Source organism: Nymphalis io, chromosome 4, assembly GCF_905147045.1.
Source record: "Nymphalis io chromosome 4, ilAglIoxx1.1, whole genome shotgun sequence".
Taxonomy (NCBI): Eukaryota; Metazoa; Arthropoda; class Insecta; order Lepidoptera; family Nymphalidae; genus Nymphalis; species Nymphalis io.
The window spans coordinates 7,509,581-7,580,120 of NC_065891.1; the positions used below are offsets into that span (position 1 = coordinate 7,509,581).

General features: G+C 32.0%; 7 protein-coding genes across 11 annotated transcripts; 3 read left to right on the forward strand and 4 right to left on the reverse strand.

Annotated features, from left to right (window-relative positions):
- Positions 1 to 548: 548 nt before the first annotated feature.
- LOC126781895 (uncharacterized) lies at positions 549 to 9,961 on the reverse strand. 2 transcript variants are annotated; one of them, XM_050507016.1, is made up of 5 exons: positions 9,789 to 9,961; positions 4,238 to 8,215; positions 3,818 to 3,938; positions 3,479 to 3,607; positions 549 to 2,708 (listed from the first exon to the last, which is right to left on the reverse strand). In XM_050507016.1, the coding sequence occupies exons 2-5, from the start codon at positions 8,200 to 8,202 to the stop codon at positions 2,517 to 2,519; spliced, it is 4,407 nt and encodes a 1,468-aa protein (XP_050362973.1). In that variant the 5' UTR covers positions 8,203 to 8,215; positions 9,789 to 9,961; the 3' UTR covers positions 549 to 2,516. The 2 variants fall into 2 exon arrangements, with proteins under 2 accessions (XP_050362973.1, XP_050362974.1); XM_050507017.1 differs by lacking the exon at positions 9,789 to 9,961 and adding an exon at positions 9,146 to 9,246.
- Positions 9,962 to 14,458: 4,497 nt separating this feature from the next.
- Positions 14,459 to 27,814, reverse strand: LOC126781800 (THO complex subunit 2). 2 transcript variants are annotated; one of them, XM_050506839.1, is made up of 29 exons: positions 27,658 to 27,814; positions 27,150 to 27,315; positions 26,830 to 27,071; positions 26,609 to 26,742; positions 26,143 to 26,399; positions 25,583 to 25,732; positions 25,103 to 25,272; positions 24,804 to 24,969; positions 24,552 to 24,721; positions 24,002 to 24,200; positions 23,633 to 23,880; positions 23,392 to 23,509; positions 23,188 to 23,320; positions 22,919 to 23,082; positions 21,156 to 21,412; positions 20,900 to 21,059; positions 20,219 to 20,688; positions 19,758 to 19,926; positions 19,556 to 19,666; positions 19,167 to 19,302; positions 18,798 to 18,882; positions 18,646 to 18,715; positions 18,491 to 18,560; positions 17,901 to 17,941; positions 16,313 to 16,411; positions 15,768 to 15,825; positions 15,610 to 15,680; positions 15,022 to 15,071; positions 14,459 to 14,611 (listed from the first exon to the last, which is right to left on the reverse strand). In XM_050506839.1, exons 1-29 carry the CDS (start codon positions 27,723 to 27,725, stop codon positions 14,581 to 14,583), a joined length of 4,263 nt encoding a protein of 1,420 aa, XP_050362796.1. In that variant the 5' UTR covers positions 27,726 to 27,814; the 3' UTR covers positions 14,459 to 14,580. The 2 variants fall into 2 exon arrangements, with proteins under 2 accessions (XP_050362796.1, XP_050362795.1); XM_050506838.1 differs by having other exon boundaries at positions 14,459 to 14,614.
- Positions 27,815 to 29,147: 1,333 nt separating this feature from the next.
- Positions 29,148 to 29,871, forward strand: LOC126781797 (probable 28S ribosomal protein S6, mitochondrial). Its single transcript, XM_050506836.1, has one exon. The coding sequence runs from the start codon at positions 29,359 to 29,361 to the stop codon at positions 29,812 to 29,814; it is 456 nt and encodes a 151-aa protein (XP_050362793.1). The 5' UTR covers positions 29,148 to 29,358; the 3' UTR covers positions 29,815 to 29,871.
- Positions 29,872 to 30,359: 488 nt separating this feature from the next.
- On the reverse strand, positions 30,360 to 36,316 carry LOC126781801 (Bardet-Biedl syndrome 7 protein homolog). 3 transcript variants are annotated; one of them, XM_050506843.1, is made up of 15 exons: positions 36,198 to 36,316; positions 36,004 to 36,127; positions 35,553 to 35,667; positions 35,351 to 35,480; positions 35,066 to 35,259; positions 33,673 to 33,853; positions 33,402 to 33,574; positions 33,152 to 33,269; positions 32,916 to 33,056; positions 32,576 to 32,814; positions 32,035 to 32,193; positions 31,481 to 31,590; positions 31,295 to 31,397; positions 31,038 to 31,159; positions 30,360 to 30,564 (listed from the first exon to the last, which is right to left on the reverse strand). In XM_050506843.1, exons 1-15 carry the CDS (start codon positions 36,297 to 36,299, stop codon positions 30,389 to 30,391), a joined length of 2,187 nt encoding a protein of 728 aa, XP_050362800.1. In that variant the 5' UTR covers positions 36,300 to 36,316; the 3' UTR covers positions 30,360 to 30,388. The 3 variants fall into 3 exon arrangements, with proteins under 3 accessions (XP_050362800.1, XP_050362799.1, XP_050362798.1); XM_050506842.1 differs by having other exon boundaries at positions 32,576 to 32,808; positions 35,351 to 35,495; XM_050506841.1 differs by having other exon boundaries at positions 35,351 to 35,495.
- A 782-nt stretch (positions 36,317 to 37,098) lies between these two features.
- On the forward strand, positions 37,099 to 40,686 carry LOC126781918 (translation initiation factor eIF-2B subunit epsilon). The gene is made up of 10 exons (XM_050507039.1): positions 37,099 to 37,283; positions 37,362 to 37,486; positions 37,584 to 37,775; positions 38,014 to 38,197; positions 38,439 to 38,683; positions 38,776 to 38,895; positions 38,965 to 39,269; positions 39,347 to 39,529; positions 39,664 to 39,944; positions 40,026 to 40,686. Exons 1-10 carry the CDS (start codon positions 37,191 to 37,193, stop codon positions 40,233 to 40,235), a joined length of 1,938 nt encoding a protein of 645 aa, XP_050362996.1. The 5' UTR covers positions 37,099 to 37,190; the 3' UTR covers positions 40,236 to 40,686.
- LOC126781919 (anaphase-promoting complex subunit 10) lies at positions 40,659 to 42,505 on the reverse strand. The gene is made up of 3 exons (XM_050507041.1): positions 42,313 to 42,505; positions 41,049 to 41,285; positions 40,659 to 40,958 (listed from the first exon to the last, which is right to left on the reverse strand). Exons 1-3 carry the CDS (start codon positions 42,407 to 42,409, stop codon positions 40,747 to 40,749), a joined length of 546 nt encoding a protein of 181 aa, XP_050362998.1. The 5' UTR covers positions 42,410 to 42,505; the 3' UTR covers positions 40,659 to 40,746.
- A 5,975-nt stretch (positions 42,506 to 48,480) lies between these two features.
- LOC126781793 (G1/S-specific cyclin-D2-like) lies at positions 48,481 to 59,804 on the forward strand. Its single transcript, XM_050506830.1, has 4 exons — positions 48,481 to 48,902; positions 50,335 to 50,550; positions 52,613 to 52,769; positions 57,903 to 59,804. The coding sequence occupies exons 1-4, from the start codon at positions 48,666 to 48,668 to the stop codon at positions 58,184 to 58,186; spliced, it is 894 nt and encodes a 297-aa protein (XP_050362787.1). The 5' UTR covers positions 48,481 to 48,665; the 3' UTR covers positions 58,187 to 59,804.
- Positions 59,805 to 70,540: the final 10,736 nt, after the last annotated feature.

The following is a 70,540-nucleotide window of genomic DNA, read 5'->3' on the forward strand; positions in this document are numbered from 1 at the left end:
ACGCTGCTCCAATGCGGGTTGGTAGAATTCACATGTGGCAGAATTTCAGTGAAATTAGACACATGCAGGTTTCCTCACGATGTTTTCCTTCACCGTAAAGCACGAGATGAATTATAATCACAAATTAAGCACATGAAAATTCAGTGGTGCTTGCCCGGGCTTGAACCCACGATCATCGGTTAAGATTCACGCGTTCTTACCACAGGGCCATCTCGGCTTTTTTTTATGATAATGTATGTAAAACGATAATTTCCCAAGTAATAAAAAAGTATAAGTAAAAAGGGACATTCTGTGTCACCTAATCTGTAACTGTTACCACTTTTCCTGGAAAAAAAATCAATCGTCCTTAATAAATATCTATTTTTTGCCTATGTGTGTTTTACCGATTTAAAAAAAAAATGCAGCACTCATTATAAAGGATATATCGTTATACATACATATATGAATGATTTTGCATAAATAAAACACACGACGCCAACTCTTATTATATATTCATACCTAAAAGATAGAAAAAAATTTGTACAATGAATGACACAGTTGTACAGATACGGAAAGTACAGGTGAGATACCATACAGTACCATTTCAAAATATTTGTCATCCTTAGGGTCCGTTCACACAGACCGGCTCGGAGAGGAGAGCAGATTTTTATCACGTTGGAAACAGTGTTTTGAGTGATTGTAGTAAAGTTTATTTTTGCATTTGCACCTTTTTTGTCATTAAAAATGCCTGAACGCGCTTCGTGTGAAGTAATAAAAGGAGCCGACCGGCTCCGCTTGCGTGCTCTTTCTCGCTCGCACCCGCTTTCAGATCTCTTCCAGCCGGTCGATGTGAAATAGTTGGCGGCTCCGCTCCGGCCAATTCCAAGCGTATACGACCCGGTCTGTGTGAAAAGAAAAAAGCAGGCCGATGCTCTCCGAGCCGGTCTGTGTGAACGGACCCTTAATCTTTAAAATGTTCCGACAATGAAATACTTCGTTCGGCTCTCATAAGATATTCCTTTGAAAGTATAAAATGAAGAACTTACCGCATATCACAGATTATTTTCCTGCTGGAAAGTTTACAATAACTATTGAAAAAAATTAACGATATTTGATCTTAACATTATTTTTTAGCAACTAAAACCATGTCTTTATTAATTATTATATAGTTATCGTTAAAAACGTTTTACAATTACACATATTGCCCCGTAAATTTACAATCAAGATTTAAAAAATAACCACTAACTAGCATAATACTATGTAAGTTCAAATAGCTTGCTACAAATATATAGAAATAACCTAAGTAATGTTAAATAAAAGAAACTCTGACACTAGCTAAGTTACAAGTCTTCTGATGTTTTTGACATAACGAGATTATTATTTCTTATTCTGATTTTATATTAGAATAAAGCCCACTTTCAGGTAAAAGGTATTGGAAAAAAGATAAACCGAAAAGTACCTTTATGCAAACAAATAAACGATCCAAATTTAAATTCTTAATTGCCAAACTTGGAACTTCATCCATTCGGTTCGATCTATAAATCTTCGCTTGAAATAAACATGTATGAGATCAGTATGCCACCAACTTCTTCAGCGAATTATTTACAATATAAATACAGGTGCACTCTCTATTCTCTAGCTCTCATAATCCGATGGGACGGCAATCCGATACGACTGGAAAGAGTTCAGGCGCTGGAACAACGGCTTTGCGTGCTTTCCGAAACACCGGAATTTACACAATCCCAACTTCCAGACTCCGGGCTGTTACTGATAATTTTCGACAGAAAAACCCAATAATTAGACAATTTTTATTGGTCCGACCTGGGATAGGAACCAAGACTCTGCTCAAACCTCGGGGTCTGCAGCCTTTCATCTGGCCACTTGACCAACGAGGCAGTCAAATTAAATATAATATGAATATATTTATAATGATACGTCATTATAACCCGTTTCGATAAAAAGAAAAGAAAAAATAATAATCACAACTATCGAGTACTTAAATTTGTCGGATAAAATATTCTATTTCAGATTCACAGATAATAAAAATCTGTTTATATTCTTCTGAGGTCACTGTTATGAAACTAAATCATTAACCGACTTTATAAGTAAATGGTACACTTTTCCCCCTGTGTGTTTGTATGTGCGCGATTATTTCAAAAACTGCACAACCTATTTTCACTATTCTTACCGCGTAGTCAATACTAAAGGAAGGAGGAGGTAATATGTCGAATATTATGATACAATTTTTATATATACATATTAATTATGTGTATTAAAAGATGAATTCGGCTCATTAAAAAAAACTGTTTGATTTAACTGTGCTGATGGAGTAAAGGTTGTTCGGCAACCAATCGCCAGGCCAAACCGTCGGAACGACAAGGAATGTTCATACTTAAAAGTCCCACAATGTAACAAAGAGTTCCGCTAGTACGGAGTGGGCAGCCTGGCACTTAGCCGGCAGATCTTTCAATCCTTTGATTACATTTTGTGTACATTATTTAATGAACCGGGACCGTCCCCACTTACTATATAACAGTTCATTCAGAGTCTTCAGCGTTACTTTTTATATTATTTAGCTGTTCAATCAATTCCTTGCGAAGATCTTCCGACGCTTTAGAAAATGATTTCCATATTTCATTTTTCTGTGAAAGAGTTTTATTTAAAAGCAATAAACTTTCTTCTTCTAAATGATTACTAGTTTCTTCTAGTTCAGTTATTATATTAGTTTTCTGAAAGTCAAAAGTACATTATTTTTTAGTTATTAATCATTCAAATTATATTACTGAAGTAATACAAACAGAGACAGAAACAAGATTAATTATCATAAAACCAACTCATGATAAAGCAGGACAACTTCATTAAAAATATCAGTTTTCATTAAAAATAAACACATTTTTTTTAATAGAATAAATTAAAATTTCGTCATATCACTCGAAATAGGTTTGATTTTTTTTTTTCCTTTTAAATAAATACTAGACAGTCAACCTTAACTAACTTAATTCTTCATGCGGTTTTGGTTTTTACAAATGTCATTATATATTTTTTTTTTGTTTTGCTAGCTACTTTACTTAAGTACTAAAAGAACTAATATAAAATTAAAACTTGTACAGAGTATTGCAAAATCATTTAAAAACAAACACAACTTGCTGGAAAAAAATAAACACTTTAATTAAGAAATAAAACAGCTGTTAACATCCGAAAGTAAGAAATTATTAAAATATATTAGAATAAAAAAATATTATTTTTTATGTGAAACTTTTTAGACGGCGATTCGTTGGGTAATCGAAAGGACGTGGTACTTTTTATTACACTTAAGCTGTTTTACTTCTACTACGATGCTGCACATGCATTTTTTCTTTAGCACCATTAGTTAAATAACGGAAAGTAGACTTGAGGCGCATAAGTTGTAGTAAATACTTACTTAGAAGTTGCGGGACAACATATTAATATGACGGCTACTATTATTGCTATGTTACTCATATTATATAAAAATATTTACCTTTTCCGTAAAATCTTTCATAATAATTTCATCGAGGGCTGCGGAATTCTTTGGTGAATGCACATTTTTTATTGATTGAATATTCTTCAACAACTCACGTTTGTGTTGTAAACCTTTTTGAGTCATCACCTATAAAATTAAATAATATGTTATAAAAATATAATTTGGTTTACTAAAAGCAATTCAAATAAAATACGTAATTACAAAATTTGAGATTTGCAATGTCATTCTCTCTTGAGTTAATCTATACAAATAAATAAATTTTCAGGATAGTATTCCATATATTATAAGCAATCACAGTACGAGAATAATAATATATTTAAATAAACTAGAACTCACGTAATCTGTGGTTAGGTCTTTCGCCTCCAATTTCTTTTTAATGTTGCTATCAGGTAAGGACTCAAGCGCATGCCACTCTAAATTAATATGCCTCGGTATATAAACTTTTCTAGACATCACCCTGAAAAGAGCAATGAGTCAATAATTTAATTTTTCAATAATTTGGTAAAAAGTGAGGATAAGATCGAGAGGACTGCATGTGAAATGAAAATCTGCACATATATATTTATCAACCCGCATGGGACCACAAAGCTGAAAGTTTGGATCTCATCCAAAGTTTCTCATAAAAAGGAGAGGAGATACTAGCCCGCCAGTGGAACATTTACAGGCTTTTACATACCTTTTTCCTTTTTTACATTTAAGAATTATTCTCAAATTCCAATTTGAATTTAAAGAGTGCCGTTAATTTTTTATACTTACTGAGTTATTTTACTAAAAGCTTCGTCTTCGTTATAGAATTCGGTGCATTTAAAACCGGGAAATTCAAAGCTTAATTCATTTTCAGAATTACGCCTTCCAGGTATCCAACCTAGACTGTCTATATTTTTACAAACAATCCAAACATCTTTGCACATATCATCTTTTGTGCATTGGTTGCTCATGGTGTCATCCTCGTCATCCGAAATAATGTAACACTGAGTTTTTGCATTTACTACAGATTTTTCAAGAAATTTTTCTATGTCCATATCGGTGCTATCAGTAGATTCTTGTATGTTAGTTTTTAGTTGGTTACATAATAATTGATTCTCAAAAGATCTTTTGTTTATTTCTTCGGGTTTTAATATAAACATTCCCCCTTCTAATTTTTTTTTCTGTATTTCCTTCGGAATACTAACATTAATCTCTTTTGCGTGGTGTTCAACTTCTGTTACAGGTTTTTGACATTGCGATATGATTTTCTGTTCCGTTTGCTCTTGATTTTGACCAAAATCTTGACGCAATGCTAAAGTTGAATTTAGCAAAGATGGGTTTGAACAAGTGGTATCTTTGTTTATTAATAAATTCTTTTTTACAAGAAAAGCGCCTTTGTATTTTAAGTTATCTTTATCGTGTATAGGTACTTGTTTTAACAAACCATTTGGTGCAAGTTGGAAAAAACCATTTGTCTTTCTTATTCTTATAGGTTTAACAACTTTACCTACGACCTCTTTATTAGTCTTTAGCTTAGAAGCACTTGAGTTTGTATTTTTATCGGAAAGTTGTGGATTTTCGTTTGTACCCTCTTTTAGGCAAAAATCAGAGTCTAAGCTAAGCATATTATTGCCGTCTGCAATACTCGATGGCATATACATTAAAGGGTTATCGATAACATTTATGTTATCAATTTTATTCGTAGTTATCCATCTACCTCTTGTGCAATTTGTTTCTCTTACATCATGTATGTTTCTTATAGTTTCTATACCTAATGCCTCGTCTTTTTCATACGGCCCGATAAAAACATAATTTTCTGTATCACTTGGTATGGCATAAATACCAAAACTTGGATTTGTTTGAGGATAACTGCAATTTTGTGATGAAAGTTTAACTGTTTTTCCTGACACCTTTGCAACATTTATTGCTTTTATAATACTCTCATACTTGACAAAAAATCCCCTTTTGTAAAATCGGATTTCCGTAAAATCATTTTCTACCGTCATTACAAACCATTTAGATTGTTCAGGAGTATTCTCAAATGTTTGTTTAACAACATTGTCCAATGAACTATTCAATTCATCTGACGAGCTATCTGTAATAACCGGCATAAATTCGGAATCGGAACTGCATTCACTTTGAGATTTTTGCCGTGATATAATCGTATCTATCTCATTTTCTTGTGTAACGTTATTGTTGTTACTGTTTACTTTTGTAACAGAACCTACCAACTCCCAACAATGTGATAGTCCACACAAAATACAAAAATTATCTTTTAGATCGGTTGCATTCGTAAGTAAGTTTTTTACTGTTATGGGATATTTATCAAGGTCAGATAAAGCAATGTCGTTTATATTAATACAATTATCAAACAAAGAATTTTTGAAATTTACTGCCATGAAAATACGATAAGGTTGTTGTTTTGATATGAGAAAGTAATTTTTTCTTTCTCGATATCTAGACAATATGAAATCCCAAGGATATAAGGCCATCGTTCCCAGTCGTGGTGGATGTAAAGAATGTTTAATTGGACCTTGATCAGTTCGTTCTTTATATTGCTTATAATTAGATTCGAGCCACGTGACAAGCTTTTTACTCGATAATTTTTTAACGTCTTTATACTCTAGTGGGATTTCTTTGATAACATTGTTCAATAAATCATTTGAGGTTGAATCGACGACTTCGGAAGCATTTACATTTGTCGAAGCAACATTTTTCTCTGAATCTTCTTTATTAATTAAAGATGCCAATTTCTTGCGTAAGGTTTTGTCATTTCGTTCCATTTCCAATATTTTTTTATTTGTACTGAGATAGTATTCATCACAGTGTTTTCTACCCTTATATGGTAATATTCTAACACATTTTTCATGGTAATCGAATGCATCTAAAGGCGACTCATTACTATAATGAACGGAAACGGAACGTTTTTTGAATTTATTATCTAAAGATAATTCTTGCCGAGTTAAATTGACATTTATAACCAATTTTTTAACTTTTTCAGGCATTGTGTTATTTGTAGTCATAGATTCGTCAACTCCCGGAGAAAAAGATTTTGTAAATTTACCCTTACAAAAACATTTATACAGGCTGTGGACCATACACCAAGGCTCAACATTTTTAAGTATAAGATTTGTGCATAGTACTTTCAATGTTTTCTTTGTATTATCTTTAGTTTTTAAATGCATGTTACTATAAAAATCAGCGTACTTTTTTGAAGCCTTCCAATTTCTTTTTTGAGATTTCAACAATATACTTTTGTCATCTGTTACTATAACAGTTTGATGAAATTTTTGTTCTTCTTTCGCTAATTTTGGACCCAATTGTTGGTCTAGATTCACTAATCCCGGTAATATATCGGTACAATCATTATCGAATGAATCCGAAAGTTTGTATTTCGAAAAGTCACATTTACATTCGAACATACATTCAAAGCGTCCACAATGTCTTTTTAAATCGTAAGAATAATTTAACGAATCACAAATACATCCTAAGGTACAATGAGCATTGGAACATACACTTTTAGCGTTTAATTCTGATGTATCTGAAATTCTAATAACTGTTACATCCAGCCTATCTAGCTCACCATATTTTCGTTTTCCTTTGTCTTTTAGGTAATTTGTATTAGAACTGCTGTTTGTTATTGGTACTTCTCTTGCTTCGTCTTCTCCAAAAAACAATTCATTTTGATTTAAGCTAATTTCGACCGCATCAATAATGTTATCTACGACGCCAATGACTTGAGAAAATATAACTGAATCGTCTTCAGACGTTTGTATTGGCAGTTTTTGTACTTTTTCCTGATGTATAATATCACTATCATTACGCATAAGTATTCTACGTTGAAAACATTTATAATCTAAGTCAAACGTAACATTACAAGTATCTTTTAATTGAACTGGAATCCCTTTTTTATTTGTTCCCAATACTGAAACTGCAAAATCTGCCCATTTCTGACTAATTACACCATTAGAATTTAGCAAAAATGTATTTTGAAGGAATGTATTGATAACAGGCGCCAAGGGCGTACCATAAGACGGTTGTATATCGAGACCAGGCTTCGGTAAAGTGACTAATTCCATGTCACCAAATTGATATTTTTGGTAGGAAGTATCTAGATTTTTTTTCTTTGTCAATGGCCCAGGTTTAAATTTCACATTTAAAGAATTTTGTAGTAATGCTTTTTTTCTCTTTAAATTGCTTCGTCTGAATGTGGAATTATTAAGAGAAGATTCCTTGATTTTACCAATATCATGCTTACATATAAATTTACTATTTCCACCTTTACTGCCATTAACTTGAATATATTTCCCATTCCAACGAACATACTGACGAGAAAATTTTTCTTCCTCTGGATTAATATTTATTAGCATTTGCCATGCCGATCTTGAAATAGGAGAAGATGATTTTAAAATATTTTTAGCTGTTTCTTTAGTTTTTTCGTCTCTTGAAGAACCGAGCCTAATTTTGCGCAATAATACATTTTTCTGTTTTTCTAACTCATCAGGCAAATAACTGTTAATGTCCGATTCAAAAATCTTTCGAATATCTTGAACAGTTTTAACTTTCATTCCATTTTTTTTCTTTGGCACATAATATTTATCAGTTTTGTGTATAAAATTACATTCGTTATTTTTTTCTACCTGATCTACAATAGGCGTGGCGGGAACAATATTCAATATTTCTTCCAAATTATTCTTAATATTATTCTGTGTTCTTATTATTGTAGATGAGAAAACTTTTCTTTCGGCCTCCATTGCAAAAAAATTACTGAAAATATAGTTTATTTTTATTTTTGCAGAGGGAATAAAGTAACACAAAATACACATTTTAATAAAGCTTTAAACAGCAATTAACTGAAAATGCATGTTTACTTAATATTTAATCCGTTCCAACCTATTTGTGATTTAGTTTAAGTGCATTGTAAAGCTTTAGTATCGGGTAGAAAGATGCATTTAGCAGATTTGGCCTTAGCAAGGCCACTCACATCAAAAAGCAATCCACTTTTTTGCGAGAAAATTAAGAATAAATATTATAGCCTAGAAATGATAATTAGTCATTATTAATAATTTGTAATCGCATCTGCCTTCAAAACTACAGAAAGTGCTCATCTAGCCTTGCGTAACAATTTCGTAAACACTAGTTGTAGGATCGACAAGAAACCATGTAGAATCAGGTCGATAATAAAACCGTCAAAAAATTTACTTATCGTTAAATCGTATCGTATCGGTAAACTGTTTCGTATAATAATCGTACACCTTTATAGTTTTAACTTTTCATCCCACTAATATTTTGACTAAGGTAGATAAGTATTTTACGAAATTAAAAAGTTAAAAATATATGATAAAAAAATAAAAATTACGATAAATAAAATATACCGCATGGTGGAATTAGCTCTAAAAGTTCTTAATTTAGTAAGTGATTTTATTTACGGGATGTAATTTATTATACTTATTAAATATGCTTTTTAATATGATGATTAAATAATACATACTTTTTCACGTAGCTACCACGTGAAAAAGTATATATTATTTAATCAGTATATATTTATCAACTTAATTAATTTCCTATACAAAATCGATTAAAAAAAACACATGTCAAATATTAAGATGGCGACGCCAAAACTTTTCAGGTTATTTTACATTCATTTTCATTAAAAACAATACATAACAAATACGCAAGTATGCAAAAAATACTTACGGTAATACCGGTAAATGTATAAAACTTTTACATTTAAAAACTTATAGTAGCACGGTTATGTTATCAGACCGAAATCATCATCGATTTCAATATTTCGCAAAATGGCCGATTGTTTATCGTTTAGAAAGAGATTGTATGTGTTGTCTATTTTTTAATTAAATTTATTTAAAAAATCGTTGTGTATTTAAGAAAACCAGTATTATTCCATAAACCTGTAATTATTATGGTTCCCTTAAATAGTTCTTAAAATGTAACCTAAAACTTATGCGTTATTACACGCTTAATCAGCAGTGCTGCCAGCTTAAAAAAATGGTAGAAAATTAGGAATCATATTTATTTATTTATTGTATTATTAATACAATTTACGTAGCAATACAAAATGACTATCATTAAAAACGACAATTAATAAACAACAACTTGTATTTTAATAAACACAAATACGGTTAATAACCATTTTAGTAGTACACTTCTTCGTTTATAGTAGTAAAACTAGCATATACTTAACTAATGTCACAACTTTAATGTACATAATACACTATATTAAAAAGGGATTATTTACGTTTAAATGTGATTTATTTATTCGGTTTTTACAAAATATTAGTATTAAATATGTTAAACAACACAAAAAAGTAGTTACACGTACCTCACAGCTTTTTTTGAATATTATGTTCAGCTTTCTGTTATGAGAAACATCACGTGATCAATTGTTAAGATGGCCGCTTACATATTTAAGCCCACAGCCACGTAAAACCAATCGTTTTAAATCTGTTCTTTCGAATAGATAAAAAACTCATTTTTTTCAATTATATTGGAATCAAGATTTAAATTTGTGTAATACTTATTATATTTTAAACGTAATTTAATTTTTGTATTACAAATTATTACTCGATTAATTCTATATCACAGATAACATTTATTTTGATGGTCATAGATTTTATAGTTCATTTTGCACCGACAGATTAAAAATAAACATAATACTAATATTTTAAGTACTCTTATACAAAAGTATTGGTATATTGTACAAGAGTACATCATCACAAAATCGATTCCTTCAAAGGTTCTATAAATGCTCACATTGTTGCGTGCCTTGCAATTTTCAGGTCTTGCCATGTAATCATTTTGTCTGTTTCTTAGTACGTAACTTAATAAAAAACACTAGGTTACATTAAGCAAATATAATATTTAGTCATTATGTAAAATGCTTATGTAACATTTAATTATGAATAAACAATAATTCGATTATTGTTATATCAGATAAATAAAAACTCGTAAATGAAATTAAAAAAATACAAATAAAGTACCGATTCTCTGGGCAAAAAATTAATCAACCCTCCTGTCACCGGTAGAGGCAATAAGACGGGTCATAATATTTTTGATGAAAGATTTGGCACTATTACTCTAAGGTTGGATCGTTTCAACTGTAAACGGAACAAAAATATAATTTAGAATAAGAAACGAATATTTGTAACGTTTGGTTGCTTCAGCTTCTGCAGCAGCTTCAGCTTTTAATATTCATTCCCTGATATGAGATGGGGCCAATGTGACAACACTGTTGTGTCCTACACCCGTCCTCGTTCCCAGGGAACCAATGTCAGTCCATCAGGTATTTTGCCATCATCACGACTAATGGAACGTCAATGGTAACAAGAGCCCTTTTTATTGTATCATTAAGAAAACGAAAAGATTCATTATGTAAAAGCTCAAGGTTTTTGTATGTAGCATGTAACCAGTGACCTAACTCTTTAGTTGATAAAGCTAGAAGCCCTGCCAGGTTTTTTGCACTTATTAAATTTTGATCTAAACTTCGTAGTGTAACGTGAACTAGTGGCGAATCCCAAAGTTTTTGTATAATAACTTCCTTAGGGATATCGTCATTGAGACACTAACTTCTAAAACTAAAACCAGTTTTCTATTGAATCTGTAAAATTTGTGATTTTCTCTGTATTTGAGTTTATTTATCTTAATCTACTTACTAAATTAATATATAAAGCTGAACAGTTTGTTTGATCCCGTAAGTCTCAGGAACTACTGATTCGAATAGAAAAACTATTTTTTTATAGAATAGCTCATTTATCGAAGAAGGCTATAGGCTTATATATCATCACCCAATAACCAATATAAGCAGACTATCAATGAAAAATGTTGCAAAAACAGGAAAATTTAATCATTTTGAGCTCGGAACGGATGCCCCGTTGCGTGCGCTGCGTAAACGGTTAAAGTTACGCAACCATCATGTATGACGAAATTATTCCTCTTAAAAAGGTCTAAAAAAAGTCCCCAATAGTTAAGTTTCTAATTGTTTTTTTAATAATTTATATATATTAGATCCTTACATATGAAATTAGCGTTTTGTCGTACTGACCACTCTGATCTGAAATATCTCCTCTTTGATCAAGAATTCCACATTCAAATTTGTAAATTCATTTAGTTGGTACATTTGAGTTTTGAAAACAGTCATTCATTTGTTTGTACTCATTATTTTTCTTTGGCGTCGCTTATTACCGCACAATGGAAAACATGAACTTGCAAACACGCGTCGACTGCTGTGTTACTTTGCTCAACCGACACAATAATGAAAGGTTTTTAAATCGAATGAACTTGTGATCAAAAGTGGGTACTGTATGATAATCGGAAGCGCTCGTCGTAATGACTGACCCCTGGAGACCCAGCCAAATCCTGCCCTAAACGAAAATTGACACAGAAAATATTACTTGTGAGTGTTTGATGGACGAGCGCCGGTGTCGTTCACTATAGCTTTCTAAAATCTGGCCAAAATGTTACGGCAGATATCTATTGTCAGCAACTGCAAACCATGAAGAAAGAACTAGCTGCTAAACAACCGAGATTGGTCAATCGCTCTAGACCACTGCAGCTTCACGACAACGCAAGACCACAGACTGCACAACAAACAACCACTAAGTTAGATAAGCTACAATTGGAATGTCTGCGACATCCACCGTACTCTTTGGACCTTGTTCAAACAGATTAACATTTTTTCCGGAATTTGGACAGCTTCTTACAAGCAAAAAAATTCAACTCCGATGCGGCAGTCCAAACCGCCTTCAGAGTTTATTGATTCTCGCCTCCATGGTTTTTTTAGTAAAGGGGTCAATGAACTACCTATGATATGGCAAAAGTGCATAGATAACAACGGTGCATACTTTGATTAATTAAATATATTTTACAAAAAAAAATGACTATATTCTACTCGCGTACAAAACGATAATTTCATATGTAAGGACCTAATATTTACTCAATAATATTATAAAGAGGTAAAATTTATTTGTGTGTAATGGATAAATTCAAGAACTGCTAACCCGATTTTAATATTTTTTTTACTTACGGAAAGCTAAATTAGAGCGAATAACATAGGCTATATTTTAGAAAGATGATGCTGATGATGAATTACCATCGTATGATGATATTAATTATTATGCAATTAATTATCTTTATAATAAAAGTTGATTATGCAATTGTAAATTCCTCTTTAAATTCGAATCGGACCTTTCATTTATAAGTTAGGACGCTTTATTATTTACATACACCTTTTTCTTTTTGTAAACTAGAAACAGTTGAATAGAAATAATGATTGCATGATGCCTTATGAAAATGTATTATAAAAAGTTTAAATGCATAGTGTACTTATAAATAATGATATTTAAAAAAAATCTGTAGTAAACTGTATAAAACGTGTAAACCACTTTTTGGTAATTATTTTTGTATTTTATAATTTTGCAATTCAATATGTCGTATGAAGTACAATTATTAGAAGTGCTTATAAGATATTTAATAAAATAAAAATTGTGCGTAGATAATATTTTTAATTGGCACTTAGCTATCACATTGTAGTTTTATACTCTTTTTTTATAAAATGCAGTACTTGTACACTCTTTGAATCATTCTATGTTGTCTCTAAGAATCCTTACTGTGTGTTGTCACATTTTATAGATAATTTTGATAGATACACAAATTAAAGTATACACTTATAACAATAAATATTGTGCTATTTTAATCATAATATACATTTATAAAGCTAGATTTGGTTTTACATAGTTTAAGATAATATTTTAGTAGGTCTTGCAATTTCTTATAAAAAAATTTAAAAATCTAAGACCATACGTCTTAAGCTTACCTAATGGTGGTACAATGTCATCATTCACGATTTAAAAAATGTAATTATTGTTAATTTTAAGATAATCCGAACCGAGCATGTATTTAACATCCTTGCATATCTACCTACGACTCGTATAATTGTTGACATAATTAAATAGAATTACAAAGTACAAAACGTTCATAGGGCACTGATTGTCAGTTAATACATAGGAAGAAGACAGACAGATACGACTTTAGCTTAAAGCGACTTAACTCGCGACTCTTCTTGCCTGATAAACGGGCAAGCTAGATTTTTTAATTTGTTGAAGGTTTAATCGTTGTTTTAAGAAATCGCGATAAAACTAGTATGTGCGAGACAGGTGGCAGACTTAGCTATTTTCCAAAAATTCTCCTGTATTTTTCCCATCCTTATGTGTATAATTGTTAGTGTCCATCTAAATATAGATTTTTACAAAATTGTACAAAAATTAGTCTTTATATCTCGAATGTAGACTGAAACAGGACAACTCAGTAATATTGAAGACTTTCTGTCAGTACACTTCCCGTTTTGTATTTTAATATTGTTATTAAAAAAGATTTGTAACTGAATTTCACTAATATGGCCCTTTTGCTTCCGTCATTTTGCTGTCACTTGTCACAAATAACGCACAACAAAAAGACAGCACTATTGCTCACTAAAAGTTTCTTCTTACAACGCCATACATTTTATGGTTAGAGCATCTGGGGCACGTGTCTAGAGCGCCATGTCATGCTATATCATGGTTCTGTTAATAACCACGTCCACTATCCAGATCATCCATACTCTTGGTTCATTGCATTGTTAAGGAAATTGGTCAAATTAAGTCTTTAAGTATTTTCTATATTTTTAAAAAAGGGTTTTATTTTTATGTAACTTGTGTTACAGCAAAATCCTAATCTACTGCGTACTAGATAACTATAACTGTTAGTAGTATTTTTTACTCTCTGGAGCACTGAAAAAACAATATATAATTAACAATTGAAATACAATTCGTATTCAATTGAAAGAAATGGTAAAGGTATCAATAATAAATCCACGATCACGAATTTCCGAAACCTTATCCAATACATACTATTATGCGCTGTATTTTTGTTTTATGAAATCGCTTGTTAGGATTTTATTTCAAAGCAAATTTATTATTGAAATGATTACCTTACTTATTCTAAATAAAACGACACACATTCCAAGTACTATTTTATTACAGTACTATAAACACATACTGTTTGTCAAATCCCAACAAGATTCAAAATTAAATTTCGAAATAAAATTTATTTTCTTCACTTGTTAGTATGTTCAAAATTGCTTATCTTCTAATTTTCGACTCGTTGGACCGCCTAGTATGGTAACTGTTAAGGGAATCATTTTAACAGAGCAATATTAAATAAAAAGCAACATTTGCAAAAAGAAGAAATTACATGAAGTAAATTTAATCCCCTAACCTAGAGTCAACTTCTGTTGTAAATTTTAATCTAACATATTTTTGTCTATGAATGCTATGTACGTGTAGTTTTGTGTATGTACATATAGCTACTTGGTTTGGGCAACACAAGATTAATTTACAATATTTATTAAAATAATTAAATGTAAAAGAATTCATTTATTTTAATTTAGTTGTTTTTGTTTGATTGTGGTTACGAATTAGTTTCCATGAATGCGATCTATTGGTGCAGATCAGTGAACAGTTAAAATAAATATTAAATCTTTGAAGATTCTAATTCTATAATACGTCTATGAAAAAGGATATTGTTTGTCTCTTGGCTCTTCGTGTGAACGATCTCTAAAAGGTGACTTCTCCTGCATAAAACAAATAAAATTAGGAATAAGAACGACATGAACAGAACACCAGTCTAAACAATAATACAGGATTCAGTAGAGGAAATCGTTAAATAATTAGAAAATATTTAGGAAACACATCGTATATTTAAAGTTGGTCTAGTTGCTAGATCGTTAAGTTGCAGATGTCGAGGTCCTGGGTTCAATTGCCTGGTCAGGCTAATTAAATTTTACCGAGTGTCTGTCAAACAGCCCAGACTTTGAAATTTGACACAGTTAACACTCCTGCACCTTTAACAGCACGTAAAGCCGATGGTCCTGCGGCTGAACCCTCTCCGGTCGTGTCGGATTGCCGTCCCATCGGATTATGAGAGTTAAGGAATAGTAAGTGCACCTGTGTTTGCATACACTTGTGCACTACTTGGCGAATCTCTCTTGAGATTGGCCACCGTGGCCGAAATCGGTCTGGAGGACTTTATATATATATGTTGGTAACCTGTTTATAAAATATTTAAAATTAACCTAGTATAAGAAAAAATAATAATAAAGAGACTTTTACCCTTTTGTGGTATTTTTCGTAGTGATGATCTTCTTGAGAGCCATTTTGATGACTGCTAATCTTGGCAACAGCTGTAATAAATTATAGCAAAATTAGAAAAAGCTTCTATATGAACTATTGTCATAAACAAAGCAATTATTTCGCTTCTGACATCATACCTTTTTGTTCGTCACGACGTCTCTTTTGTTCTAAAATAGTTGAATCTTCAGCTCGATCCTAGATAAAAGGTATACACATTAAATGTATGTGAAAAATGTCCCAGGATATTATATTATATATGAATTACAAGTAAATATTATATAATATATGAAAAATATAGTTTCTTATATACAAAGGCTTCTACTAGCGGTAGTCGCCGTTATAAGATATAAATTTTACAGAAATGTTAATGTTCAGACCGCTAATAGATAGAGTATAAATATCTGCCTTACCCGCCAGTTAGATTCGTCATCATTTATATAGCGCCATTAAAGCAAATTAAATTTTTTTTTCATTAAGACTATTCTATTAATAATTATCTGGTGTGGTGAAGTCCATGACATGAAAATAAATAGTGAACAATTTCTAATACACGAACAATACATTTTCATCCGGTAAAGTATCTCTCAGAAATTAAAAAATGTAAATATACCAATTATTTACTTTACAAGAAATGACCAATGTTCTTAATTTAAAAATAATGCTGTAAAGTTCTTTTACTCACCCGCTTTCGACTCATCTTACGCTCTTTCCTTTCATCCCCTCTTAGTTTAGCCTTTCTCTTTTCCTTCTCTGGTGACCGCTCTTCTATTTCTTTGCTACCCTGCTCATGCAGAAATTGTATATTAATTTTGAAATACACCAATTAAGACAACTATATTAACTTTCTGTTCTATAGAAATAAAAAAACGGAAATTTTAGATACGGTGAAACCGAGGCAAAAGGCACATTTTATTAAGGCAACATCAGAAATAATATCGACATTTTCTTTACACTGACGTTTCTCAAGTTTTCATTAAGTTTTTAGTTTAAAGTTGATGATCCATCCATCAAGTGGCATTTGTAAATAGTAAATTCCTTATGATGATGCAATTTCACGAAGCACGTGCCGAGAGAAGCTTCTTATCATTTTGAACATTAATTAGTCATATTTTCTTCTTCACTGATGGTGATGAATTGTTATGTTTGTGTCTATGATGTTTCATAAACGGTGCGGTTGCTTCCTTTCTTTGAACTAACATGATGAGAATATTTTCGTTAATATTAACTTGTATGTTGATCTTTCATCTGAGATCTGATACTGCAAATATTAATATTTCTGTTTATTTAAAGCGTTTTCATAACATAAATGAGACGTCCAATAAATTCTTCTTACATATTCTCTCAAGTATATATTCGACAAGTCGTTAGTGTGATATTAATCATAAATAATCCTTCATAAATATTGTTTCACTGACTCCTCGTTGTATTTAAATCCTGGTTTCTTTATTCTTATTTCAATATATAATTGCAGCCTTAACGCAATGTACCTTTTGATCCAGTCATTGTCGTTTTAAGGAACAATAAACCTTACCGGTGCTCGACTGCGGACTGGACTGGGCTGACGGAACTTACGACACGAATTTTTGATCCTTTTGTTATATTGCTTTATTTTGATTAAAAAAATATTAATTTTATATTATTGGTAATCCTTTCTTGAGAAAAATTGAAACTGTTACTTTCGGTATAATCCTGAGATCGTCTGCTTAAGATTAAATTCGAAGACTTCTGTTTCAAGCTTCTTTACTTAATATAATTGTGGTGTGTTCTGAGATCATACATACGGGGCTTAGCATGAAACTTCTCTTTCTTTAGACATAAATTATTGAATCCATTAAAATTAAAAGTAACATTCACATGCAAAATTTACAATATACGTAAATATTGTACGTAATGGTATACTGTTTCCATTAGAGGTACTGAATCTTCTATCTTCTATCCCAAATTCTTCTTCCAAAATCTTCTAGGTTTTTATATTGACGTCTTCACTTATATTTGTTATTGTTGAAGAGAATCTTGAGTTTTAATAATTTATATATCAGATTAAGTCCATTTTAATTTTATAACAAAATTTTAATCAACTATTTTTATTTTAAACTTCACATTTACAATTTAAGCACTGAAGTCTTAGAGTTTTTTCACAGAGCGTCTTATAGTGTTCACATTTTGTTCACAAATATGATTTAGAAGAGGAGGTTTCCATGTCTCGTGCAGCCCAACCGTCAGTCCGGCGCTAGAGCGATGCAAGGCCGATTTATTATAACGTTACTCACCTTGCCATTGCCGCTGCTTTCAACTTTACGGCGTTTCACATCTGAAATAAATTAAAAAAGATTAATAAACTGTCGCTTTGAACACAATTCTTAGCAAGAAATAAAATTCTAGACAAAATCATATATTATACGGAATTACTAATTTGTGCCTTGATTTCTATTTTTTTAATTTTTTACATTTACTTTGTGTCGATAATGTTGATCGTTCACATGTAATGCGTACTGTACTGAAAATAAAAAATCGAAACCCTCATAGAATAACTGTCATGTCTGTCTTTCTGTCAGACTAATAGTTCCAAAATTTACTGGAAGAAAAAGCAAAGATTTACGTCAATTGACGGTTGAATTTGGGTAACAATAAAAAAAAAATCTTAAGCATAATTTATATTCTAGTTTTTCACGTGAGAAAGAGATGTTATGATGATAAGTAAAAAGTATTTTTCTTTTATATCAATAATGTAATGGAAAATAGCTCTTATTCAATTTACAGGAAACCTAAACGAAAAACTCAATGTGTATAATATGGAATTTTCTTAATGTTAATCGGCATCTGTTTACAAATCACAAATTCATATTTTGATTTTTCTTACCTCGATCTATGTCATCGGGTGGATGACGGTGATCATGAGGTGGTGAAACGGACTCTAAATAACGTTCCTCCTGAAATGTTAGCTGTATATTAATATCACATTCCTTGAACACATTTTATTTAAACGTAAAAAATATTTATGTCACAAAAACTCACTCTGTGTGATCTATCTCTTGGAGATCTATCTTTACTTCTTATTTCCTCTTTGTTTCTCTCCTTCAAAGACCTACAGAACAGTATTTTAATACAACACACAATTTTCATATTTATAAATACTAAAATAATTCCTCATCATATACTCTACTTACGATCTCGATTCACGTTTGGATTCCTTCTCACGGTCCGAATCATCGCGACGTCTATCACTCGTCCTCGGCTCTTTTTTTTCCACATCTGTCGGGGGAAAACCTATCATTATTATTGAGTTCTTATAAAATAATATTTCTTTAAAACGAAGATGTTCGCGTGCGCGCGATAATACTCTTCGTTAATCGAGATAAATTAAAAACCTGAATATACTGACATTTGTTGATTTTATATTCTCATCTCTTTCCTTATATATCGGTTATAATGAAAGTATCGGTTTTTTTCAATAGAACCAACGAACCCATTACATTACCTTTGGTGTATGGTCTACTTAACAATATGTGTCGATACTGTAAGAGCGGTGCACGTACCGGCGGGCTGCAGCTCGTCGTCGCGCAGCTTGGGCGCGTCGTCGCGCGCCGCGCCGCCCGCGCCCGCTCCCCCCGCGCCCGCCGCGCCCGCACCCGCACCCGCCGCACCCGTCGCGCTCGCCTGCAAGTTGACGATCTGCGTCCGCAGAGATAACAGTTGAAAGATGATAGACACACGCACACGTCAAAACTTATTATTATTAGAATGGATGAAGATGATTAAAAACAATCTTATATACAAAAATTATTCGATTCTAAATTATCATTAAATGTTTAGTTCGCAAGTTTTATTTTTATATATTTCCATTGCGAATATAGAGAAACTAGCACAAAAGTGTCGTTTATATTATTATTAATGCATGCAACAAAAATCTTGTGTTGATACACACCTGGTGGAAATCACTCTCTTTCATCATAGGAACTTTGTTTCGTAGCTGGCCACTGTAGCCGGTTGCAAGAACATATAAGTCCTGTCTTTGCGTTTTCTCTTCTTCTTTAACCTAAATTGTAGAAAAGCATTTTAAAGTTACTGTGAAAATATTTTATTATACGGAGATTAGCTTACCAGTATAATCAGAGCTGTTTTCGTACCTTCTCGACTTTCTTCTCGATGATCTGCGCGAGTTTAGCGAGCACGGGGAAGTGCGGCAGGATGCGGATCAGTACGATAAGCGCGTTACGAATCTGCACGTAGTCGCCCGAGTCCAAGCACACCACCATGGCCTTCGTGATCTTGTAATGCCACTTGTGACACACGTGCCTATATGGCCAATAAAAATAATCATTACAAAGACATTACAAAAAGCATGTAATTGAGATGACAGCTTTGTAACAACAAAGTCTTCCTATCGAGTCGTCTATAAAAGTAAATATTTTGTGTTAAAATAATTTATGAGAAATTATTCTAACACCAAACAATGATAAAATTTATATAACTGAGTTCCGATTTGATAATTTTATGTTTGTTTATATTGACTTCTCCTTCAATTGGAATACATTATAGTTTGCAAGATTGGCGGTGTCGGCAGTAAAAGGATATATTATACACCGACCTGTAGTTCTCGTATCCGACGTGGTCGTTGGCCTCGGTGAACTGGTTGGAGACGCGGTACTTGGTGACGAAGCCGGGGTAGTGCGCGCACTCGCTGTGGAAGGCGGCGCGGTCGGCGTGCCAGCGCATGGCCGTGCGCAGCACGCGGCACAGGAACTGGCCGTAGCGCGCCGCCTCGCCCTCCGTGCACGACATCACGGAGTACGTGATGTCGCAGAACAGCCTGTCGTAGCACAGCAGCGTGGAGAAGTTGGGCGTCTTGAGCGCGTGCACGGTGTGCACGAATTCGGCGCAGTACAGCGCGTCGGGCGCCGTGAACACGCAACGCGGGAACAGGCACAGCTGCATGAGGCGCGTCACGGTCTCGTTCTTGGCGGACTTGGCGGCGCGCGCGGGGAACCAGCCGCCGCACTCGCGCTGCAGGCGCGCGCGCACTCGCGACACGTGCTCCTCCTGGCGCCGCCGCTCCTCCTGCCGACCGATAATGTTCACACGTTCTAGATACCAGTACTTGCTTTGAATTAATTAACGAATAAATATCACGAATAATAAATAAATGCATATTGTATTTGGAAAACTATGTTAAGCTAAAAAATAATATAGAAAATCATTATTAACTTTAAAAGGTTGATGTTCCTGCCTCCTATAGTTCAAAGTCAAATAAAATAATATTTTATTTCACCTGTAGTTTATCAATGAGAGTGTTGAAGCGTTCCTGTTCCTTCTTTCCTTTTGTTCCCTGCGATGTGTCTTTGGCAGCATTCGAGGCAGCAGTTTTCAAACGATCTATTTCCCTTTCGTAGCTCTCTACTGGAACTCGAAGATCGTACATCGATAAAGACCTATAAGAATAATAATTGTTTAGATACTAATACATGAAAATATATATTTCAAATGAAATGACAAAAAAATCAAAGAAGTTTATTTTACAAACCTACCAAAAAGTAACATAAAATTCAGGCGAGATATCTTCCCATACTTTAGTAGGCAATAAAGGAGTTATTGAAGTCACAACTGGCTCCAACGCCTCTCTGGATGCAATGTTATATTTTTCTATACTTTTTTCCATTGATTCACTTTTACTATCAGAACCTTTTCTCAATGCTTCTGCTTTTGCTGCAATTTTCTGAGCTAGTACTGGACGATGCAGGAAGAAAGCCACATCAGCATCTACATGGTAATCTCGTAACAATTCCTAAAACAATTAATTATTTCTTACTAACTAATGTATGTTCCAGAATATTTTTCGTTTTTAGTATGATCGTTATGCACTAAACACAGATAGCAGGAAGAGAGAGCCGTGTGTTAAATGCTTGACAGTTTTGTTTAATCACATCACGATTTAATCGTTTTATAGGATCACATCACGATTTAATCGTTTTATAGGATCACATCGTGCATTTTGAGTGTGCGCTTTTTACTAAATCAACTATTTTTATACTATTGTCCGACGTCTCTACAGCACACATTTTAACTTAACGACTATGAGAAACGTGCCATGTATTCATTTCATTAAGAATTAGGTAGGTAAGTTTGAAGAGACTGGGAACACAATGATAAAGAAAGGAAAGATATTTTATTTTGTACAATTATATATCAATTTAAAAAAAAAATTATTATATTGAATGCAGGTAAAATAAAAGGAAACAATTATTTAAAAAAAAATAATCTGATTCCGTTTCTGAACTCTCAACGTAAAATTCATTTTACCTTATAGCCAAAACGACTATCAACTTTAAATTTAAACAATATTGAAATTGTTTTAAAAATAAATGTATTTAAAAATAACATCTTACCCTAACTTTTAAATTGAAACAATAATGTTCAATCAGCTTAGTCCGTGTTGAAGGCAAAACAAAAGTCAGTAGGCAAAAGCAAAAAGTTGAAAATACAAAATCAGTTTCAACCACAGTCCGTTTAAACAAAGCCAGGTCGTAATAAAAAACCTTTGATAATTCCGAATATTCACCCGTACACATTATAAGAAAGATCAGGGACGAATATCTTACTTTTGAATTTTTTTAAACTATAAATTGATTTTTGCTATGCATAAAAGTAATCTATATTTTGAGTTTTTTTATTAATATACTTGTAATTTTTGTTTTTGTTGTCTTACGTTAAATGATATATAAAATTATATTATATATATAAATTTTTTTTTACAAATATTTCATATCAGTTAGAAATATCCAAACTAAATTAATATATTTTTTAAATATATAAATTTATTCGCTTAGCGAAAGTCCATAGTCGAAGATCGTAATAATCATCCAGTTCATGGAAAAATGGCGTCAAAATGGTGGCAAAACGTTACTTTGGAAGTGAAGTTAAAGTGGAATTAAGTAGTTACAAATGAACATATATTAATCAAGAACTGTTTGTAGCGCATAATATATATATAGCGGAGTTATCAACAAATCACTTGGAATATTTAAATTTACGGTTTGTTTATAGTTACTCCCATTGTGATTGGAATAGAATATATGTATGTGTAACGAGTGTGAAGAAATGAATAGTATTTATGCTATTTAATAGAAGTTAAAACGAGTTGGAAATATATTTTTTTTTAAGTATCAATGAATAATGATTTGTTTAAACCTCTTTTTTATTGAAATAATTTATTTTAAGTATTTTATCAATAGGTAACAATGGTTAAAACAAACATTAGGATACTAAACATAATATATCAAAATAATTATACCTGAAGGGGAGGAAGTCTAGCCGCATACTCATCAGGAGCATGCGAGGAAGCCAGAAAGGTACCTAACTGTACAAGTGCATCTTGACACTGGTCAGCAAGACGACCCACTACTTTAAGTTGCGAGCCTGGCGGCTCACCAGAACTGGGACTATCTTCTGCATATTCTACAATATAAAACAAAGTTTGTTAAAAATCCAATAATTTAAAAGAGTAATACAATAAAAACATTTTTTTGTAGTTAATAATAGAAAGAATATTTATTTATTTACCTTTCCAAACACAGCAATGCCTTTGTTGTGCGGATAAGATACAAAGCGCAATATCAAGATTATTTCCAACAACGGCCTCCTTTAATCTAGCAGAAGATCGTCTAGTATTTCTAACTTGTGAAAAATAGCCCGCCTTAAAAAAAAATTTTTTTTATGAACTAATATAAATAAATAATCACTTTAATATTGTTTTGATATAATTACCTCTCCTTTTAATAGTTCTCCACCAGCCATGGCATCTAATTGTTCAGGTGTAATTTCCTCGGCAGCTTCTATACCTGCCATCTTTTGTACTATCTCTTTGAGAATCAGTAGATCGTGACTGCATTAAAAAAGAGATATATTATAAAAACATGTGTAATGTATATCGACATCACTGCTAAAATTGTTTTAATACATTCTGTGCATTTAAATGTTAAAAAAAATATTTGAAATGGAAAGTGACCTTTGTTGTGCTTTCAAGCGATTCGCAACGAACTGTAGGAGCGCGGTGAGCTCGATGTTGTGCTTCTTAAAGGCCGCGGCGGCGAAGGCGGCGAGCGCCTGCAGCGCCGGCGGGTGCGCCGCGCCCGCCGTGCCGCGCCGCGCCGCCAACGCCTCCACCAGGCAGTAGCCCAGCACGTCCAGCGACAGCGACGTCAGGTACTTCAGCGACTCCACCACGGGCCCGATCAGGTTGTCGTACGTTTGGATCTGTGCACGTGGTGGGGAGTAGCGACTATTTAGTCGTGGTCCGAAAGTTAAGTTGGACAATAAGTTGACTTTAGTAAAATTACAGATTACTTATTATTAAATCGCATGGTAAGGTTAATACCTGCAAAAGCATGTAGTCGAACAAGAAAGCGGACGCCGCATGCGACAGTTTTCCAATAAGACGACCCTGAGGTTTAATGTTTTCCTTAGAAACGCGTTTCATAATGTGCTTGATACGTTGTAAGGAGTTACCGCGAACGCGCATCAACGACGGAATTTTCTCACCAGATTCATTCTTCCAGCGAGCATATAGGCAATATCTGTAAAACAAACAAAAATACTTAAACATTTTCTCATGAGCTATAACGTAAGTAATGAGGACAGGATAGTCATTACTTATAATGACATACTTAAAAAATTCCACCTCAACATATAAATACCAACTTAAGAAATTCTAGCAACATAGTACTGCTTTTTTGACTGCTGTATGCATGTTTCTTTTTTATGTTTAAATATATAAACATATATATTATTTTAATTTATTCTTTTAAATTTAAAGAATGTCATTTTAGATACTGAGCTGCTTGTGTTATATAGAATAAGGAAATATTATTGTATACAAATGTTTGCTTCCTACATATTAAAAAAAAAAACATAAATTATCTCATTACCTGCATTGGTATGGATATAACTTCAGCAAAGTGTAAACTTCTTCAGCCATGCAACAGTTACCTTCCATTAAGGTTAGCGCTGGAAGTATGGCAGTATCTAATACCGTTAATGCTTCATGATGTAGTGGGTCTTCTACTAATGTTCGTGCTGTTCGTAGAATACGAATTATCTAATGAAACAGATAAATGTGCATAAAACAATTTTCTAATTAAAACCTTCATAAAATTGATAAAACAACAAATTTCACTTACTTTATACATTAAAATAGGGTCATAATGAAGAGATGGTCCAAGCAGTACAAGTGCTGGTATAACTGTTTCTTTCATATCCTCAAAAGTCTTGCAAGGTGATGGTGCAAGGTTGGATATTAGAGGTGGGATTGGTTTGCCTATTATCTTTGGTGCAATACGACAATGCCTACAAAAGAAAGTATATTATTTAAATATATTTTGTGTTAAATATTTTATTATTGTGTTTAATACTAATATTTAATATTATATATTGTATTTAATATTTTGTGTAAATAAAATATTTGTAGCGTTTTCCTTACCTTCTGTAAAGCGGTTCAACTAAAGCATGTAGCATATTGCAAAGGGCAATAGCTGGGCGTTGTGCACCACTTGTAGTCGGTAGTCGAGCTGATAGTGCAGCAAACTCTTTCCAAGCCGTTACGTTCAAAAGTGCTTCACAGAGCACTAGTTTTTGATTGTTCCAGTATTCCTTTAACAAAAGCTTTACTGAACTAGACTGCGCTCAAAATAAAGTGGTAAATTAAATATGAATTGAATTACTTATTATACAAAGATATAGGTGTGCTTATTCTAAAGAACCATTTCAGGGCAGCTTCAATATCTATTTATTAAATGGTGATACCAATTTATGGCAAACATTTTGGTCTTTAATAGTAATATAATTAATTAACCATTAGGAACTAAGAACCCTTCTCAACTAACATTAAAATTATAATAACTGTATTAAATAGACATACAATGAATTTCATCCAGAAAAAGAAGGAAAATAAACATCATACCTGGGGATCAGCTTTTTCTTCAATAAATTCAGCTGGTGCATTACTTTGAGGCCCTTTAGTAGAAACAATATTTAGTTTCCGAATATAATCTTGAATAGCTTTTAATTCTTTGTCAGCTTCTTTGGCCATAAGCGTGTCATCTGGACGTAACTATAGTGAACATAATTTATATTTCTTTATATATAATTAAAATTGGATGTAGATTTTTAGTTTATAATTTATGTAAATTTATTTTCATGAACAAAGATATATAGAAAAGATAACTACATTATTTAATATAAGTGAGTTATTTATGTTTACACTAGCGCTTTCTTTGCTAATGCACAGAGTTGTGAGTATTGAGATAAATAAATTTTGGTATTTAAAATTTTGTATGAAAGAAAAATTTTATGAATTTTTAAGTCATAGAACAAAAGTTTTTGCTTATGATGTTGGTAGTATTGTCCTGCAAGGTTATTAATGTTTTACAAATAATATGATTTGTCACCCTTATTATTTTGTATAAAATAACATTGTATCATTGATAAATTTAAAGAAAAATATGTTTCAAATCAACATACCCACGGATAAATGTCATCTAATGATATAACTTCATTTTGTAAAAGTAAAGCTATCACAGTCATAAGAGCAGGTGGTTCTTTATAACTTTCTAAGACTTCCATGTTACCTAATTTAAAACCTAATACTTCAGAAATCACTTGAGGATCCCCCATGTAATTCTTTATTAGTGAAATAAATAATTTATCTAAGTTTGGACGTGCCTCAAAAGATTCTAAAATAATGTCTAGAACTCTGTTAGGATCCAAGTTGAAGCAACCTGAAATAATTTTATTTTACTTATAAAAAGTTATAACAACAAAACATTTATCATAAATAAAATTGTATTCAAAGCAAATATCAAAAGTTATTTATGTAATTAAATATTTTATAAGTTTATAAAAAAAATGGTTTTGTTATTTTCATATAATGTTTAATAATAAATGTACAAAAAGAAATCAATACAATATAGAAAAATTAAGAACATACCTATAAGGGACTGAATAATTTCAAGTATAGTCTTCCAGTCAGTGTTTTCAGATATTTCCTGATTTAATTCCACAATTAGCTTTGAGTATCCTTCACTTTCTTCTCTAAATAAGTTGAACTTACGTTGCTTATAACTACAAATTTAAAAGGAATTCATTAAAATATTTATTTAATAATTATTAGTAATAATTTTCAGGAAAAAATAATTTAATTATACTTACTACAACTTAGTTTTGATTTTAATAAATTTTGTATAAAAGTTTTTATTTTTCAAGGTACCAACATCTTGTAATGTATCAATTTCTAAACGCTCCTTTAATAATTTATCAGATATAATTGATTCCAACTCTCTTACTAAATAACAAAAGTTACTTCGCTCTTCGCTATGAATATCCATAGATGTTTCTGAATCGAGTATGCAAACTACATCTAATAATATGGATGGTAAGTCAGCATGCGAAACCTAATAAAAACACAATTATTTAGTACTAAAAATTTTAACCATAGGTATATAAAAATTGTAAAAATAAACAAAACATACAATTATATCCTTCAATACAGAAATAACAGAATCCTTCTTCAAAAGGCCACGAAGACCACATGATAACAAATCATAAATGTTTTGAGATAATCCAGATAGTTTTCCGGATTTTGAAAATAAGGGCGTCTTTCCCTCATCTTTTACGTATTGTGTAATTGATTTTATACTGGAATGAAAAGAACAATGAATATAAATGATAATCAAATAATTTTTTTTTATATAATGAAATAACAATAAAAACAACATAACGTTATTTATTAACTTTTATATACCATATAGCTAATTTAATGAAGTTTCCTGTCATGTATATAACAAAGTTAACAGCAGCAATGTAAAACTATTGTAATATTGTTATTTTACGAGATACATTTTTGACAAATGTATTTATACATGGAAAATACACCAGAATTCAAGGGTTAATAGCTTTTAGCTTAATAAAGGTTACATTAAAATCAACATGTGGTAAAAGGAAAAAAACACAGTAAGGCTTAAAAATCATGAAGCTTACAATTGATCTCGTCCCGATTTTTCCCACGTTTTACAATAATCAGATATGAATTTAGTGGATGCACCCATTATTAAAAACAGGATCTATTATTATTATTCACAACAATTTTTCAAGCATAAGAACAACATAGGTACGCCGCAGCCATGTCCAATTCCAAAAAAAAAACACCACAGATAATAACTGTACATTGTACTGTAGCTGTAAGCAAGCACATAACAGAGTAGGTATGTGAATAGTATATTTGTTTTTTAAGCCCGACATTAAATAACAAAAATATGGGTAAACTAAATAGGGTAAACTAACTAATAATTGTCATTTACAGTTTATAGCAAATGCATTTTTTGTTTAGCCTCTAGTAATTTTGTATTAAAAAAATTGACATGATAACTTCCACGTATACTAGAAATAGAATTATGGTATTGAATATCCTTATATAAAAATAATAAAATATAAAATAATAACAGTAATCATATTTACCAAATAGGATACAGATCCAAAACATTTACTATTAAATGTTATGCATTTTCTATTTCAATATTATAAGCCGTCAAAAAAAAACTAAATTTAAATCGTTAAATTATTGTTTGTAATTTTTACACATTCTATAAATAAATACAATAGACAAATCTTTTATGGAATAAAGCTAAATTAGACTTCAGTTAAGATAAAAGGATTGTCATTTAGGTTAGCTTAAAAAGACAACTTCGAACCCAATTTTATTATGGCCGAGACATTTAAATTTGAGATACGTATAAAAAAATAAAAGTATATAACCGAGCCTATTGCGTAGTTGTTAGGTACTTAAGTAAATGATTTTTTTAAGATAATAAATAATAAAAACACTTTGAATTTATAGTTCTTGCAATAGTCTTTTTCTGCTAGGATTGTCTGGACTAATGGATCGTTTGATATAACGCACATACATTACAAAGCCTAAGACACAAACAGTAGTGAGCTCGCGCTGTCTATATATTCACAAATGAGAACCAATATTCTAATTTATAAATAATTAATTATAAATGAAAATCAGGTGATTTAAAAATATATTACAACTAGCTAATTGTCCCGGTTTCGCACGGGTAGATAAGAAGAAAAATGGAATTTTTGGATGGAATTTGCGTAAAATCTGTTTTTAGTGAGCGTCACGTCAGGAAATGGAGTAATTGTGACTTTCAAGTCAATCGGGTGGATAGTTTAGAAGATCTCGGGATGAGTAGTATTTCCAAGCGAAATGTTAATTTTATAAAAGTTATCGGATATTTAAATATTAATGACTTCGTGATAAAATAAAATGTACGTGGGTGGACATTTATATTTTTTTAGAATAAGCTCCAAATCTTCTCCTCAAAAGGGAGACGAGGCCTTAGCCCAGCTGTGGGACATTAACTGTTACTGTTATATTTTTTTGTTATCTATATAGAACTAGTTTTCGCCATTGATAGGTTGACATTTGACAGGTTGAGCACAGCTTTGTCACGCTTTGTCATTGTCACAATTATTTTGACATACCTATTACAAAATATTTTCTGTAACCTGTTCTCAACTTCTCAGACTTCAGGTTCTGTGGTTCTAATTTGATTCTACTTCTTGAATTTTAATGTCAGACGTGCTGTAGTGTAAACTGCTTCTAATAGCAACTAGTAGACTTTATTCAGTAACTAGCTATTAAATAACAAACCACAGTTTTCCATATTTATAAATATGCCTGCTTATGAATTGGCTCTACTCCTACGAGCTATGCCCAAAGGGGAATTGAAGAAAACATTAACTCGGATATCGTATGCTATTTTTAATCGTGGTGGAATTATTAGAAATATAGAAAATCTAGGATTCAGAGCAATGCCATATAAAACAAGTTCACATGGCTTAGTGCACCGGGAAGCTAATTATTATGTTTTTAAAATTGATACTGCTACTCAGTCAGTCGCTGATTTAAAAGAAGAATACAGTAGAGATGTTGACATAATAAGGCAACGAGTGTTTAAAATGCAGGAAAACACACAACCTTCACCATGTACATTAGCAGAAGAGCTACTTCCTCCCGCATACAGAGAAGAAGTACAGAAAATGGTTGAAGTTGGAAAAACACAAGTAAATCGCTTTACCTATAAATTTAAATATAATTCTGGTCTTGATTACTATCCCTTCCAAAAGTAAATGTTTTATTTCATTTAGTTAGTTGTATATAGAGTATAATAAATAGGTTTGGCAATATTTGTCTTTTATTATAATAATATAATATTAGTAAAGTATGGTGTCTTCTTCAATTTATTTAAACTTTTAGATTATAGCACTTGAATAGATATTTTCTTATATCACATGAGAGAGAATATAGTAATTAAAAAAAATTAATGTTTTAAATTTAAATTGTGTAAAAAAGTTAGCAGTGTTACTCTCTCTTGTATGTCCCATGACTGATTTATTTCTAGGTCATGCTGGATTTACGAACAAGTTCAGGGAAAAAAGATCTTTTGTTTTGTGTTTACACCATGTTAGAAACATTTGAATTATTTCTCTTTAGGTGTATTTTCTATCATTGAAATAGAGCTTTATAATTTACTATTATAAATTAATTTCATAAAATCATACATGAATCAAAGTTTGAGTAAACAATAGAAATAACAAACAGTAAGGACACTCATATCAAAACAATTTAAAGAATGAAATGGACATTTTTATTTCACTAAATTTTTTCCTTAATATCTAAACATGAGCTATTATTATCACTGCTTTAGTAGAAGTTACTTTTTGTATTCTGTGATGACTTATGATTAAAATCCATAATGTTCTCTACTTCATCAAGTTGGCAATTTATTAGAGCTTTTTGTAGTTTTGATAAATCATTAGTGAGAAAACTTTCACTTGAATATAACTTCCACCAATCTGTGTACCATTTTGCTACTGTTTCTAAAAAATATAAATATTTTTATAGTAATGCAGTACTCGTAATCCCTTGTATTTTAAATAACAATATAACAGCTAAAGTAAAATCAAAGTGATTACAATTTCTACTTATAGTTTCTGGTGATAGAGCTTCGTGCACTGGTAGTAGAGCTTTGTGCGAGCTCGTCTGGGTAGGTACCACCCACTCATCAGATATTCTACTGCAAAACAGCAGTACTTGGTACTGTTGTGTTCCGGTTTGAAGGGTTAGTGAGCCAATGTAATCACAGGCACAAGGGACATAACATCTTAGTTCCCAAGGTTGGTGGTGCATTGGTGATGTAAGCTATGTTAACATTTCTTACAATGCCAATGTCTATGGGCGTTGGTGACCACTTACCATCAGGTGGCCCATATTATTGCCATAAAAAAATATATATTTCATTCTCATAAGTCCCTATTTTAATTAATTAATATATATAAAGAAATTCTCTTACCAATTAATTGAGCAAAATTAGTCTCAATGCTATTGTCTTCTGATAAATTATACATAAGCAGATAGTCTTCACATAATATTGGCACAGTTTCATTAACGGTCATTGCATCCAAATCTAGAGAACTTAAAATGCAAAATATTAAAATATGATAAAGATATTCTTTTAAAATTTAAAATAACTTGGTTTTTAAATGGCTTAATTTATATAAAACATTGTTTATAAAAATATACATTATCTACATAGCCTTTTATAATCACCTTATTGCCTTTTTGATATCAATTTCTTTTTTTCTTTGGTATTCTGATTTATATTTTTCTTTTAACAATTTAAATGCTGCCAAGCAAAAATCTTCTGGAACATCTATAACGTATATTAAATGCTTAATAAATTATATTTTATGATCTATTTATAATACAGTCATGAAATAATAAAGAAGTACGAACCACAGGACATTTCTTCTCGAATATTTCTTCTTATGCAACAGTTTGAGATGAAATTTTTCAATATCACTATTGTTGATATATTGTCCGACTTAAAAATAGCCAAACCTCGTCTGTATATCAAAGTTTAATAGTAAATTCACATATTCAATATAAAAAAAATACCCCAGTTACATTTAAAATAAAGGTTTAATTTAATTTTCTAACTGTAAAAGAATTTTCCTATTACATATTGTAATAAAAATTGATAATGTCTTTTAAAATATACTTATTTGAAGTTACATAAAAAAAATCTTTAAAGGAATATTATGGAGAGTTAGGGGTATGAGAGTTTTCTACTAGGCCTGAAATATACTTTATGATGGGGATAGTGATAGGGATTTTATTAAATTTTATTTGACAGTTTTGATCACATTATCTGTTTATCTACAATGTATAATAATGAAATGCTTTCATCTTAGGTATATAACCATACGAATTTGATATGATTGAAGAATTGAAATTTGCTTACTTTGATTTCAATTAAAATTATTTAAATAGCAAAAATATACACTTACTGATATTTGCATATGAGAAAAGTCTCAAGGAAAGAATGTGATCGTACAAAAGTAACTTTGTTAGCTGGTCTAGGTAGTTCGCCTGGTAGCACATCAGTTAACCAAGATGTCATTTCAGCTACCGAGAAACCTCCTGATACTTGAAGCTCACACCAAGGCCTTGCGGAATAACATTTTTACTAGCAATTTTTTTCACCTTTTATATTATATTTAGTGCTTATTCCATTGCCGCTGCGGCTGGCTTGCATATGACAGAATTTTATGCGACACATAAGGGTATCTCAAGATGATTTCCTACACTGCCAAGCACGAGATGATTTATAACAACAAGTAAGATTCACGTGTTTTAGCCGCTGAGCAATAGGCTTTATTGAGTAAAAGATTTTAAAAATTTAATACATTTTAAGGATTTGGTAAAAAGCATTAAAATGCATGTGCGATTTTAAGTATCAGTTAAGTCGTTAAATAGTAAGTTTATGTTCTGAAATTTCCACTCGCTTTTATTTTAGTTGTGATCGATTGGTCATGAATTAAATGATACCTTTTATTTTCTTCAACTTCTAAGGATTCATATTTAGAATAGTGTGGTAAAATGGGCAAGTGAAACTTAATAACTCGAGCGACTCTTGGAGCGCCTGCTGGTAAAATGTAGACGAGCACTCGAGTTCCTTCCATCTTTGTGTCCTCAAAATTCACAATGCGCAAACGCAGCCAAACTCGCCTTGTTCCGGCCTGACATCTGATAGTTGTTAACAACTCTGTTTTGTTGATTTCCTGAGGCTAGAGAGATAAACTGATTGAACGTATGAAAGCTTTTTAGTGTACCTAATAAGTACAATATTAGAACAAGCTTATGTAAGCTTGAACTTGGAATGTTATACCTGTGGAGCACATGTGCTTAGCACGGCTGCATTATCTGTCTGAATTTCTAGTTGGCTATCACAATATACAAAAAGCATGTCGAGGGGTACTGCAGATGTGATTTTTGCTTCTTGCCAACCATTGTGAGTGGCCCCCGAAAGCTATTTGGGTAGAATAATATTTTAGACCTTGTTTATTTATAGAAGCACTTTACAATACAAAATTACATTAAATTTAAATGTAAATTTTTACTGACCTCGTATTGTATATCTAATAAGGGTGGTGCTGAGAGTCCAGGAAATAAAGACCGCGTGTTCTTTTTATATTTTTCACGCTCATTTACTGTTTGTTTTTCTAAACGTAAAACTTCAGACCTAAACAGATACGTCTTAAAGGTAATACTTTTAAAATACAATATATAATTTAGTATAATATAAATATTTGAATTATTAAAGTTAGAGTCAATAATGTTTTAAACCTTGACAAAAAGATAGTAATATACGCACTCAAGTTTTGAACGTCTCGTAGCAAGAGCGTCTCCAGAAGTTTTGTTTAAGGAAGCAATAAGTCTGCTTGATCTTAAGCCGAAAATCCTTCCTGAAAAAGTTGTAACAAGCAACTCCGGTTCATCCGTTCCAATACAACCGCCGCAAACTGAGGTCACAGGCTCACCGGAAAACTATATTCAAATATGTTATTTTTTAATTATTTTTTAGTTGACTGAACATAGTCTATAGTTCAGGTATTGGGTACTTATTCAGTAACTGATAGTCTTACGTAAGTAAACTTCAATCTCGGTTTTTCCGTCAAGTCGTCCGTGTTGACAAGGTACAATTGGATGGAACCATCATGCCGACCTACCGCAAGATGAGTGCCAGAATTATTGATAAACCACCCAACGCACATAATAGAGCCCAATCCACACCCTTCCACTAAACATTTGGCGGATAACTCTGATCTAAGTAAAAATAATAAAATAAATGTTTTTTAGTATATTATTTATATACTTAATACCGTCTACAAATTTATGCTATGAATAAAACAAGTATAGTAAATAGTATATGTAATAAAACTAAAACAACCGGCGCCTTGACTTTGATTTTGGCTCATGTAGTTAGACCAAGAAGTTTGTTACAGGACAATATACCTTATAAGTTAATGTTTTTACACTTTGACTGCCAAGCTCATTTACTCATAATCTAAATTTTCATAAGCTCAAAATCTTTATGACCAAATTATTGTAGTTGGTAGGTACAGTAGCCGACTTCATTAGAAACGTAATCGGATAAGAGCAAAATTGCGACAGTCCAAGTTAGACTTATCATATAAACATAAATGAGTTATTTCATGACAAATCATGAGTTCTACATATCTATGTGATTTTTTTGAACAAAACAACTAGTAGTAGTAGTTAGTATTAAAGTTTGTTTTTTTTAATATATGTAAAGGAATTTTTGACCTACTACGATTTGCGTTAGAATTTAAATATGTTTTAGAAATTTAGAAATTCTCAATATAATAAATGTGGTTAATAATTGATGATATCAGCACGTTTTTAAAAAGGTCGGGAGGGCAGGGTTATTTTATTGCAAATAATCCTCGAAACAAAATTTAATTAATTATATATGGACTTCAATAATTTAGTTTGGTGCAATGATATCGAATTTGATCACGAATATTTTTGTATATGTAAAGCATGCTATCAGTGTAAGCAATAATAATCAGTAGTAAATTAATATTTAATAAATAAGTACGAAAATAAATCATATCTTGAGAACTTTTAAAATCAAAATGCATAGGCGTGATTCGGGTAGACATAGTGGTGTTCTAGCTCTGGCCTTCTGCTTGGTATTCTATTTCTTGGGATCAACATATACCTAAGTATATGTTCTAGTTATTCGAATGGTTTTTCGACATTGAAGAGAGATCCTGTTTTCGTAAAACGAGTTATGCCTATATGCTTCCATATACGATTTACTTGTAGTCAACAGTCATACGACTACAAGTAAATCGTATATGCTTCCATATACGATTTACTTGTAGTCGTATGACTGTTATTGCTCATAGAATAACTACTACTACTACTGTATTTAAGATTTCCTGTATCGTTGATGGCTAATAGGGCGCGAACTCGTCGCTTGGTCAGTTATAAATAAAATAGAATACTTACTCATCATAAGTAACGAGCCCGATGGAACCATCTACAGAACCGTAAAAAGCGTATACGTCAGATGTTTGTAGAGACTGCGGTACTGTAAACCGGGTTGGCCCAGAAGAAATATGTGTCCGCTTTTGCATTTTCCCGTTCTCAATAATTAGTGCTTCTTTGTTTGCAATTAACACTAATATCCGAATACGATTTCTCTATGAATTCATGAAATAAAACATATAGTGACTGTGAAAATTATTATTATATTTACAACAGTTATAATAGAGCATTAAAACAAATACTTACGTTCCGTGTAGCAAAAGCGATAGCGTCAAGCACTCTGTCATCACAAACATAGCAATATATTTCCTGTAGTTCCCTATAGAATGTCACCGTTCTTCCAGAACACAAAATGAGGTCATTGCCCAATACGCACCTGAATATAAATATCCTTTTTAACAATAAATAAAGTGCTGTTTTAATAATAAAATGTTTGAAAATGTATTACATGGATGTAATCGTTTCCGAAACTGAAGTTTCAATGCCGAAAAATACTTTGCCTTTTTTAGTATAACCTTTTACTTCGTTCCCCGAAGCTGCAAAAATTTTGTCCGCGTTGGTTCCTAAGGTAAGAATATACATCTGATCAATTTTAATGAATGCAGCACGACTACCTTTATATAAACGCATAATTATTACCATTTGTTATCTTTATTCAAATGTATGATATACCTAACTAGGTACCTAGGTAACTTGGAAAAGCTAGGTCGAAGCTAGAAGAAATGATGATATTATTAGAGAATTCAACACGAAGTGAATACAACAATAGACTATATTTTCAATTTATTTGCCAAATACAAATAGTCAGTATATGCAGCCTATATATACTGTCTATTGGACTGTTGGATGATGCATTTTGTGCGACTAATATTCTAGCTCAATACATATAAATCACTTACCTACAGAGGAAGCAAGTTGTACAGAAGTGATAGGTTTTCCTGGTAAAGTTTTAAAGTGGACAATTGGTTCTTCGTCTTTAATACTTAGACATTGCAATACTCCATTTTTATCTCCTACTGCAAACTGTATAAAAAAGGTAAGCTTGAAGAAAATTTACTTAACGAAAAAAAATGTAATTTTTAGTAGGTATCACCTTTTGTTGCACCTTTTGATCAGTAGCCGGCAAAATTTTTAACGCATCTGGATATGTTACTCCACAAAGAGTATAGTCTATTCGAGCTAAATCATAATCCATTTTACAGTTTTAATTTAACTGTTAAAGTATTATACAAAAGAATCTTAAGATTAAAACAACTTTTGAAAAAAGATTAAAATTATGGTACTTTTGTACCTTAGCAACAATAAACCGACAACATTTCGATGTCATGCTCGAAGGTCAAAGAACTAATCGATTATTTAATAGTAACTAATACAGAAGTAACACAGTACTCTTTTCTCTCAACTACGAGTATAAATATGTAATAATCATAAAATATTAGTCATCTATTATATTATAATACACTAGTAATCTGAACTAGCTTCGCAGGGGTAGGATAAGGGTCTAGGATAAGTACATATTAAAGGACGAAAAATTAAAGAAAAAAAAATCCTACTTATTTCACTGGCGCATGCAGAACTGGCCTTCACTGGCGTATGTAGAACACCTCCGAAAAGTTTAATCCTTAAGTCATTACAAAAAAGGGTTCTCCTTTATTATTGTAGTCTTCTTAATACTTTTTACTTATTATAATTAGTATATATTCAAAGTCTTATAAGCACACAAAATGACACTAAATGTCCTTCTGGGGCATGGTATTCATTTCTATAATAAAATTCCACTGTTATTTCTAACATGGCCTATTAAGAAATGTAATGAGTTACTTGCCGATTCTGGTCAGTAGATTTTACATTCTGAATCGGTGGAAGCTTTTTATTTAATTCTATTATGTAATATGATGATTAAAAAATTAATACAAAAAGATGAAATACTAAGAATCAACTGCACATTTCTGCACCTTAAAAAAACAAGAATAAATATTTTTTTCTACTGTCAGTAATACATAACCTAAAACATTTTGCCACTTGTCAACTGATTTTGTTATTAATACAGGGTTTAATTTTTTTAAGTCATCTAAAAGCTTTTACGATGGATAACGATAAAGATAATGTAATTCAAGCTGTAGTAATAATGGATCTTTTCAATAATAATTTTAGCCCGATATGTAATCAGAACCCTATGGTAGAGTGTACTTTACTAATTTATTTGATTTATGATTGATGTGGTATTTATTTAATAAACTCTGTATTTATCCTTCAGGGTCTTCTCCCTGTTGCAGGGATTCCAATTATTGACTATGTTTTGGAATCCCTGGTATCAGGTGGAGTAGGAGAAGCTATTTTATTTTGCTGCCAGGACAGCTTAAAAATTAAAGATCACATTAAGTAAGAATCTGTTAATTATGAGTTTTATTTTTAATCTCTAATTATGTTGATTTTTAATGTAATATTTTACTAAGTAATTCAATTTGATATTTTAAAGAAAATGTAAGGAAAACAAAGTGCCATGGAGCATAATACTAGATGTGCAGATCATATCATCAGACACTTGTCAGACTATGGGAGATGTGATGAGAGAAATAGATGCAGCTGGATTAGTTCGAGGATACTTTGTCCTCTTAGGAATAAATAGTATTACAAATATAAATTTTGCTGCCTTGTTGGAGCAACACAAGTAATGTTTTTGATATTTATATTTAAAGTTTAATTTGCTTACGAAGTTCAAATCACAGTAATACAGTAATTTGTAAAATGATACCAATTTTTTTCTATTTATTTTTTATTTATTTTTTTTTTCTTTTCTGGTGTGATATTTTACTCTTTAGTGATAATAAAGACTAATCAGGTTAAATCGAAATGTCATATAAAGATTTATTTGTTTTATAATTCAATAAAAATGTAATTTTAATTAGGCAAACATGCAAGAAAGATAAAGGTGCAGCAATGACATTGGTATACAAAGAAGTGGCATGGGAACATCCATTGATAAGCAATGACAAATCACTACTTTTAGCAGCTGATGGCAGAACTCATAAAATACTCATGCATCAAAAATATAAGCCGAAATCTAAAGAAGTTGCAGTTTCCTTATCATTGGTAAGACCATAACTAGACATAGTACACAGTTTCTTGTCAAATATTACTTTATTACATATAGTTAAAATTCAATGTTTTTGTTTTTAGTTGATTATTCATAAATATTAGTTTAAGGTTTATCCCTAATAACATGTATAAGAGGTATAAACAATTTAAATTGAAAAATCAATAATATTTTATCCTTTTTTTGTAAAAAGACTACTTGAAGCATAATTAATTGAATGCATGTTTTTTGTTTTAGGAGTGTGTGTTGCAGCATTCTGAAGTCAAATTGCACCATAATTTAGTAGATGCTGATATAGCAATATGTTCACCTTCTGTGCCTCCCCTCTTCTCCGATAATTTTGACTTTCAAACCAGAAATGACTTTATTCATGGAATTTTAATAAATGAAGACATATTAGCAAGCTCCTTGTATTACACAATGTTAAAGGAAAATCAATATGCAGCAGCTATAACAAATTGGCAAACTTACCAAACAGTATGGTCTGTGTTAATAACATTTCCATTGATGCTATGATTGTGTTTCTAATGATTTTTAAACAAATTACAACTTTTTATTTCCTCTTATGTTTTAGTTGGGATATATTACACAATTGGGTGTATCCACTATCAATTGAAACCGATTCCTTCTATAAGAATACATACGTGTTCATGGGCAATCATATTTTTCGAAAAACAAGTTCATCTTTGAGCAGGTAAAATTAGACAAACAGTAGTAAGTAAATTTAATTTAAAGTTATTTATTTTTAAGTATTTTTTTTCAGATCATGTACTTTAGTAGAAGATGTATTAATAGGGGCTCAATCACATATCAGTGATATGTCAACTGTATCTAAATCTATGATTGGAAGTAATTGTACAATAGGAAATCATGTTGTAATTTATGGCAGCCATATTATGAACAATGTTGTGATTAAAGATAACTGCCAGATCTTGAATTGTTTTATAGATGATAATTGTACAATTGAGTCAAACTCAAATTTAGAGGGTGTTGTAGCTTCCAATAAAGTGTGTGTAAAAGAAGGAAGTAAGCTTAGAGGAATAATTTTAGAAGAAACTGACAACAATGGTAATCAAATAAAATTAATTGCTATCTGCTTTGATACATTACCTAATAGTTCAGAAATTAATTGAATGTTGTTTTAGATAAAACTCTGAAAAAAACCTCATCAGAGTCTGGAACTGAATGGGAGAATGAGTCGTCTGGCAAGGAAGATGATGAATATGTAGGTTTTGAAAAAGAATGGAGTGAGAGTGAGTCATGCTACTCTTCTGACAGCAGTGCTGAATCATCATTACCAGATTCACCAGTTCCAGAAGATACAAACAGTGAGTTCATTTTAAAAACATTTCTTTTTTGCATGTTTATTTGATACACATAAATATTTCAATAAAATGTCTTCATGTTCTAGAAGATAACATATTTTATTATTGTATTTTAATTGTTTATTATTTGTTTTTAGTATTCCTTCAAGAAGTTATAGACAGTTTAGCAAGAGGATATGAAGATAATCTAAAATGTGACTATCTAATACTGGAAATTAATTCATCAAGATATGCTTACAACATTCAATTGCATGAAGTGAACTTCTTTGTAGTGAGAGCTTTGTTGAGTATGCCAATCTTGGAGGATAGCAAGAGTGTACTTACTACTGTTAAGGATATTTTAAAGTTCTTCCGTCCTGTTATAGCTAATTACATTAAGACCAAATCATCAATAATGGATTGTTTGAAAGCTGTGGAAGTAAGTAAAGAATGGTTGTGATATTTCCACATATTATATTTTTTTATGATATCAAAATCATTGATTTACATATTTCTATAGGATAGCTGTATAAAAAATACATGGCTTGAAGGCAGAGCAGGCCAAATCATCCATTTACTGTATGAAGCAGATGTAGTTGACGAAGACTCCCTTTTGGTGTGGTACGATGATTTAAAAGAAAATGAAAGTCCAATTAGGAATCAAACCTCTATTGTTAAATTTTTTGAATGGCTTCAAGAAGCTAGTGAAGAAAGTGAAGATTCAGACTAAAAAAATACTCAATGAAATAAAAAATCGTTGTGTTTTGGCATTTTGTAAAAAGTAAACCTAAATTATAATTGAATGGTGTTGTACTGAAATGTTCCAACCAACAGAAACACAAATAAGAGTTATTAAGATTAAAATATTTTTTTTAGAAAAACTGTATCTGGTACAAAACATTGTCTTTAAAAAATGATGATGACATTTGCCTAACAATCACTTTAACAATAATTTTCTCTTTAACATCTTAATGATAATTATTATATCATTAGTGTTTTTACGGGTTGGAACATTTCTACATAACTCAGTACAATTGTAAGATTTAATCATTTGCAGTAATTTGTACTAGTTGCTAATGTGATTAATTGCTTTAAGTGACAATTAATTAATGGTTAAAATAAATTATAAAAACAAAATGGTAACTCAGAGAAGATATTTTATTTCTCAATTAATAATAGTTGTTTCTTAATATTATATAAAGTAATGTTAAAAAATCGTAATTAAAATAAAAATTAATATATTATCGAATAGTGGCATATTGCTGAAACTCTACAGTAGAAAAATTCCTAAATTTGTTAATATCAAATGATGTTGGTTCACAAGGCGAATGAATTTTTATTTGTCTCATATGTGTGTCTCTTCCATTTTGATGGTTACTTAACACTGCTATTTGGATCATGTATGTTCTAATAGGCCGATCATGAATATCTTTGATTGGTATCATTTCCCATCCTGTAACAAAATTGTTAATAATTTATATATATTTATTTTCAACTATTTTATTTAATACATTCTCAAATTATAATGAGTTTTTTTCATTACCACTTGGTTCAATTAATTCAATCACTTCAATTTCCTGTAGATCATTAAAATGTGTCCCAGCCCTAATAGAAATTCTACTGGGTGTGTAACTTTCATCAAGTTTATAGTCAGTATAGATGTAAATATGTGAGACCATAGTTTTCCTTTGAAACTGTATATTGACAAGGTGAGGTAACTGGCCATCTGATTGCCAATATGTATCCATACAATCATCACGCAGCTGATCAATTCCAAAACCTAAAATAAGACTAAAATAATTATAATTATATATATTAATATATTTCAATATTCTTGTGGCTTGTAGCAAAATATAACATTTAATTTAAAAATCACAGCACAACTGATAACATACTGGTAGTACCACAAATTCAAGTATTAGTTTGGCCTTGTCAAACTATTAAAAGTAATAATTAGATCTTTATTATTAGAACCCATAAAATTGTTTTACAAAAGAAAACTTTTTTAACCTAGTGAAATAGACTAGTCGGTTAGACTTGGCTTGAATTTACAAAGGTTGTTGTTAGAGAGTAAATAATATGCTTTATTGAACAAATTATTCCAAAGTAGAAAACAAGACTTAATTTTTGTTCGTTTTACATATCTTTAAGTAAACAATACACAAGACAAGCTTGATAGGTAGATGAGGCGTTAGGATCAATTTGACACAAGCTATCCATTAGTAATCAAACAAAGACTTTTTTTTTTCGAACTGTCTAGTTGCTGTTGGTCCTAATGTTGGGGTTTAAAAGATAGGGCGTAACCCTGGGGTCGTGGATGCGTGAGGTGGGGGCTTCGCGTGTCTCATTTCAGACGGGCCTGAGGAAGACGGCAGCCGGGATGGCCTCGCGCTGCCGTACGCACTAGCGAGGAGTGCGGGGGGGCATTACCTTTGCCCCCTGAGGAGAGCTTCACCGAGCCGCGAGCGGAGCAAAGCACTGGAGAGGCCGCGGATGCGTTATATTTACACGATCCCGCAGCCTCCCCGATCCGTGCCGAGGACGGCCATCGCAGTGGTTTTAGTGGGTAAGAATCCCACATAACCCAGTTCCCCCCCATGGGAGCTGGGTACCTTTCTGAAGGTTTCCACTGCGTGAAAAAAATGGTCCTAATGGCCTCTACACCGTCACCGGGCGGGATGGGCGAGTTGAACTCGGCCGGATGTTGGAAGCCACACGAGGGGCTCAAGAGAAACGGACGTCCTATACTATTGAATTCTTCAAAGTACGTTTTACAAATATATTATGTATTATAAATATATTACGACCTGGTTTACACGACGATAAGCTCCATATTGTGTGGTTTCCTACTTCGCGCACAGTTCCTGATCTCTCACTTACGAGCGGATCCTTTTCTGACGTCATTGTACACAACAATTACTATAATATTAATGCAAATTTCAAAAGACTGATTTGTTTCTGTAAGAAAACTAATACCTAAACAAACATTAAGCTTTCAGATGTCAATGTCAATACGGTACTGTCGAAACCAAACAGATATCAACAACAAATAGTATTGAATCGATCGATCAAAATATCAACTATGGCGAGTATTTTGGTGTATGATTTACATTTGTTTCGTATCGATAACAATTAAAGTTTATATCGATACGAATCAATTTAGTACGCTTTTTTTAAAAAAGCTGTTGCTATTGCTGTCTGTCACTTCGTTTTTGAGTTACATAATAAATTATTTGCTCGTATCTAATAATAATAAGCTTTTCAAAGTCATTTGTTATGCTTATGGTTCTAGTTGCATCTTAGATAGAGAAACTAATAGACGCAATGACGATTTCCTTTTCACTTACACAAGTAAGAGAACGAAAAAACGCTACTCAAGTAGGGAAACAAACACTAAAACTGTTTAACTTGACAGTTGGTGCGTTTATTGTGTTTATTGTTCAATTTTTGCTTATTTTTATGTTAGAAAACGATTCTAATCCAGTAAAAAGACAGAAAAACAATCCTTATATCATATCGAAGGTTATACAATAGTGCGTATTATTTCATGTTAAAGCGATAGCAAGAAGAAAATTGCCGGCGTGTGTTTTCAAGCGTAAAAAAAGGAAAAAAATGGCATAAATTTTGTTTACTGATTTTGAGCTACACAGTCTTAGAACCCGAATATTTGAAATCAATTTTTGATATCCCTTTTGTCGATTGGTTATCTAACATGAATTATTTCCGTTGTTATTGCAAACATCTCTCAAAGAGGCAGACTTAAGCAAATATAGAGCACTTTTTTGTCATTTTTGAAGGTTATTATGGTGAAAATGTGACGGACGGACGGTGGCATCTTATATATATATATATATATATTGTACAGACAATAGAACATACATGAGAACCAATGTCTCTCCTTAGCCTAATAAATCTAAGCCATCTGTAATATTGGGCAGTCAATAATTCACACGGCCGATACCGTGCGTCGGTCATCACCACCAATGACATCAGCTTTGTAAGAACTCATATTTAATCATTCCTTACACCAAAACTGCGCTGGTAACCATGCTATGCTTCCTGTGTCTGTGATTATACTAACTCATTTACCGTTTAAACCGGAACGCAACCATACTTTGTGTTGTTACTTAGCGATAGAATACATAAGTGGGTGGTACCAGCCAACTTAGACGCAGTTCCAACATTGATGTTTAAGTTAGCTATTCCTTTAATATTGCTTTTATCATTTGATTGACATTGAAAAAAATGACAATTTTTTTTTCAATACTTAAAGCATTTGTTTTCAATGTTAATTCATAACAAACGTTAAAACACATTTTAAATCAAAAGTTTTCTTACAATTCCAATTTAATTTGTGTGTTGAATACACATTATATATTTAACGGACGGACGCGGACCACGGACGCGAAGTGGCTGGGCGAGCGGAAACTGAGGAGAGACGTGAGAATCTTGTCATTGAACTCGATAGGACGTTGGAGCTCATCGCCAAATGGGGTTCTGATAATTGAAATTGAATTGAGTTGAGTTTAATGCCAAGAAAACACAGGTATGCGCTCTCACAGCGAAAAAGTCACCATTTTCCCCTCTTCCCTCCCTCTGTGGCACACCGCTGGTGATACAAAGCAAAATCGCCATGCTGGGATGGACGTTCGCTGCGACCTTAGTCCAAGGGATTACATCGAGGCTGTTATAAAAACAGCTTCAAGGAAACTCGGAGTTCTGAACAAGGTGCGTCGTTTTTTCACGCCACAACAACTGTGCCTGTTATACAAAACACAGGTATGGTCTTGCGTTGAATATTGCTCGCACCTTTGGGATGGCTCCGCTAAGTACTTACTGGAGGTCTTGGACCGGTTGCAGTGACGTGCAGTCTGCATTATTGGCGATGTAAAGGTCACAAACACCCTCGAGCCTTTACAATTGCGTCGAGAGATAGCAGCGCTGAGCGCTTTCTATCGACGAGTGCTCTGAGGAATTATTATCTAATTCCTGCTTCCCCCTTCCATCATAAGTCTACGCGTGCTGGCTCTCGATGTCACCGCCTAACTGTGACATCAATTTCATCACGCACAAAGAAATTTGGCAACTCATTTCTTTGTCGCACTTCCAAAAAATGGAATTCCTTACCAGCTCACGTGTTCCCCTCCTCTTATAACCCGGGTTCCTTCAAACGAGGCGTGAGAGGCATCTTGCGGGCCGGCAAGACGGGGACGGTTAGTACAGAACATTCTTCCCGACTGTACTGGCCATCGTCGCGTTTGGAGTCTACTACCACTTACCATCAGGTGGAGTAGAGTCATTTGCTATCCCGGCGCATATAAAAAATAAAATAAAAATTAAATATCAATGTTTACCTAACTCATCAATTAATGGTAGTGGTGGACAGTATGTGTTTTATTTAGATTTGTGTCTGTCGTATAATTCGATTGTACAAAAACTATGACACCAATTTATTTTAAAGCAAATAGTCCGTTAATACCGTCTATAAAAGTTTGTTACTGTTATGTTTATTTGTGTTTTCTTAGACTTCATGTTGCAATCAATATGTACGAGGTTATAAATTTTGCAATACTCACGTGACATCATAACCACAACAAATATAACAAATGTGAAAAAGCTAGAAGGGTTTGATAAATTAATATGTTTAAAAGCGTCTAGGTTAGTAATTAGCAAATTTTACACAATTTTCACGTACTAATGTCTTACTAATTTTGTCTTTGTCTTTTTAATTACTCTTTTTTGACAATTAAATTACAGATTAGATAATTAAATTATATTTAATAGAAATCAACAAATTCTACTACACTTTTTTATCATCTACAATGTGTAAGTCCTTTATTGAGTAATATGGTTTATTATTTAAAGTCTTATTCACATATGATTTAAATGTATTAATTGGCAACATTTAAGGAATTTTATTATAAAAGTGAACCTGCCCAAGGAATGAATTGTGGAGACGGAAACCTGGGGCTACAAGTTTTTTATTTCTCATATTAATACGATGTTTATCACTGTTTCAGTTGAAATAATCAATATTATTATGGATATACATAATATTGTTGTACATATGCAGTGATGCCAACTTAAGTATACCAATTATGTCTGCAGCATTACATACTTTCAATCAAATGCATAAGTATAAATACATACAAATAATGGACTGGATGAAAATTTGGGTACTATATGGTAAACATACTCGTAAAACCTTATAGTAATACAACGTTTTATTTATAAATTTTAATTGTTGTTAATGCCCGAGTAGTCGAGATGGCCTAGTGGTTAGAACGCGTGAATCTTAATCGATGATTGTGGGTTCAAGCCCGGACAAGCACCACTGAATTTTCATGTGCTTAATTTGTCTTTATAATTCATCTCGTGCTTGACGGTGAAGGAAAACCTGCATGTGTCTAATTTCATTGAAATTCTGCCACATGTGTATTCTACCAAACCGCATTGGAACAGCGTGGTGGAATAAGCTCCAAACCTTCTCCTCAAAAGGGAGAGGAGGCCTTAGCCCAGCAGTGGGACATTAAGAGGCTGTTACTGTTAATGCCCGTATTGGTGTATCACAGTTAACTAGCCGAATATGCCGATGGTGTTTCTTATATCAATAAATAATTTAAAAAAAAGAGTAAGAATAGCGAAAAAAGAGAATGAAAACTTTCTTCTTTGGTTTTCATCCATCCAGACTTTAAAGGTAAAGCTGACTCTAAGTGGCGCCTGTCCATCGAGTCCTTTGCCCATCAGTCCACCTGGTCCGGGAATGACTAATCCTCCTCCTTTTTCCGAATCGTGGTCCTCATTTGAAAGCTTATTTCCTATCGGTATCCCATTGCAATTTCAGCATGCTAACTCTGTCGTATATGGTGGTTATGTTCATTCATCTACAGATTTCAACATTGTGAATTTGTAGTAATACACATTGTTGGAATAGTTTCAACTTTACATCCTGATATAATTAATCCGATGACAAGATATGTCTCAACAGAACGTTGTCCAGCCGATATTGGAGATAAGCGGATGTAGAAATCTTAAAAAATGCAAATATTTATATTCATTTTACTTTAAGCACGATTTATTCTTAATAAAATAAAAATTGTATCTATTTTTTTTTCATTTGATTTACAATACAGAAAATGAAATATCCATATAATATTTTTATGGATATATTTTACAATATTTTTGATGGGATATGGATTGAAAAACCGATATTTATTTTACAGATACATTCCTCTTTTTTATTTACTTGCAGTCGTTTGTGAACTTATCAATCAACGTGAATTTTCGTCAGGCAGCGTAAACTATTTTTGAGTATTTTTTTTTGTAAATTAATGTTTGATTAGTGCAATAATTGTAAGTACTTATACTCTTTGTAGTAGCATAATTTAATTAAAATTAAATGATTCCATTCCATTCTCTTTGGAAATAACGACGTACATATTTTAAAAAATAAATATTTTTAAAAACAATCTAAGTGTCATTTGTCACCATAATGTTGTGTGAAACTAAACGGTCACGTACTCTTGTAGATACAAGTATACAATTAGGCGTATAAAAGTATATAGAAATAATATGATTTTCGGTAAAAAACAAATGGAGCAATTATCAGGTTTTCTGACATCTTTCCTTGGTTATAGCGTGGCTGGATTTGTCAGCATGGTGTACTGTACCGACTGGAAAGCGATATGCGCATATATTCCTTTTTACAATAAAAAATTTACAGATGATGATACAAAGTAAAAATATATTCTTGAAAAAAAAAACAAGTAAACCATTTGGTCATATATACGTAATACTTAACATATTCATAAGATTATAATAGTAACTGGATTCAATCGCACGCGTTATGTTCGGGGCACGTGATTGCATATTCTGTTTCTATTGAAATCTGGAAAGGGATTTGTAATGACTAGTTTACGAGATCAGGTGGGTTGGGATTTTTGTAATAAAATGTCAACCGGCTCGCGCGCACCCGGCTTATGCGCAAGCGCACCCGCAGCTGCTGTGAACCCTCGGCCCTCCTCTGACGTGTGCATTTGCCCTCTGAATAAACACGAACCACCTCCTTCGTTTTATTGTAATTTTTGTATTTTTTAAATATATAGTGCATAAAATAAATAGTATTTTTCACCTCGCTAGCCCTGTTCTTTTAATTCATTTGGTAGTCAAATAAACGCAATAATAATAGAATAATTTTATTAAATTATGTGATGATCTACGAATAAAACCTTACGTTTTATTTACATTAAAAATTGTCTTTTAGACAATTTTAATTTATTTAATATACTTACACTCGACATAATAAATATATATCTACATACTAGATATAGTGATCTAATAAGTAAGTTTCAGATAACCGAAATACCTACACAAGCGTAATATATTTAATACTCAAATAATTCAAAAGATTACTAGAACTTAGTATTGACCTTACAGGCAATTTTGGCTGTAAGGTCAATACTAAGTTCCAATAGAACGTATGAAAATTTTCTTTTAGTTTGCCGAAAATTGTTACCTTACTAAGTTTGATTCTTATATTAAACAATATTGGTTGTTAAAATAATACACAATTTTTATGTTCGATTGTGACTAGAGGCTAGAGTAATTAATATTTTTTTTGAAATCCAAACATTTTATTTTTTCGATATTACTCGTTTTAAATTTGTCTTCAAAAATTAACTCTTAGTTTTTTCACACTTTGTTTTGGTATGTGAATAAGATCCAAGTTTTTCATCTGCGATAAGTGAGACATGTACTTTCGAGTACTACTAAACTATTTTAAAACAAATATTTGTCGATTATATACATTTAATTATGTGTAAAGTTAATTTAGTAATGCACTAAAGACAAAACATAAACAAATTGATAGCATAACAATGCACCGTGGTACAAGCCTACAGGGGAGGGGATGCACGTAGGGCTTCGAGCGGGGGTCTGTGGGACATTGCGTTCCTTTACATGCCACTTCAGTTTGACAGAACACACTTGTCTGTTTGGCGGTTTGCCGAGCGGCTGTGTGAGCTGTGACAGCGTCGCTAAATAAACGTCGTTATAAACGTAAACACTGTGCGAAGTTTGTGAACTTTAAACCACGATCTAAGTAGCCTTAGGACAAGCTATTTTAAAATATTGTGGTGTCAAGTGTTTATTAGTGGATACAATGGATTTATCTTGTGGAGAAAACTTACAAAATTCTGGAAATAACAGCAACACCAGTGGAAGGACAATGGACATGTGTGTCGCTGGACCTGATCGTGCCTTGGACCGAGACCCAAGGCTTTTGTTGAATCTCCTGACGCTAGAAAGAGTTCATGCATTACACACAGATTATTTTCAACATGTACAAATTGATATACAACCTTTTATGCGAAAAGTTGTTACTACTTGGATGCTAGAGGTAAGTTTATTTTTTTATATTTTAAACATTTGTATGCATGCGTAAGATTGTCCTTAAAGATTAATTTTTTATTACGTTTATTAGACGCCCTTGTCATTAAACTTAAACTATCGCCTACAACTTCCGACAACAGCTGATTAAAATTAGAGTGAATGACCTTAAATTTCTGAGAGCGTAAGGGAACTAAAGCTTACTGTACACAACTACGTTCAACTGTAATAAATTTAAAAACAAAAATAAATAAACAACAATAAATTTAGTTATTACTGTTTTGTATTATTTAATTCTTATTGTATTTATTAATAAATTAATAAAGTATGAAATGTATTTATTATAATAAAAGAAACATTTGCTAACTACCTACTTTTCATTTGCTTATTACACTCTTAATAGCCAAAGAGTAATTAAACGATAATGAACTTTTAATCTAATGAGTTTACATTGTAAAAATTTATATGTGTAAATTTACACGGATAATTAATTAATATGCTAGTAAACATGAGAATGATCATGTCAATAGTTACCGTATTTTACTAAGTCTAGTTAATAGGCGCTTAGTAGAATAAAATTGTAGTATGTCACATCCACATACCTGGACGCTGGACCCATGACAATAATCTAATAATGTTGTGATGCACGTGTGATTACGTGAGGTATAAGCCCTTAGAATCACTCGACATGAACGGAAACCTTTTTATTACAGTTTTTTACGAAAGCTCTGTTCGAGTTCAATGAGCAACGGAATCTTTATAATGTCAGGGATTACAAAAAAACGTCTTACAGTTTACGTCTTGTATATGTATTTAACGGCTATCCTGTCTATGTATTTATAGATACAATTTTAACGCCCGATTTGGTGTTTCATTTATTATTTGTTATAAATTAGCGTGATTAAAACATATCTTCCATATCTTGTAGTGTTCTTCAAATTTAACAGTCGTTGCTAAAACAATTTGCCAATGTTTTATTAATATTTTCTATATTAATAAAAAAATGGTCTGGTTTTCATCTCGAAACCAATAACAAGCATTCCAACGCCTAAGTTATGGCGGCTGTAACGTTAAGCGATTTAGTATAAAAGTTATTTGCAGTGGAAAACCATTTAAAAGTAAAATAAGCTTTTGAATTTTTTATTAATTACTTAAGTATATACATTAATTTTATATGAAAAATATAACTGTATTTACTTGTCAGTGTGTCTATTTAATAATTTTATTATAAAATAATGCGTTCTATACCCTGCACCCGATGAAACCTTATATCATGCCATACTTACTAATCACAAGTATTTTACCTTTATTTAATCTGTATCGTATTTTCGGATTTGTGTTTTCTTAATCTTTTGTATACGCCATTAATAATGCATTCTTCACCATATTATTAATCCGTTTTAAAAAATAGTTTGAACTTATCAATAAAATAAAATTACCAGGTTTGTGAAGAACAACAGTGCGAGGAGCAGGTGTTTCCGCTGGCCGTGAGCTACATGGACAGGTTCCTGGCTCAACGTGCTATATCTCGGCAGCAGCTGCAATTGTTGGCTGTCACTGCCCTCCTATTAGCCTCCAAGTTCCGTCAGTGCCATCCTCTCTCAGTGGATCTGCTCTGCGCGTACACTGACAATTCCGTTTTTCCGCAAGAAGTCCGGGTAAGATTTAAATCTAATATGAAATTATATGTTACGGTAATTGTAAGTCGGTATAACCTTGTGTTATTTAGAGATGCATCTATACAGAGCGTAGCGATAAAACAGACGAAAATAAGAGAGTATGAATAATTGAAAATCTGATCTCTCATAGGGCGCATAGTTGGAATACTAGAGGAATATTTTGGTGTGTGCTTAATACAATTAAAACTTCTAACATAATGGTAATAAACTTTATTTTAATTCATTAAGATGCTATGGAAATATAATTGGTACAGGAAATTATTTTAATTAGCTATCGCTGTAAATAGATCGAAATCTTATAAAACGTTAATTGTAAGTTAACGCGTCGCGAAGCAGCCATACACCTTACATCCTGCGACAACCGCAAGGCGCTGCATTGTTTTGATTTCGTCGTGTATGAACTCGATTGGCCGAGTCAAATGTCACTCCTTCACCCTAAAGGACAACATTATATTACCCGTTTCCTTAAAGTTCTGCTTGTGAGTTTCCGGTGATTACTTCTTCCGCGACAGACAAATTCTAGGGGCAAAGAAAATAATGTCGCTTTCTTACAAGTACAGAGCTGCAACGTGTGACGAAGTATTGAATTAGTCGCTACTTCCGACGGAAATGTGGGTAGCGAGACGTTATGATACATTGATAAGGCGATTCTTCTTACATCCGTACCACTTGATGAAGAGAGCAGTACAATCATTATATTCCAGCTCACACTATTGTGTTAGAAAGTTCACACATTACGAATATTGTCATATAGTCATAATTGTAATATTGTGTGAGCAGGTAGGCAGGTGTGATTCGTTAAATTAGTTTGCTAGCGTTCGTCATTTTTTGACTTGTTGCTTTCACACGCCACTGTCGCCCTCACCAACCAAATGGTGTATTGTAATAATGACATCGCCTTAAATAAATAAGTCATGTATTCAGTTATTCGAAAAAGAAATTTTTATGAATTCCCATACAACTACGAAATTAAATTAAATATTGTGACATATGATAATTTTTCTAACATTTGGTAGCACAAACCGTGACCGTGAGAAAGTACTCACGTTCTTTGATGAGTAGGAACCGTATGGCATAGTACCATATACTTCCTTGTAATTAATTCACGCGTTGATCCCGATAACTCCACGATGTGTATGATAATGAAGTTGGAGGGTATATAGCAGAAAGTTCCCATACTTTAGATCATTACTTTAGCATTTGGCGTTGGATAGTAGAACATTATTAAACACGTAGTGGGATAGTAAACAAGTTAATTGGTATATGATAACGATTAGTTATGTAAAATAATTCATTTACTTATAAATAATAAATAAGGGACGGCAAAAACACGTTTTAGGAAATACTATGAGTAAAATAACAACCCTGAAAGGTTTCATGTGTATAATGCTTTTTCTAGATAATTAACTTCACCCTTATTATTTTAAGTCTTTGAGCTTCACTATGTGAATATCCCTAGACATTGTTCCCCATTTGCCCTTTACTTTTACAATTGTAATATGATTCGCTATTTTTTTTTTGCGGTTCACGCCCGAGCCACCGTGTATGACGGTTAAGAATACTTAAAGGTATCTTTTATTAATTTTACCTTGTATAATACTTTATAATAGTAATTAAATTGTACTGGAAAATTTATAGGGCATACAAAACTCGAGGAGACTATTAGGATCAATATAGTCATATCGTTAGTATTAAAGTAATCGAACATGAGTTGTTATTTATAAGATATATACAACAATAACAGCCTGTTAATGTCCCACTGCTGGGCTAAGGCCTCCTCTCCCTTTGAGGAGAAGGTTTGGAGCTTATTCCACCACGCTGCTCCAATGCGGGTCGGTAGAATACACATCTGCCAGAATTTCAATGAAATTAGACGTGAAGGTTTCCTCACTTTGTTTTCCTTCACCGTCAAGCACGAGATGACTTATAAATACAAAATAAGCACATGAAAAGTCGTGCTTGCCCGGGTTTGAACCCACGATCATCGGTTAAGATTTATAAGATACTTAAGAGTAAATGTTGTATGTAATTTTTGTTATAGCAATGGGAAGTAATGCTTCTACAACGACTAAATTGGCAACTCTCAATTGCCACCGCCTTCGACTTCGTAGAGCCTCTTCTGGCGCGAGTGCCGTGGGGCCGCTCCAATCCTCTCGTACGAACGCACGCGCTCACACTCACCTCCGTCTGTTATACAGGTAATGAATATTTTTAGATAACTTTATTATTTAGGTAAAAGCATTTTCGTTTGCCAATATGTATTGTTACAGCAATATGCGGGTCGAATAGAATTTGGCCTTCCTTGACTTTATGGTAATTTTAGTTGATCGATAAGTACAACGTAGTCTTAATTATAACATGGTTAAGTATGAAGTTTTACAATTGAAATTGCATCTCAAATGGACTTTTCGTACAGCGATATATGTTCTCGATGTGTTGGAATACGATTAGAGTGCGTGCAGTGGAGTGGTCATGAGCATTTAGGGGCTAAGGGAGGGTTGGATGTATCGGAACGCACATGCCGCTCGTGCCGTGATATCGTACACCTTGTGCCGCCACCCCACACACTGACCCTTTCTAAAATTCCCTTTGATACGTACAAATTATTGCAATTATATTTTAATAATTGTATATGCTGTAAGCACATTAACCGAAGTTTTTTTTAAATGATGACATTACGCAATAAATAAAAAACTAAGAATATCGAATAATTCTTTGTTCAGGACTTTTGATTACGTATATCTTAAATTCTTTCTATTTTAACGATTTTATAATGTTGAACAATTAAGATGAAAATCAAGTCTGGTTCGTTGGTATGTTGATAACACAAGAAAAACTGATCGCATTGTGTTGTTCAACTCTACTATAGCCATTACGTTATCTGAACTCAATCTGATTTATGGTATACCACGCCATGTGCTCGATACGGTCTTCTACTAGTGAATAAACATGCTCGTAAAGTCACGTCAACATAGATGTGTTTATTTTTATTAAAAAAAAACTTGATTATTATATTTTAAGCAAGCTCAGACTGTTATTTTAACCTACGCTGTTAAAATTACTAGTGCGTATGTTGTGTACTTAGTAGGTACGTTTTATGAATATCAATATCATTTATTATAAGAAGAAACAACTAAAAAATATAAAACTATCGACTAAAGAGTAAAAACTATATACGCAATAAAATCACTCAAGTTTCGTTATTCCTTATAAATAGATATTGTAGATAAACTATAGAGGGTTTTAATTTTTCGTGTATGTGAAACATTTGTCTTTGCTTAAATAGGCATTTTGTTGCTTTATGCATGTTATAGTTAACACTTATCGTTATTCGTTAGCGTGGTATGTAGGCAATTGCCACTGACCATCATTGACCCCTTGCGTTACAAGTACAAACGGGTGTATGAAAGTATATAATATTACATGTATACAGCGTCGATGTTCATTAACATTTCAACATTAAGTTTATTTTTTAAAATAGAGACTTAAATGTATATATAACATGAATCTGACTTTTAACCTTGTATCTCATTCTATCGAATCTCTATAATTATTGATTTATGGCTGTTGGGTTACTCTCCATTGGTGTGTTTCAGTTTTGAAAACAGATAACAAAAAAATATTATGAAAAATTCAAATACGCACACTTATATAATAACAATTCGAGAGATCTGTTTAAAGTAACACTTTTTTTACTAACTGAAGCTTCATTTGTTTGTAAGGCATTTAGTAGATTACTTTATCTTTGCTTATCGTATATATGGTTACCGTATCTCAACTTTTACAGAGATGTAAGTTTGTCCTTAATAAAAATTATTCCTAATCGAATTGTATTTTAACTTTGTTTGAATTGCATAACGTCGATTGATTTTTAACTTAATTCTGTACACGCACTGTCAAATATAAAAACATATATCAATAAACATAATTGATAACAGACTTAATATATATTTCAATTGAATAATTATATGTATGAAATTCATACAAGAAACTTAGACTAAATGTTTTCAAATCCTGGCTAATATAGCCCCAAGCCGGAAGTGCCCATAATTGCTAGTAACTGATCGCGCATTACCCTAAGGTGTTAACAGGTTAATAACACTTCTTGACCCTTAAACTTCCTTTCATCTAATAATATAGTACAGTTAATTGACGATGCAAAACATAGATTTTTTATGTTTTTTTTTTTTAACTTGCATGCTATAAAACTTAAACTTGGTTTAAGTTAATGTTTTAAATGTGGAAACAGTCGTAAGGCACTATGATCTTCATGTTTCACATCTTCGAAGATAGCAATCAAACTCTTTTATTATTGTAGTAATTCAAGTAACCGTGTCACGGTCGCGGTGACTTATGAGGCGACTTGTCGTGAGGGGAGCGACCGCGCCAGCTGAGTCGGCGACAATACGCGAAGACGTCCCGCGGCCATTGTCGTTACCCAAGCACTAAGGCCTGTCCCGGCATTTAACAAAGGGTCCCCGACAAAGACCGTCTCAGTACGCACCTGGCGTCCCGACCCTTAGCTATCTAACACGATACTTGGTTGTACGATAAGTTTTACTTAACCTTCCGACATCAACTTTACTTACAACCATTTCTAACGTTCCCACCAAAAGTTTTTATTTTTAAAATAAATATCTTCATTAAAAATGATTGTTAATTATTTATATTTTTGTTGAATCTTATAATGTCATATCATTAAAATTAATCGTTTTGTAATAAAATCTTAAACATATTCAATTATATAAATATTTGGCAATATAATAACTATGGAGGTTAAATTTACAATTGTTCAAATCGCAATATATGTATTGTGGACGAATCATGCGGAAATCACAAGATGAATTTTAATAAAGTTTAGCATGCCTACTATTATAATAGTACTACGTCTCCGTCTTGTAGTAGTAACATGTATTAAACACAAACATATTTTTTATGACCAAGGACCACGTGGAGGAAGGCGCAGTTACAATCCGTGAATAAACGTACGATAACTGATTCTATGACCCTATTTCATGACCCCAAATATTAATATATTTTAAAATGAGACATTAGGACGATTTGATATTATGTTACGACTAGTTTCACACAATTAGATAATGACATTAACTATTTGCAACCCTTGCACTTTTGCATCTATTTGTATAAGTAAGGATTCTCATATAGGGTGTTGTCGAGACAGGTTCGACAAACGGAACTTAACGGTTCTTAAAGTCTGTTGGTGTAACGCTCATTACGTGTTCCAGGATAATTAGAAGTAGTAGGGTAAGACGGGGGTGTAGTCTTAAGCGTGCGTGGCCCTTTGGCTCGTGTGCCAGCAGATGTTGGCTCCAACTGGCGGGCAACCTGTCGCACAACGGATCGCTTCGGTCCGGTGCTCGCGCGAGATCGTCTGATATCTGTCGTTCGTTTTTGATTCGTTAATCAGCTAACTGCTCGATATGCCCACAACAAACTTTTACCGCCTGTTATTGCATAGACGTTGAGATTTATTTTATCATATTACTGTAGTTGAAATCAATATATGTAACTATTACATCTAGAGACTTAATTATACGAGTATGTAATAAAAAAATACTTATTTTATTATAATTACGACAGCTCCTTATTTTATTGCCTTAATGCGTTACCCGCAAGCTTTGACCTTTAATAACATTTTTTTCTTTAAGTAATGATGTGTCTGTAGTATGTTAGCGTAAAGGAACTTATAAGGGCTACTAAGAAACGTGTAGGCGGGCAGTGACCCAATCGTACCTACTCAGAGGCAGCAAACGGAAGGGTCGTGCCAGGTGTTAATACATCTGCCGTCTTGGGTCCCTCTACTTACACCCAACGCGACTTAGTTGAATGTTTTAAAGTTCTACGGTTCATCGCCTCATCTTCACCGTTAATAATTTCGCATTATTCGTAGACTATTGAGAAAAGTGATAGCATATCAATCCTTAAGACAATAATTACAACAATTAAGTAGTAGTTTAGACTTGTTTCAAAGATTATATTTTATTCCAAGCAAAAATTACAATTATTAGAGATTGATTAGATGATTCGATCTTGAAAATATAAGTTTTCAATCACGAAACCCTCCTGGTTCGTGGCAAAATTGCAGCTGCGTCCTTGGCTAGTGAACTTAAGATGTAAATTACCATTATTCTTAGCCTATTGTGACGAGGTACGCAACACACACAAAGATGCAGACGGGAACGGCATGCACAAATCTGGCAGCTGTTCGATTTTCCTTCCTTATCCTCAAACAACAATAGCATTCGTATTGTGCAAAATGTAACGCGATGGTTTTTTTTTATGTCGACCCCTTAGGCCGTTGGTTGACCTTTCTCGTATTTTTAATTTTTCGGTTTGATTTTCAATATTTACTTCTATTTATTATTGGCGATTTATAAATAAGGAATTAAAAATAAGTAAACAATACTTGTTTCAACTTAGAAGGTCGATAAAATAAAAGATTAACACAAGGCCAATAAGATGCAAGGTGCCTAGCCACCTGTCCACGTCCGTAATTATCTTGCAACAGATGCTCGCTACCTGCTTCTGCCTGCCTCTTTGGATCCGCATTATAATGTTACAAAGCAAGCTTATCAAAAATTATTTTAAAACTAAAAACTAATTATTTGTATTGGATAAATTTCTTGAGAAATAAAATTATTATGTATAGAAGATGTAAATTATTTAATTAAAATACTGTTATTTAAAATATAAAAGGATATCATTTTCAGGAGGATATAAATTATAAAAATAGCCAAATGTCAAAAAATTAAATGTCGATATAATATTAAAAAAGCATGCAATAAATTATGCAATAAAACGGCTGGTGTCTGTTAGAAACTTTTTGAGGAAACGAATTAATATTTATTATGCAAAACAAATTATCCAATAATTGAAACAGACATTATATATATTTCAATAACATTCATATAATTTTGCCATTTGAACTGTGTAAATTAGACCAATTATAGATTTCGGAGTAATAAAATGATTAAAAGAACGCATACAAACTCAATTTGTAAGGCTGAAATCGACGAGATTTACAAGCACTAAATAAACTAATATGTACGAGCGGAGAGATAACTTGGACATATGTATACTGATTATTTTATAATGGTAGCCATAGTCTGTGGGTACGAACTAAACTGAACAAGTTTAAAATTTAATTTTTCTCAGTCAAAAGTGGTTTACTTAATCAGAAAATAGTTATACGCTAAATAAACTACTGGATGAACTCATTTAAATTATATTATTTTTTTAATATTTTATTGGATTGAAATGTGAGCGTAAAATATGACAGTTTAATGACCTGAATATTTGTTTGTTAACAGAAACAGAGTTCCTGTTGGTACCGCCATCGTTGGTCGCTGTGGCGTGTATAACGGCTGCGGCGCGGGGCTTGCGTGTGCGCATGACCATAAATGATCTATGCACCCTGACACGGACGCCTGCTGCTGCCGCCGAACTGGTAGCCAGACACGTCGAGCGAGTGCTCGCTAGAGAAACACAACCACAGGAACCTAGAACTAGACACATTCAACCTGTGAAGCAAACAGCGTCCGATCAAACACAGCTACCAGATACCCCAACAGACGTCCAAGACATTCGCTTTTGAGTAACAAATATTACTCGTCTATGCTTATATAGATATATCCTACACTAATATGGAGTCAATTGATCTCATCGCTATTGATGAAATTGTTATGAATCGCGTTGAATGGATTTGATTGTTACGATGTTTTTTTTGTCGCGCACCTGGGTGTACAAGAGTTTCTGGTTTATAAAAAAAAAAAAAACGTTATTTATATAATATTTCTTCAATGCGAACTTGGAAGATAGATTAGAAGAATTGCCCTTGATCTCAAATTACTATTTATGTAAAATAGTTGGTTGTAATAGATTTGCGTTATTTATAAGGTAAACAGCAAATAGTTTGACAGATTGCAAGCTCTCGATAGTTGCTCTATGTTGATCTCCGTCGATTCCAAAAATTATATTTTAAGATTGTTTGTTAATATTGTTCTAAGATTTCCCTGATATTAATACATTACATTGGATGAAGTTTGTATCAACGAACGTTGAGCGCAAATTATCGACAAAAAAACATAAAACGAAATTCTCTTTCTATTTTCTAATTAATAAACTGGATTTTTTTTTCACTTTTATCTGCAAACTCTTAAATAAGTTTGGTAAAAGTAAAAATATATGTTTACGATGGTCTATTCTGGATTATAATTCCATAATTTTAATAATATATTTATTGTCGATTGTTTGCGTTGGACAAATTAACAGGAAAAATATTGATATGAGCACATTGTATAGTTAGTTATTAATGTTTTATTTCATGAACTTTTCAGATTGGAATAGAAGTTATTTCGACAATATTTGTATCTTGATTGATTGATAATATGTAAGGATCTCAATTATTTAAAAAATTCTAAATGAAATGCGTGTATAGCAAACCTAGGTTAGAGTTTTAATTATAGCTGGTTTTGAGTGAAAATGTTAAAGTATGTAATTTTTTATTTAGGTCGATGTTAAGTTTAGTAAATTCTAGTCACATGTTTTACACATTCCTGTTTTCGACCAAACTTTATATTTAGATTTAGATATAATAAATAAGTGATTAATTAGAGTAATGTTGAAGACTTATTTGACTTACATTCTCTCTTAGTAATAAACTTATGATTATTATTTTTTAATTACTTTATAAAATACTCACATTCATAGATCAAGAGAGATAGTGTAGGGCAAGTGGCCTTCCAGCGTAATTTATATTATATCGTATTTAATAATTATTAAGGTCACGTTTGTACTAAGGGAGATTTATTTTGTAAGCCGAAGTATCGAGGCGCGTGCAACGTTACGCGGAGCTGATTAAGGTAATTAGAAAAATTAATGGTCGTGCTTTTAAATTTTTCTATTTACCAATAATTAAATTGAAACTTCATTCGTTTTTGAGCCCTTTTAAACATTATTTCTTATTAATTTATTGTAAAACTAATAAAGAAGAATTTATTCGATAAATATAAAAGTGATGTTAAAGAATGCAATGTAATAAAATGTCTAATATACAATGAAAATGTTTTACAATATCGTTAAACATTCCCACATTCAAACATAGTTTTTTTTGCTAAACCTGTGTTAGTTGCTAAGACTAAGATAGTCTATTGTAGGTCAATATGTACAGTTTTGGTTTTAAAATTTATAAAATAAAAATCACCCAAAAATCATCTTATATTTTTTTTCGTGCACTAATCACGTTTCTGAAACTCAAATTAACTAACTTTACCCTTATCCTTAACCGTAGGGACTAAGGAGCGTTTAGTATTTAGTAAAGTAACTGATTGGCGTTTCAGAAACTAGGTTATATTTTCCCATTCCTATTAAGTATTAATCAATTTTTATTTAACCAAATATTTTAAGTTTCCAAATACTTACTATAGCGTATCGAAAAAAAGATCTTGTGGCGTTTTAGTTGATGAAAGAGAGAGGGGTACTGAGCTTATTTAACTCTTTGGTATTTTATCAACGAAAGAAGAAGTTAAACAGCAGCTAACAAAAAAGCTTAAATAGGTACAACTCAATATGATTCGTATCGTATGAGCGGTTGTTAAGTATGCTGTAGAGATTTCTACATTTGACACAAAAGTTAGTGAACGCAAGCGCATTATATCTGAAAAATTAAATAACCAGTGAAAAAACATAATTTATTTAATAATATCGGTGAATGTAACTTACAACCAGAGTTAAGTTTAACCAAGTCCAAAGAATATATATTTGTACCAGTGCTTTTTCTTATATAAAAATAACTGGACACGCGAAATCATTTTTATTTTTTCATCAAACTTCAGGGATAAGACTGATAAGTTCATAATTTCTAAAAATAAATAGCTAACAGCTGATTGATGGCGAAACCAACTATGCTAAATATATTCTTATTCCCATTTACTTTAATAAAATTCCTGTACGTTTTATTGAATTAATTTTGTAAGTAATTCTTACACGTTATTCTTATTAATAAAATAAGTGAGCGACATTTTGTTAAGAAATGTTTATTTTTGCAGGAGGTGAAATAGTAACATAAATTAATTTTAATTAAGATGATTAAGATTCAGATGGTTCAAACACTGGGCCATCTCGGCTCTTTTCGGTATAACTGTTAAAATTAAAAACCTACCTTTTTAACTTAATTTTAACCCTAGGAAGATAACCTTATTTTATAGTACTGGAAAGATTACCATACGTCATTTCGACGGGTGCACTAATTGAAGGTATATATTTAGGATTAGGTGTATATAAGCATTTTTTTTTTGCATTTTATTACATTGTTCATGTGTTCCAATAATGATTATGTAAATAAAATAAAAAATATGGTAAGAATTTTATATACTTAAAGAGTAAAACAGAATTTCAAAAACATACTAAAAGCATAAAAAAATACTTAAATTGAGATCTTTTCCTAATGCGTATAATTTATAGTTGTTTCTCTTATAATTAACATTTTTTATGATTTCTGTACCTAATTAATAATAAAAAAAAATTATCAGACAGCCTTAGAGGTACTGAGAACAAGCCCTAGACTTATGTTTACCATATATAGGATTTTGGCACTTATCGCATAAAGATTTAGTCATTCTTCTGATTTTTCAAGAACAAAATGAGGAGTATTTTCTCTTCCTTGGCCAAGCAATATCATGTTCTTGTCCAGAATATTAAGCTGGCCTTCTTCCACTGATTTGGTTTTTCAATTTTTGTAGATAGAGTAGGAATATCTGCCTTGCGGACATCGAAGTCGCCATGAGCCTATTGCTGAGATTCTTTATAAAGTTACGCCGGTTTTTCTTGTATACGTATAACATTGTGATATAGTAAATAACAAACCTATTTACATAGCCATTGGCCATCTGTTTGTCGGGTGGCTGCAGGACGACGAGGAGAAAATGACAACACTGTCTTTGGTTTATAAAAATGGATCGTTTTGAAGTATTTATTTCTCCTTCTTCATCACAATAAATGAAGATAACGGGTACATCATTTTTTTCTTCATGTAAATTATCATCTATTTCCCTGTTTGGTTTGGCCACCAGTTCGTCGCTGGTTTCTTTCAATAGTCGGTATATTCGCTTAACCCTAACCTACTTTGTGACGTCATCATGTTGTTTTAACATTAAACTAAGCATAAAAAAGAATTATGTAAAAGATACATAAATATATAGGAACAATATGTCAAAAACATGAATAGCATCGACGAACAAAAAGTAACGTAAAAGATAGCCATGCATCACTTCGACGTACAGTAGTTCGTTCAGTTTAGTAGTTAGGTTCATATCTTCGAAAATAGCACACTTAATTGAGTAACTAGTATGTATTCTGCGAGTTCTTGGATACTACTGAGTTGGTTGAAAAAATGGCTGCTGTGTCGCGAAACGCGATCGAGTAAAAACGTTTTTACAAATCGACACACGTCGATTCGACGTAGGTTATCTTTCTAGGGTTAGTAAAAGACGAATAGTTTGATTAATAAAGTGACATTGAAGAAAGAATCAGAGTAACATGAGTTTTAGGAATTATATATATAAAACGCAATTTATTTTAGTTTAATTTCATGAGCCTCGGACCGGCAAAACCAATCTAATAAAATATTATATTCTAACACACTTACCAGCGCCATCTTGTGTTTATAAATATAACTATCGAGGTTTTGTCTTCTAACATACGTTCTTAGCGTGTTTGAAGGACATCTAAAAATACATTTATCAGCTTTACTAATAGATGGCAGCACTTCAGAAAATTGTAGTTTGATCATGACTTTGTGCTTCCTCGCTAGATGTCAGTATAGATAAAAAGCTATTTTTGAAACTGAATTATTCCTAACCTCACAATTAAAGGTTAATTTATTATTTTATATTTATACTCTTTGGTTTACTGACCTTACCATTAAGACATTTTTTTAATCATTGAATTAACATATTTGAAATTATTGACAAAAAATATTTTTAATTACATTTTATAAATGTTACAACAATGTGTTAAATCTCCGTTTATAACGCCTTGTATTTGATATTACTTTAGCTTGACTTTCGCTTCGTTACAATATGATTATATGAATATTTTGCAGTAATTGGAATTTGCAATAAATTATTTAAAGGCATTAATTATTTTTTTAGTCTCTTAGAAACAATTTTGAATAGTCATGTTAAAGGATTAAATTACTGGTTCGTAATGTAAATTTTACCGGGGAAATTCGGCAAGAAATTTAGTAGTTAGAGGAACTACTAAATATCTATTATAAAGTAGATGTATATATATAAGTAACTGTATACAAATACATTTATTTGTCTTGTTAAAATAATCGAATACGAATTTTATGTTTTTTATCACCTATATAATATTCTTGTATTGATTGCCTAAGCCTAGTATTTAACATAAGATTTCGCAAAGTTAAATATGACTGTGGAATTATAAAAACGTGTATCCTACCCCCGGAAGGATGTATTCACTTTGAGGATTTGTAGATTTATAAAACCAAAAAATCGTATCAGAAAAAATCAGACATTTCCTTTAAACATAATTTCGGTTAATTAATCATTATAGCTTATCCATGAGCCATGGCTCAACTTAAACGTAGATCACCACGGACTTAATTCTGGGCGAGTTCCTACCAGTGAGTTTTAACGTCTTCAATTTATGTCCAATGTCTATAATTTACATCTTATTCGGCGGTGGAGTTAAATATCGTGACAGTGCATGTGACGGATGAAATTCTGCAAAATCTATACGAACCAGTCCGCAGTGAATCATGGTGAAATAAGCTCCTAAACTTCTCTTTATCAAGAGAGATCTTTTCCCAGTTAGGACCTCTAACGGTCTCTGTAATTAAATTGGAAACAACAACAACGTATAATACCATTAAAAAATCTACATAGTCTAATGTTACTTATTAAGACTGATATGTGTTGTTGTGGTTGGTATTGGTCATATTTGTTTAGACGTTTCGTAAAATAATATTATCTATTGAAACTTCAACCGCTTCATTCACTTCGGAATATATAATATATTCCGAAGTGAATTTATACTTATTTTTTCGACTTGAGTTTAATTTTTCTTTTTTTCAAATATATTCGTATAATTGAGAGCTTACATTTCTATAACTGTCTTTACGTGTACAAAAGATATATCAGAAGTTACTTACATAAGCATAACACATAGGAAAATAAAAAAAATCAACTTAAAATTTCTCGTGTCGGTCAGGTCGGTTTATCTACAATTTTCGCATTTGCACTTGAAAGTCCGATACGACACCGAGGGAGTAAACACTCGGAGGTTTGGGAGGGAGGTTTGGGGACTCTGCAAAGCCAGGCGTACGAAAAAGCCAGGCGAGGAGAGCTCGGGGCGTCGAGGCAAACACACCGTCTCGGGAGAGCCGTTCATTAGTTGTTCAAACAACCCGACGGCGGCCACTTTGACAAGCGGCAGGACCTGCTCGTCCTCCATCTAGAGGATTCTTCCCCTTCACTGATCTAAGGTTAACTAAAGAGCTATCGGAGCTGCACATTGTAAATAGAGCGGTCTGTTGTGCTAATGAACCGCTCAAAACTGAGGATCGATAGTGGCCTCGTGATATATTCGTTGGAGTAATATTGTATATTATTCTTATTAAAGTTAATGTAAATAAGTTATTTATAATAATGCTATATATTTTTTATATCAATTTAATCTTTAGTTTTTTAATGCGCATACAAGTAACGCATTAACTATATTATTTTATATTTATCTACATGTTTGTTGCAATCTTATAAGCATTTTGTAAATTGTCGCAATCAGCCAGCTACCTAATATTATAGTCGGCTAATACAATGAAATATTTTACTTCTTATATTTTAAAATAGTAGTAACATTTTGGGGGTAATGGAATTACGTAAACAATTATTATTAAACGCAATTATTGTGACGACATTAAATTGTACATTTTTTCTTGTTATTTGTATGTACAACTTTATTCGTGTACTTCGTACAGGCTTATAGTAGGCTTATTTTTATAGCCTTAAACGTTTCAAGAAGATTAAAGATAAAAGACCTAACCAGGCCAATAATTTCAGAGATAAATGTTGAAAATGATAACTTAATTTTATATACAATATTTAGATGTAAAATTAGAAAGGAAATAAAGCGAATGTTATACCATATTTCCTAAGCACCTCGAGGTTTTCTAGTTGTGTTGAGTTTTGCAATAACGATAATGCCTCAGTCATTAATCAGTGACGCAGGTGTATTGTTATAACCCTTTTGGCTTCGAGCAAAATACTATAACGTATTTATCGTACAAATAACAACAAACATGTCAAACGTTACTGTTAAATAAGCCAGTTATTTCAGGTAAGCTCTTGTAAATCTGTTATTTATTTTTCAGTATTTCAGTTTTCTTGGTTGTAGGGCTTTGTGCAAGCCCGTTTCAGTTTGTACCACTCACTTATTACATATTCTACTGCCAAACAACAATAGTTAGTATTGTTGTGTTTCGGTTTTATGGGTGAGTAAGACAGAGTAACTACAGCCACAGATGACATAACCTTAGATAGTGGTGCATTGGCGATGTAAATAATGGGTAACGTTTTTTACAGTCAATGCTGTGATGACCACATACACGGATGTCTATTTTCCCGTTCGTCTAACTATTTCAAATAAGACAAAATAAAACGACCGCATTTATTACTTAGCATAGTTTTTAGTTACATTGTTAAAGTAAAGCCTGAAAAATGTATGAGTAGGTATATGTATAGTAGCCGACAATCATGGCGATTGGTGGCTCATCAATCAAGAGCTCAGGTGCCATGTCACCCTTGGGCGCCGCACTGAAAGCTCTAACGCCTCTATTCTACGAATTGTATGTTGGTAACTATGTTACGCAAGTGCGCGTTTAAGCAAATTAGATTATAACGTGAACTACTTCATTAATGTTAGTTACTGTATAGATAGATACTGATTCATTATTATAAATAAATATTTATTATTAATGGTAGCAAGGTTCAACTGCAACGAGAAATTGCATCTAATAGTTATATGGAAATGCTCACATATGCGCTGTTATTTGATTATAATTATTCGATTCTTGGACCCTAACGCGATGCCAAGCATGGAATCTAAACTTTTAGTCTATGTGTTTTATATGTATATGACTGTTTAGTATTACAGGTAATTAGTATATCGTCTCTACACAATGGAACCTACATTTTCATCTACTATAAAATGTATACTTCATAAGTTAATTGTAAGTTAAAACTAATTATAAAAAAATAATATGTGTAAGCTTCGTTCGTTCGGTTAAATATATAGCTAAACCTATAGGTTCAGTCTCGTACATCAGACATACACGTTGCCCTCACGTACACATCGACCTCTATGAAAGTCTATTTTCTGCTAATCTACTGGAGAAAAACAGCTAACTAATATTATCTTTAACAGTTATTATTATTTGTAACACTAGATAAGTAATGTAAGATCCTGTAAATTTTCCACGTTTGGGATAAGGGTTCCTCACCTTTTAAGGAGAAGGTTAGGAGCTTATTCCAACACGCAGCTTAAATGGCGATTGGTGGGTACACATGTTGCAGATTTTCAATCAACACATGCAGGTTTCCTCACGATGTTTTCCTTGACCACGGGGTAAATGATAAATTATAAACATAAAATTAAGTACATGAAAAAGTTGGTGTTTGCTCGGGTTTGAAAAACAATAATTTTGTCAAGAGTTTAATGTGAAATGAAAGTACTCATTGTGTGAAATACGATTATATATTTTTAAAAGTCGTTCCATCGTTCAAAATATATAAAAAATAAACATATTCCTTCTAAAAGCAAAAGATATAAGGCAACGATTGAAAAAAAAATGGAACGAAATATACTACCTAAACGTAATTCTATGTCCTAAATTTTTCGTAATCGAAAAATATTCGTTAAATGGAAATATGTCTAATATAGGTACTATATTATATACACTGTACAATAAAGCCCGCCTGAATATGCGACGAGTTCAAATATTGTGAAAGAAAAGATTTTCATTTATTTTAGTATGATGATGTTGTAAAATGTGTATAGCTTTTTACCCTTGTCTTCTAAAGTTAGCATTTTATTTTCTTTGTGTTATTCCATGTATTACATTAATTAGTATATTATGGTGTTTCTGTTCATATATGTTATAAGGTAGCTATTAGTATTCATTTTGTAATAAATAAATGCATCATAATTACGATATGGTGGATAAGTAAAAATGTATATGACGTGTAATAACCTTTTATCAATCATAATGAAGGCTAAGATTCGTAGTAAGTGTTCTATGACGCGTAGTTTAGTTATATGTTAATTAAAAACAGCGATGTATGGGGCCACCCGGCATGTGGCCTCGGGGGCGCAAATTGAATTAGAAGACGCACGCATTCGCCCATAACCGCGCATTATCGGATTAGTTGCAACGCGCCGCTCTTGACTGACGATTACAACTTCTTTGTTTTGCTTTTGATTTTTAGTAACAAAATAAGTGTTATTCTTATATTCTATTTTATATATTATGACTAACAAAAAAGATTCCATAATGTATTTATTTTCACTTATTATTTTTATTTACCGTATATGTAAAATGTTAACTTATACAAATATTAAATCTATATTAATATTATTAATGCGAAAGCACTGTCTTTTACGCTTTCACAGAATTGAATCGATTTTGACGATTTTTTTTATAAAACAAGTTTGAACCCATTGAATGATATAAGCTATTCATATATACATAACATTAGCCCACCATTTTACGATCCATTTTATTTTCCTTAAAATTTAAGGAGGCTTGAATAAAACTAAATGTTTTTTAAAATGTTTTTAAGAACATTTTAACTTATGAACTATACAACTAATATAGATGAACGTTTATATAAATATATGAAAATTGCGTTTTCTTAAATAAATAAATAAATATATGAAAAACCGATAAGACAATATTAGACAGATAATAACTCTAAAAGTATATAATAATTTTATCTTATATAACCTGAACATCATATAAATCTATAGCAACGCAAAAGAAAAAAAAGGTTTTACGGGAAAGCGAAAAACTACGCAGCAGTTGTTTGATTACAGGTCGCTAAGTGATCACATATATTACACCAGACTTGTTTTCCATTCCCTTACGACGAGTAAATACGATGTCAATGGAAGTAAGTTTCTCTTGCGTTATTTTAAATAGTTAGTTTTTTGTTTTATAGCGCATATCACATTATCGTATTTAATGATTCTGTAATTAGAAAAATTATGTTTAATGAATACCTAATACACATACGTAGTTCTCACAAAAAACAAAAAAAAAATTAAATTAATTAGCTGCAGTACGTAATAATATTATATGTATTTAAAATAAATAATCTTGACCTTAACCGAGTTCCGATTTTTTATTTTGTGATAATGTTTTACGAAAAAAAAAAACAAAAATACAATAAAATGGTCGACGTGTCGTCAACATAACAAATAATTAACAACTTGTTAAAACCGTCAACACTTCCAGCTTTATCTTATGTGACATAAATATATATATACAACAATTGTAAGAACAGAAAAACTAATAATAATAAAAAGTAAAAATAATGTTAACATTTATTATTGAGCATTAAAACCTTTCGGTCGGGTCAATGTTGATGAATTAATTATAGAGAGCTGGCGACCGTTTTGTTATATGCTGTGCTTGTATTTAATGTGTAGCTAAATATACAGCTTAAACTTCAAATAAAATCGAATCGATTTAATTCCGTCAATTAATTAAATCAATATCGCGTCGGATTGACTAAATGATTTAGTCTTTTTGGTAAGGCCTAGAAAGCTGAAATGTAGAACATAAGATTATATTATAACGTAAGCACTCGCTTACGTAAGGATTTTTGTAAATTTAAGCTTTTAGGTGGGAAAATGGGAGGGATTATTTTGTATGAATTTCATTCGTATGATGTCGGGACGGGCTGCTAGTCGATCATTATTATTGAATATTTATACATTGTTTTTACATTAGCGTTAATAATTTGTACAAGCCGAATTGCTTTATATACCATATACTTTTTGAAAAAATTCAATGGACTATTAATTGACAACGCAACGCCATGATGATTGACTTGGTAATTAAGGTTCCTTTTAGAATGGTTGATAGGTTATTATTTTACATGTGAGAATCATATATCAAATAGACATTGGTTCTTTATCTTTAAGAAATTGTGTTAAAACAATTAGTTTTTCCGTAAAGGAATTTTAACAAGACTTCATTTAAGTTTACCTGTGAGGATTAACGTGAGAGTTAAGCCTCTGAATTTTAATCCAATCAAATCGATTAAGCTGAAATTATGCACATACTTTTAGCGCAGGTGATAATATAGACTAGTATTCTGTATATTATTTTTTATAGTATATGGATTAGTTATTATCTAGGTGGTTGGGCTTTGTGCAAGCTCGTCTGGGTAGGTACCGTCCACTAATCAGATATTCTACCGCAAAACAGCAGTACTTGGTATTATTGTGTTCCGGTTTGAAGGGTGAGTGAGCCAGTGTAATTCTAGGCACACGGGACATAACATTTAGGTTGGTGACGCATTTGCGATGTAAGCGATAGTTAACATTTTTTACAATCTATGGGCGTTGGTGACCACTTCCCATCAAGTGGCCCATATGCTCGTCCATAAAAAAGAGCTTTATTTCAAAAAGGTTCATTTCAAATCAAATCAACTAATTATAAAAATGTAATGGATAGGACATACTGATTGTTAATTATTAGTTTATTAACACTAATGATGAATGTTACCTTTGTTATTGTAATAATTTCTCTGAAATAATAGAGAAGACCCTAGCACTTTATGTAGTACTTCGCACCGAAACAGCGTGATGGAATAAGCTCCAATCTTCCTCAACAGTAGAAGAGGCCTATTTCAGCAATTGCATTGAAAGTAGATTTGATTTAAAGACTGTATAAATGAAACAATAATATTTTTAACATTACTTTTTTTTTTTCAAATCTAAGCACAAAGAAGGAAGCCAATGTGATTTAAAATTCTAATTATGTGATGCATCTGTACCGAATTATTAAGCAAATTATGCATTTTGTATTGTCTTTTAGAAGCTGCGTTGCGTTACTGCTTTTAAGGAAAATTTGATTGGAAATAAATTAGTATCTTTAAGATAATATAATAAAAACACGTCTGAGTCGATATATATCAAAAGCAGTATATTTTAACCTTTCTAATTATGTTATTATTTGTAGCCTTAATAAATGTGATCTTAAGTAAATTATTAAAACTGAAAATATTTCGGAAAAGTAGAAAATCGTTTTTATTTTATATGAAATAAATATTATAAAAATTAGAATCATCAACAGCGAAAAACTACATACATTATCTAATACATCAAACAGAAAAATAAAAAAGGGAGTAACTGTGTTGCAATTACGATGAATAATAAATAAAGTGGCGGGATGCGTCGCGAGTCCCGCGGGACGACGTGGCGCGAGCGTTGCGTCGCGAATATTATACGCGTCATTTTCTCACGTATCCTGTAGTGTTGTGCCTCATACAGCTTGTTCACCACCCGTGGCGTACGACTTACACACACAGGGAATATTATCCTGGTAAAAATAATTTTAATAAATTTAATTGCATATTAGAATTTTGTTGTTATTTTTTATATAATGTACTTAGCCGGCCACCCCTGTACTCATATTCTTATTTACCTTATTTTGGTAAGGGGCATAACTATACTTATTTTTAGAAGAAGTAAGTATTTAAAAACGCCATCTTAATGTTTCCGCAGACATTGTTTTATTTAGATATTTTTAAGATCTTCCTAAGCATTGTAGAATTTATTGGCGTAATTTCTTATTTTACAACGGTCTAATCCTTTAATTACGATGGCGCAACAAACATGCAAACTTAAGTTCAATATTTTG

Bases quoted from the DNA above. Each gene is read 5' to 3' on its own strand.
- LOC126781801 (XM_050506841.1), bottom strand. From the start codon at position 36,299: ATGGATTATGATTTAGCTCGAATAGACTATACTCTTTGTGGAGTAACA. The intron at 33,854-35,065 runs GTAAGTATTCTA...ATTTTTACTTAG, and splicing joins GGGCTCGTTACTTATGATGA to ATCAGAGTTATCCGCCAAAT. The intron at 31,398-31,480 runs GTTCGTACTTCT...TATACGTTATAG, and splicing joins TCGAGAAGAAATGTCCTGTG to ATGTTCCAGAAGATTTTTGC.
- LOC126781797 (XM_050506836.1), top strand. From the start codon at position 29,359: ATGCCTGCTTATGAATTGGCTCTACTCCTACGAGCTATGCCCAAAGGG.
- LOC126781895 (XM_050507016.1), bottom strand. From the start codon at position 8,202: ATGGAGGCCGAAAGAAAAGTTTTCTCATCTACAATAATAAGAACACAG. The intron at 3,608-3,817 runs GTGAGTTCTAGT...TTAATTTTATAG, and splicing joins AAGACCTAACCACAGATTAC to GTGATGACTCAAAAAGGTTT. The intron at 2,709-3,478 runs GTAAATATTTTT...TTTGACTTTCAG, and splicing joins TGAAAGATTTTACGGAAAAG to AAAACTAATATAATAACTGA.
- LOC126781793 (XM_050506830.1), top strand. From the start codon at position 48,666: ATGGATTTATCTTGTGGAGAAAACTTACAAAATTCTGGAAATAACAGC. The intron at 48,903-50,334 runs GTAAGTTTATTT...TAAAATTACCAG, and splicing joins TTACTACTTGGATGCTAGAG to GTTTGTGAAGAACAACAGTG. The intron at 52,770-57,902 runs GTAATGAATATT...GTTTGTTAACAG, and splicing joins CACCTCCGTCTGTTATACAG to AAACAGAGTTCCTGTTGGTA.
- LOC126781800 (XM_050506838.1), bottom strand. From the start codon at position 27,725: ATGGGTGCATCCACTAAATTCATATCTGATTATTGTAAAACGTGGGAA. The intron at 26,400-26,608 runs GTATGTTCTTAA...AAATTATTTCAG, and splicing joins AATTATTCAGTCCCTTATAG to GTTGCTTCAACTTGGATCCT. The intron at 19,927-20,218 runs GTCGGTGTATAA...TTGGCCATATAG, and splicing joins GTCGGATACGAGAACTACAG to GCACGTGTGTCACAAGTGGC.
- LOC126781919 (XM_050507041.1), bottom strand. From the start codon at position 42,409: ATGACGTCAGAAAAGGATCCGCTCGTAAGTGAGAGATCAGGAACTGTG. The intron at 41,286-42,312 runs GTCGTAATATAT...GTCTTATTTTAG, and splicing joins CTTATCGTCGTGTAAACCAG to GTTTTGGAATTGATCAGCTG. The intron at 40,959-41,048 runs GTAATGAAAAAA...ATTTTGTTACAG, and splicing joins TGAATTAATTGAACCAAGTG to GATGGGAAATGATACCAATC.
- LOC126781918 (XM_050507039.1), top strand. From the start codon at position 37,191: ATGGATAACGATAAAGATAATGTAATTCAAGCTGTAGTAATAATGGAT. The intron at 37,487-37,583 runs GTAAGAATCTGT...GATATTTTAAAG, and splicing joins AAAATTAAAGATCACATTAA to AAAATGTAAGGAAAACAAAG. The intron at 39,530-39,663 runs GTGAGTTCATTT...ATTTGTTTTTAG, and splicing joins AGTTCCAGAAGATACAAACA to TATTCCTTCAAGAAGTTATA.